Genomic DNA, 72,089 nt, shown 5'->3' with positions numbered 1-72,089 from the left:
CTTTGGTCTGCTGGATTGGAGGCAGTTGTCTATTGTGGGGTGGGAGTTTACATGTAGGTTTCAGAAATGAAAGGTACTCCCAGCGGAGACAGATGTTTCCATGCACTGTGCAATGCATCTTTAATGCATTTCAACGTAAATCATTTATTTGCAGCATCGTGTTCTTCCTCTTCATATGTTCAAGCATTAATGCTCACTTCCACTTTTCATGCAGTGAGCTGTGGATGCACTCCTTAGCTGTATGTTTACAGGCTGTTAAACCCAGTGAAACACCAATAGCTTCCACACTGACAGCTCAACAAGCACTGATATCTCAGCCTCTTGTTGTGGAAAAACCACACTACTGCTGCAAGTGGATAATAAATTAATAAATTTAAAATTTTTCAACAACTTTTTACAACTTTATACAAATTTATACAAATTTAAACAAATTAAATTTCTACTGAATGACATCATGAGCAGTCTTTAGTGGGGACAACACATACCAACCCCCCTCAGCTGCAGGAGTAACCTCTTAGAGCAAAATTCACTCCAAAATTCGAAATTCCTACCCATTTTCCAAGAGGATGATGCGCTATCATGCAAAAATTCGGAATTGGGTGGCGGGGGGACTGCCGGGTGACCCGCAGAAGCACATAATTCAATTTCCCGCCAAAATTCAAATTTTCTGATAGGGATGGCATGGCACTTTCACGCCAAAGGCCGCCATCCTGGATAACAGTACTCAGATCATCACCTGATGTCACGACCGCCATCTTCGATGATGTCATGTGCTGTTGCCAAGTCTACAGGCCGCCATCTTCGATGATGTCATTGCCGCCATCATAGATGCATCTGGTAACAATGGAGAGTGGCGTGGTGCCTTCTTTGGCTCACTACTACTGGGATCCCTATCAGGTAGATCTGGTAGAGGAGATACAGAAGATCCAACGAAGAGTAGTGTGTTTCATCACAGAATCATGTAGCTGACGAAAGAGGGTTACAGAGATGCAAAACAAACTCCACTGGCAGACATTACAAGAAAGGCATTGTGCATCACGAAGAGATATACTATTGACATTTTGGGGCAGAACTTTACAGGAGGAGTGGGACAACCTACTATTTCTCCCGTGCAAGCGGGGTGCACTCAGTCCTTCAGTCCTAGTGAGGCAAACTGAGGAGCTATCTGATTGAGAAGTAGCGGCTCCGGTCTCGTAAACTGACATACGGCAGGGAGAGCGGTGTGCTGATCATAAGCCCCTCCTTAGCCGCATCCAGTGACGCCTGTGGGCTGATGACGACACGTTGGCCAGTCGGTACCGTTGGGCCTTCATGACGTCTTCGGGCGGAGTTTAGCTTAGTTTTATGAGTTTCAAGGAAGCTGATTGTCTACCGTCTTGTTTGGTGAGTTTGTTTTGGTACAGGGAGACGATTCTGAGCTTCGTGTCCATGCGAGGTCATGTAGAACAGAACTCCGATCAATTTTTTTAAGACTGTTTGAGATTTGTTTCATGAAGTATAGTGTTAAACGGTAAAAGTTTGTGATCAGTCGTGGATGTCGTCTCCGGAAATTCTGAACTACTGATAAGAAATGAGACATTCTTTTCATTTATATATATACATATATATTCCACGTAGAGTGCTGTGATATAATAATCGTGATCTTTCCGAGTTGTACAGCGTGATGATAAACTGAATAGTATTTGTACGATCACTGAACAGCGTTAAGCATCGTGCATTGTGACATATAGCTTATTAACCCCCCCCCCCCCCCCCTCTTGAACCATGGACCTTGCCTTTGGTGGGAAGGCTTGCGTGCCTCAGCGATACAGATGACCGTACTGTAGGTGATCCACAACAGAGGGGTATCTGTTGAGAGGCCAGACAAACGTGTGGTTCCTGAAGAGGGGCAGCAGCCTTTTCAGTAGTTGCAGGGGCAACAGTCTCGATGATTGACTTATCTGGCCTTGTAACCCTAACCAAAACGGCCTTGCTGTGCTGGTACTGTGAACGGCTGAAAGCAAGGGGAAACTACAGCCATAATTTTTCCCGAGGGCATGCAGCTTTACTGTATGGTTAAATGATGATGGCGTCCTCTTGGGTAAAATATTCCCGAGGTAAAATAGTCCCCCATTCGGATCTCCGGGCAGGGACTACTCAAGAGGACGTCGTTATCAGGAGAAATAAAACTGGCGTTCTGCAGATCGGAGCGTGGAATGTCAGATCCCTTAATCGGGCAGGTAGGTTAGAAAACTTAAAAACTACTACAATAGTACAAGTTTATATGCCAACTAGCTCTGCAGATGATGAAGAAATTGATGAAATGTATGATGAGATAAAAGAAATTATTCAGGTAGTGAAGGGAGACGAAAGTTTAATAGTCATGGGTGACTGGAATTCGAGAGTAGGAAAAGGGAGAGAAGGAAACATAGTAGGTGAATATGGATTGGGGGAAAGAAATGAATGGACCGAGCGAGGTGGCGCAGTGGTTAGACACTGGACTCGCATTCGGGAGGACGACGGTTCAATCCCGCGTCCGGCCATCCTGGTTTAGGTTTTCTGTGATTTCCCTAAATCACTCCAGGCAAATGCCGGGATGGTTCCTCTGAAAGGGCACGGCCGATATCCTTCCCCATACTTCCCTAATCCGATGAGACCGAGGACCACGCTGTCTGGTCTCCTTCCCCAAACCAACCAACCAACCAAAGAAATGAAAGAAGAAGCCGTCTGGTAGAATTTTGCACAGAGCATAACTTAATCATAGCTAACACTTGGTCCAAGCATCATAAAAGAAGGTTGTACACATAGAAGAATCCTGGAAATATTAGAAGGTATCAGATTGATTATACATTGGTAAGACAGAGATTTAGGAACCATGTATTAAATTCTAGGACATTTCTAGGGGCAGATGTGGACTCTGACCACAATCTATTGGTTATGAGGTGTAGATTAAAACTGAAGACACTGCAAAACGGTGGGAATTTAAGGAGATGGGATGTGGACAAACTGATTAAACCAGAGGTTGTACGGAGTTTCAGGAAGAGAATAAGGGAACAATTGTCACAAATGGGGGAAAGAAATACAGTAGAAAAAGAAAGGGTAGCTCTGAGGGATGAAGTAGTGAAGGCAGCAGAGGATCAAGTAGGTAAAATGACGAGGGCTAGTAGAAATTCTTGGGTAACAGAAGAAATATTGAATTTAATTGACGAAAGGAGAAACTATAAAAGTGCAGTAAATGGAGCAGGCAAAAAGGAATACAAACGTCTCAAAAATGAGATCGACAGGAAGTGCAAAATGGCTAAGCAGGCATGGCTAGAGGACAAATGTAAGGATGTAGAGGCTTATCTCACTAGGGGTAAGATAGATACTGCCTACATAAACATTTAAGAGACCTTTGGAGAAAAGAGAACCACTTGTATGAATATCAAGAGCTCAGATGGAAACCCAGTTCTAAGCAAAGAAGGGAAAGCAGAAAGGTGGAAGGAGTATATAGAGTGTATACAAGGGCGACGTACTTGAGAACAATATTCTGGAAATGGAAGAGAATGTATATGAAGACGATATGTGAGATACAATACTGCGTGAAGAGTTTGACAGAGCACTGAAAGACCTGAAAAAAGGCCCCAGGAATAGACAACATTCCATTAGAACTACTGACGGCCTTGGGAGAGCCAGTCCTGACAAAACTCTACCATCTGGTGAGCAAGATGTATGAGACACGAGAAGAGTGTATTAATTCCCATCCCAAAGATAGCAAGTGGTGACACTTGTGAAAATCACCGAACTATCAGTTTCGTAAGTCGCGGCTGCAAAATACTGTACAGACGAATGGTAAAATTGGTAGAAGCCGACCTCGGGGAAGATCAGTCTGGATTCCGTAGAAATGTTGGAACACGTGAGGCAATACTGACCCTACGACTTATCTTAGAAGAAAGATTAAGAAAAGGCAGACCTACTTTTCTAGCATTTGTAGACTTAGAGAAAGCTTTTGACAATGTTGACTGGAATACTCTCTTTAAAATTCTAAAGGTGGCAGGGGTAAAATACAGGGAGCGAAAGGCTATTTACAAATTGTACAGAAACCAGATGGCAGTTACAAGAGTCGAGGGACATGAAAGGGAACCAGCGGTTGGGATGGGAGTGAGACAGGGCTGTAGCCTCTCCCCGATGTTATTCAATCTGTATATTGAGCAAGCAGTAAAGGAAACAAAAGAAAAATTCGGAGTAAGTATTAAAATCCATGGAGAAGAAATAAAAACTTTGAGGTTCGCCGATGACATTGTAATTCTGTCAGAGACAGCAAAGGACTTGGAAGTGCAGTTGAATGGAATGGACAGTGTCTTGAAAGGAGTATATAAGATGAACATCTACAAAAGCACAACGAGGATAATGAAATGTCGTCGAATTAAGTCAGGTGATGGTGAGGGAATTAGATTATGAAATGAGACACTTAAAGTAGTATAGGAGTTTTGCTATTTGGGAAGCAAGATAACTGATGATGGTCGAAGTAGAGAGGATATAAAATGTAAACTGGCAATGGCAAGAAAAGCGTTTCTGAAGAAGGGAAATTTGTTAACATCGAGTATAGATTTAAGTGTCAGGAAGTCGTTTCTCAAAGTATTTGTATGGAGTGTAGCCATGTATGGAAGTGAAACATGGACGATAAATAGTTTGGACAAGAAGAGAATAGAAGCTTTCGAAATGTGGTGCCTCAGAAGAATGCTGAAGATTAGATGGGTAGATCACATAACTAATGAGGAGGTGTTGAATTGAATTGGGGAGAAGAGGAGTTTGCGGCACAACTTGACAAGCAGAAGGGACCGGTTGGTAGGACATGTTCTGAGGCATCAAAGGATCATAAATTTATCATTGGAGGGCAGCGTGGAGGGTAAAAATCATAGAGGGAGACCAAGAGATGAATACAGTAAGCAGATTCAGAAGGATGTAGGTTGCAGTAAGTACTGGGAGATGATGAAGCTTGCACAAGATAGAGTAGCATGGAGAGCTACATCAGACCAGTCCCAGCACTGAAGACCACAACAACAACAGATTATTAACTGTAAAAAAATGTGACGTGTTGAATAATAAGCCACGAGTTAAAATATTAAGCTGGTTACCAGACAGAGGGAGAGACAGAGAGAACTGTAAGTGATTATTTTCTTACTTACATTTCTGGAACTGTGTCCTAATAGCGACTTGGCATAAAAATTTATATATTGGAAGAGGTAACAAATTTTCTTCGTTTAGTTTGATCACTTAATCATAGGGGAATTAGTCAATGAATTCCGTTTTGTTGACTTGCGTAGTGTAGCTACTTTTTCCACATTCTTTATCTAATGAAAAACATTATATTTCACTTCAGAGCAGGGCGTGCTTCTGAAGAGCTAACCAAGGTGATTTAGTCCGATGTAAGAAGACTATTTCTATTTGACCACAACTTGTGGTCAAAACTTGGATGTCAGGTAAAAAGGGCAGTTTCAGCCCATTTATGATTCTAAGGGTCTCATTCCACCCATCACTGTGTCAGTTGCGACGGCGACTCATATAACGTCGTATCGACGCTCTTTGTTTTAAGTTACACCCCCCGAAACCTCAGTTTACGACAGTGGGACTTGAAGAAAACTTTTTTGTTTGTTCTTTCTATATTAGCGCTTCGCGACACTTGTGGTGCCTACTGTGTGATGAAGCCGGCGAGACAGGTCGGAGCGGCTGCGAGTGGAGTCGATTGTGAGCCTACAAACAGAAGAACCGGAAGTGATGCTAAACTGACCCTGGGAGTTGGCAGCCTGTGGTCTCCGAGTGTTACTGTACGATATATGAAGTGACTGAGGACAGTCGCGTCACTGTCAACAATGGTACCTGCCCCAGATAATTGGTTTTCGTCTATCCTGGAATTTTAATTAGCAACCGGCACAATGAATGTTCGAAACTAAGTTTCTAAGCGAATCCATGGCACGTCATTTTGTGAGTACTCGAATTTCTAGGAAGGAATGGTTGTGGGCAGATGCACTCTTCTCAACGAAATATGCAGTGCAAGCGGTACCTTCTCACTGTTATCTGCTTGGGATACCTTAACTGTAGACTGTGTTTCAGATAGGTGAGTTCCTTGGAAGTGCCATTGTGTTCTGATAGTTCGTCTCTATTAATATTTAATTTAAACAAGTGCTTGGTTACGTTATTAATTACATGTTACAGGTTGTATGTTATATGACGTTGTGTTGAGGACTTGAGCGTTAAGTGGATCTCCACGAGATAATAATTTTAGGTAGTGTTATTTTGTTTTGCTCCTCTATGCCATTTATACTTTAAACTCTGACGTAAGAGGGTGTTGTTTAAACACATGGTCTTCTGCACACGCTCTTAACTTTCTGTAGTATTACTTGGTTGATAACTAGCGTGAAGTCTTCTCTTAAGACTCTAATCCTGGAATGTAAGGTATGAACCATTTTAATCATGTGGATAGAATAAGTTTAAACGTCACGCCTGAGAAGGCAGTAGGGTCTGCAGATTATAGCTCTTTGTCTTGGCCTTATCCTAAGGTGATTTATTTAATAGATCATCAGAGTATCCATTGTATATAAGATTTTGTACATGGTTGCGAACTCCCTTATGTATTGACTGACTGTAAGCAATAGAAGAAGATTCCTCCAAAGGAGTGAAACAACCTATTCCTGTAAACTGTATAATGTTTAATTTTCATGTCAAATAATTATTTAAATTTTATCATTGTAATTTTTAATTAATGCCAGGCAGTGAGTCAGCACTTTATCAACACAATTCTCGGTATCAGTAACGTTCTGTGGTACAAAAGTTATACAGATATACTTTTAGATTCTTTCTTAGTTTAGTACTCTTGTTGGCAATAACTAGTTTTTTTCATATTATGAAGGAAAGAAAGGTAAGGAACAAAGTAAACACAGTGAATGTTCTTTAACTGCAATTTAACTAGAAGAAATTCACAATTTTAGTCACGTAATATGTAGCATAGATTGATAAAATTATTGAGTTTGAATGTTTTGAACTAGAACTGAACTAAACTCAAATGAACTTGTTTCCTACCTTTAACTTGGTGTATTACGTGCTGAACAATGCAAGTGGTGTAATTAAGGAAACGATAGTGATAAGGATGACTCACCACAACTATCTGAAACTGTATAACTGCATTTGAATTATCATTTTCGCAACCAATTAGTTGGCTCTAAGAAATATGGGACTTCACAGCTGAGGTCATCAGTCCCCTAGAACTTAGAACTACTTAAACCTAAGTAATCTAAGGACATCATAACTATCCATGCCCGAGGCAGGACTCGAACCTGCGACCGTAGCGGTCTCTCGGCTCCAGACTGACGCGCCTAGAACCGGAAGGCCACACCGGCCGGCCAAACAAATTAGAAAACGTAAATCTTTATGTTAAATAATTTGACTTGTGGAAATCTATATTGTGCATCACGGTGAGCAGTGCTACAACACGTTACATCGCAATACGTGGCTTGCAATTACAGCCCACAAAACTAACAGAATAAAAAATGCTTCAAGAAATTAAAAAATGAATTTTGAAAGAATAAATAACCAAACATTTTACCGAAAAACGTTCTGTGATTCTACGTAAGCAGTATTACGAACACTACATGATTACATGATGCACACTCGAATGTAACACAGCACAGTAAAATAAGACTGTCTGTATATGTAATGAAATGTGAGATGAACCTTACCTGAACTGAACCCGATAACAATTTTGAAATTCAAAGCTAACTGTAAATGATCTTGCTGTGTTCTAATGGTGATGTTAAACTGGCTCTACCTAATTTCCATGGCTTCTCTGTAGCAACAGAAACTCCGTACTGCTCGCAAGTGATGTACGTTAACGCAGACCACTGTAGAAAAGCCAGAAAAATAAAAGAAAACCTTGCGCAGTGAAATACACCGATGTGAAATTATGCTAATCAGATTTTACTTCACTTTTAAGTAGCTATTTTCCACTCAGTGCAATGCGGCGACACACATACTTAAAAAAAGAAATTGGTGAGAAGACGATGGAGGATACTGCATTTACTAAATGATTAAGCAGGGACTAGCATTCAAAACTATACTGTGAATAATGAAACTCATTCTTTGACTATTACAATCATCTTTACGAATTTACTGCTTATTAAGAAATACGATTTTGGCATGAAATCAATTGCTGAAATAGTAAAGGATAAGTAGATCTATAACTTCTGTGTGAAAACCATATAAAAGACAGCTTTACTTATTCACGTCTAATAATGAAAGAAAAAAACTCAAACAAATAAAAATGTCTCACTGAAACAATCTGTTTTCCAAACACATCATAAATTACCTGCAGGTAAGCAGAGCAGTATCCGCATTACCTGAGAATCTCCACACTTCTCACATTAATCTTTACCATATCATATTTCTAAAACTGAATATCCACTGTATCTTTATCTCTCTGCTCTGCAAGCTACTTCCAGACCGTTGAGTAGTACGGCCAACACGACAACGACAATTCTACTTGCAACCAAACATCACTTTGCTTGTACTCAGAACCTGTGTGGCGTAATATATCGATTATTGAAGATTACTGTTTGAAATATGTCCAGAGCACCAATATGAACTACATGGGATGGAAATATAGACCTTACATAACATTCCTTTAATGCCAAAAATACACTATAAATCTTATAAACGATCGATTTAGAATGCAAGCACATTCACCTTGAGCTGTATAGTCTAGGAAAAGGAAGCTAAGAAATACGGACAAGCGAATTATACGATAAAAACGTTAACAGCACCATACCAAATTTTGAAGCTCGTATCATCTGTGACCCAAAAGTTGCCTGACAGCCTGTTGTAAAGTGTAAATGATTTTGTTGTAGACATGCACATTGTAACATTTGACTCCAAAGATATTTTCATAATTCGTAATTCCGTAATTTGTTGTGAGTATGGTCGCAATACTATTGAAGGCTCAAATGCATTGAAATTTTGACTGACGCCTTTTGTCCATTTCAGAGTAGTGAATCAGTTAAGAGATAGTGACGCCTGCCAAATCTGCCCTGTAATAGAAGCTCTTCTGCACCTCAGTTCGTCACTGAAAGGCAGTGTTACGATGTGTTGCTAATCACTCTCAACTACCCCGGTCGTAGGTGATCGAACAGCCGTTCATATCTAGTATGTCTCGTTACGAAGTCATGGACGCTCACACATACAATCACGCATATAAACGCACAGTAATTAGCTGAGTAGCCGGGTGTCCATTACACGCCCCTCTGCCTGCTTGACGGACACCCACGTACAGTCGCTGACTAATCATGGCTCCTAGTGCATAAGGACTGTTAGTTCGAATAATAATAGGCTCCTTCTCCTCTGACATACGCATTCCCTGTCTGCTTGCTTGCTCAGTGGCCTACAGTACACATTTTGCACTACTACCACGACTTCTACTACTTGCAGTAAAGCGTTTTGCAATATGTATATTAGTCTCATACCGTTTGGTTAAAAACTCGTGTTACAAGTTCATCAAGGATAACATTGATGACCACAGGATGCGAAGTTAAAAAGCTATTTATTTTGGGAGGAATAGTAAATATTTTGGTCATAATACTATAGGTCAAGCCGACAAAATCACTCCACAGGAGTCCAACTTTTCCTGTTCACAGAGATAAAGCTGGCTACAGAGATAAGATCTCAATTCTGACGTTGGTACTCCAGCTCATGTGGGTTTATTTATCGAGTGTCATTTTTCTATTGAAGTTCAAGTTGTGAAGTTGTCCTTGCGTTTACATAATTCAGTTAATTAACTGGTGATAAAATGTTCTTAGTGAGCATATACTTATTTAGTTCATCTATTGACTGAACCAATTTGCTGGTAACTGACCATGGTAATGTACCGCTAACGTCATTAGGTATGCGTCCCAAGCAAATGTTCTATAGCGTTTGAACGCTTCTGATGCACGCCAGAAAATGGCCTGCAGCTACTGACAAGGACAATAAATTCCAATTCTGCTTAGTCTCTGCCAATACGAAGCAAAGCGATTCATGTATGAGCTGCTGTTGCTGTTCCTACATAACCATCATGATACGCTACTGTGAGAACTTCGCACTCAGTCTCACCAAGATTATTTAATACACTCCTGGAAATGGAAAATAGAACACATTGACACCGGTGTGTCAGACCCACCATACTTGCTCCGGACACTGCGAGAGGGCTGTACAAGCAATGATCACACGCACGGCACAGCGGACACACCAGGAACCGCGGTGTTGGCCGTCGAATGGCGCTAACTGCGCAGCATTTGTGCACCGCCGCCGTCAGTGTCAGCCAGTTTGCCGTGGCATACGGAGTTCCATCACAGTCTTTAACACTGGTAGCATGCCGCGACAGCGTGGACGTGAACCGTATGTGCAGTTGATGGACTTTGAGCGAGGGCGTATAGTGGGCATGCGGGAGGCCGGGTTGACGTACCGCCGAATTGCTCAACACGTGGGGCGTGAGGTCTCCACAGTACATCGATGTTGTCGCCAGTGGTCGGCGGAAGGTGCACGTGCCCGTCGACCAGGGACCGGACCGCAGCGACGCATGGATGCACGCCAAGACCGTAGGATCGTACGCAGTGCAGTAGGGGACCGCACCGCCACTTCCCAGCAAATTAGGGACACTGTTACTCCTGGGGTATCGGCGAGGACCATTCGCAACCGTCTCCATGAAGCTGGGCTACGGTCCCGCACACCGTTAGGCCGTCTTCCGCTCACGCCCCAACATCGTGCAGCCCGCCTCCAGTGGTGTCGCGACAGGCGTGAATGGAGGGACGAATGGAGACGTGTCGTCTTCAGCGATGAGAGTCGCTTCTGCCTTGGTGCCAATGATGGTCGTACGCGTGTTTGGCGCCGTGCAGGTGAGCGCCACAATCACGACTCCATACGACCGAGGCACACAAGGCCAACACCCGGCATCATGGTGTGGGGAGCGATCTCCTACACTGGCCGTACACCACTGGTGATCGTCGAGGGGACATTGAATAGTGCACGGTACATCCAAACCGTCATCGAACCCATCGTTCTACCATTCCTAGACCGGCAAGGGAAGTTGCTGTTCCAACAGGACAATGCACGTCCGCATGTATCCCGTGCCACCCAACGTGCTCTAGAAGGTGTAAGTCAACTACCCTGGCCAGCAAGATCTCCGGATCTGTCCCCCAGTGAGCATGTTTGGGACTGGATGAAGCGTCGTCTCACGCGGTCTGCACGTCCAGCACGAACGCTGGTCCAACTGAGGCGCCAGGTGGAAATGGCATGGCAAGCCGTTCCACAGGACTACATCCAGCATCTCTACGATCGTCTCCATGGGAGAATAGCAGCCTGCATTGCTGCGAAAGGTGGATATACACTGTACTAGTGCCGACATTGTGCATGCTCTGTTGCCTGTGTCTATGTGCCTGTGGTTCTGTCAGTGTGATCATGTGATGTATCTGACCCCAGGAATGTGTCAATAAAGTTTCCCCTTCCTGGGACAATGAATTCACGGTGTTCTTATTTCAATTTCCAGGAGTGTACTATGCTGCGCTTCTGTAGAACGAATTAGCTACTAGCCTCACTCCTACCTAAGGCTAATGCCAGCGATGTAAACCACATACACATATAAATGCATGCATAAAAGGTAACCCGATACAATTATTATTATTAAGAATGCCTTATTCTTATAGTTCATTATTTAATGTGACATATTTAATGAGTGTCCAACAGTTAGTTTCCCTTCGCCTTTTCTCCGACATAATTCCTCCAGTTTTAGTCCTTGCCGAACATTAACAATAGCCGTATTCTTAAACCAGCTGAGATTCTCAATAAATGCACTAGTTTAAAATATTGAACCAACCAAAATTTCACAGTCAAGAGGTTGGTCTATTTTCTAGGTGATGGCGTAGAATATATAGAAGTATTGAAAAATACTACACCAGTGTCGTGTGGGTTTCTTTCGTAATGTATAAAACAGTCTAACAGGCAATCAATGCAATTCAACATGCCAACAAAATGGTTCTGAGCACTATGGGACTCAACTTCTTAGGTCATTAGTCCCCTAGAACTTAGAACTACTTAAAGCTAACTAACCTAAGGACATCACACACATCCATGCCCAAGGCAGGATTCGAACCTGCGACCGTAGCGATCTCGCGGCACCAGACTGCAGCGCCTAGAACCGCACGGCCACTTCGGCCGGCCAACATGCCAACACATCACAATTATCCGTCATTTCAAAGAGATTAATGAAACAAGAAGTAAACGCGTGTCTACATATTTGGTTCAATAAACACTTCATTCAGAAAAATCTCGTTCCGAAACATACTTGCGTTTACAATAAACTCAGACATTTTTGCTTTTAAGAGGGCAGTGTTGTACATCAATTACAGAAAGACATGTTTTAAACAATTTCAAGAAGAAAGTGGCTTCTAATAGAGTTACGACAGTCGGTTGATACAAAGGTAATATGCAAAGTTTGTTCTTGTATCCTTGTTGTTGTTGTTGTTGTCTACAGTCCTGATGCTGGTTTGATGCAGCTCTCCATGCTGCTCTATCCTGTGCAAGCTTCTTCATCTCCCAATACATACTGCAACCTACATCCTTCTGAATCTGCTTAGTGTATTCATCTCCTGGTCTCCCTCTACGATTTTTACCCTCCAGGCTGCCCTCTAATGCTAAATTTGTGATCCCTTGATGCCTCAGAACAAGTCCTACCAGCCGGTCCCTTCTTCTTGTCAAGTTGTGCCACAAACTAGTGCCAGCACTAATTCGTAGTGCTAAAGCTACTGTTTCACTATTTATTCATTTTAAATACCTCTCGCCACACTCGCTGCATACACTATCAGCTGAGACGCTCTCAGTCAGTATAACTGGCAAGCACTTAATATCCCGTGGGTGATGTCAGCGTTGTGTTTGCAACGTCCTCTCCACAGAACATTACGCTGTAGTTTGCTTTGGAGTAGAGCCACTAAAACAGTATGAACACTTTATACAATACTCACGGAGGAATACTCGGAATTTCTCCACCGAGATGTACTTCATTTGCATTAATACACTTCGCTGAATACTTGCTGCTCTGTCAATTAATTCCCTGTGGAATCAGCGGTGCCGAAGTACATTTTGATGGTAGAGCGTCAGCTTTGCTAAAGTACCATCATCTACAGCAACATCTACATCCATACTCCACAAGCCACCTGACGGTGTGTGGCGGAGGGTACTTTGAGTATCTCTATCGGTTTTCCCTTCTATTCCAGTCACGTATTGTTCGTGGAAAGAACGATTGTCGGTATGCCTCTGTGTGGGCTCTAATCTCTCTGATTTCATCCTCATGGTATCTTCGCGAGATATACGTAGGAGGGAGCAATATACTGCTTGAATCCTCGGTGAAGGCATGTTCTCGAAGCTTCATCAAAAGCCCGTACCGAGCTACTGAGCGTCTCTCCTGCAGAGTCCACCACTATCATCTCCGCAACGCTTTCGCGATTACTAAATGATCCTGTAACGAAGCGCGCTGCCCTCCGTTGGATCTTCTATATCTCTTCTATCAACCCTATCTGGTACGGATCCCACACTGGTGAGCAATATTCAAGCAGTGGGCGAACAAGTGTACTGTAACCTACTTCCTTTGTTTTCGGATTGCATTTCCTTAGGATTCTTCCAATGAATCTCAGTCTGGCATCTGATTCACCGACGATCAAATTTATTTGATCATTCCATTTTAAATCACTCCTAATGCCTACTTCCAGATAATTTATGGAATTAACTGCTTCCAGTTGCTGACCTGCTATATTGCGGCTAAATGATAAAGGATCTTTCTTTATATGTATTCGCAGAACATTACACTTGTCTACATTGACATTCAATTGCCATTCCCTGCACCATGCGTCAATTCGCTGCAGATCCTCCTGCATTTCAGTACAATTTTCCATTGTTACAACCTCTCGATATACTACAGCATCATCCGCAAAAAGCCTCAGTGAACTTCCGATGTTATGCACAAGGTCATTTATGTAGATTGTCAATAGCAACAGTCGTACGACACTCCCTTGTGGCACACCTGAAATCACTCTTACTTCGGAAGACTTCTCCATTGAGAATGACATGCTGCGTTCTGTTATCTAGGAACTCTTCAATCCAATTACACAATTGGTCTGATAGTCCACATGCTCTTACTTTGTTCATTAAACGACTGTGGGGAACTTTATTGAATGCATTGCGGAAGTCAAGAAACACGGCATCTACCTGGGAACCCTTGTCTGTGGCCCTCTGAGTCTCACTTGAGCTAGTGGTTGTTCTAGCTGGATACCGTATCGCCATATATACTGACTTTTTTTTTTTGGGCTCCTTTTGAAGCGTTTGACCCTTCCGTACATCTCTTGGAATAATGCTTGTCATGTCTGCATAAACCGTTTTACGTTTTCCTATATTGTCTGTGTATTTAATGTTTCCTCTCCAGTGCTGTTGATAGCACATTACTTTTTCTTACGTTCATTACAACTGCTTTAGAAAACTGAGAATGTTGGGAACACTTAGAAAAACAAATGAAACCCTGTATTAAAAAGATGGCAGTTACAGGATGTGTAACGTAAACAGTAAACTGAGAGTGAACTGTAAAATTTCCACCTGGTTGACAGATGAGAAAAAGCAGTTAGTTTAGATGCAATGAATTAGAAGTTACCAGTAAGTGCCTTTCCATTTCATAAAAAAACGTTAAGGAAAATGGCTCTGAACACTATGGGACTTAACATCTGAGGTCATCAGTCCCCTAGAACTTAGAACTACTTAAACCTAAGTAACCTAAGGACATCACACACATCCATGCCCGAGGCAGGATTCGAACCTGCGACTGAAGCGGCCGCGCGGTTCCAGACTGCAGCGCCTAGAACCCCTCGGCCACTTCGACCGGCTACGTTAAGGAACTGTTCTTAAATCTATAACCTAGATGTGAAACCATAACCTATGTGTAAAAATGGACAAATCATGTAATATTTCAGGACATCCACTAAAGAAACGCGTCTGGGCGCATAAATAAAAATAAAAATTTCCATGTGCAGCATGCAAAAAAGGCATTTTGTTTGAAACAACTGCAATTTAGAATATAAGCGCTATGTACGATTAGCAAGGCAAAATAAGTGGGTGATAGCGGAACACCACCGTGGCTCTGGAAAACTATCTTGTACCTGTAAGTCTGTGTGCTGTCGAAAGAGTCATGGATACGCCAACGAAATATTAGAGAGGCGACTGAAATTATTAAGCAGGTCGCTTGCAAATTTCCGGCTTCGTGGCTGCCGAATATCCGGGTCCAACGGGCCGCTAACAGTCGAGTGGCAGAAACCTCACCACGCCAGTCTAAACAAACAGCTACAGAAAAGTACCAGTGCATCCCTGAGAACACCAAGAAGAAAACGTGTCCACCAGAAGCCAAGCGCTGAACTGCTGACCGTCACCAATCACTGAAAAGCTGCCTAGCCCACGAATAGCTTCTTTCCTACACTCCCCGCTTCCGGCACGACTAGCCTATTATATTCGAGGCTAATAAAGTTTCAAGAAAACATAACATGTTGACACCGATCGTCTACAATAAATAATGCCACATTTTCTCCATGAAAATCAGTCTTGCCCGGGAGAAGGCCGTTGTAATACGGTCGAAACGTCAGTGTTAAGTTCACAATCGAAATATTTAATACAATGACGAGTTGCAACACATAGAATAATTTTAATCACTATAAAAACTATATTCTGGAAATGTCAGTGAGCGCTACTCGATCACTACCTGCGTCGCAATACCACGGTGAACGCAGGGAGGTACTATAATGTCTTGCCGAATCTGCGTCCTGGAGTTTAGTCTCACAAAGTTCTCTATTTTAATGGTAATTCTCCACCTCATGTAGCTCCAGCGACCCAGATGGAGTTCAGAGGAATCGATTAGGATGTGTTAGTGCATCCCCCATATTAACTAGATCTCGCCGCAAGTGATGTTCAAATGTTTCTCCAACTCAAAGGTCATCCCGGCGATAAGCAATTCAGCACCGATGATAAAGTCACATCAGCAGCGAACAGCTGGTTACGAGCACAGAGGTGAACCTGGTACAACACATGTTTGGAAAAACTTACCAAAAACATATGGAGAAACAAGACGGCTACGTAAAAAAGTAACAGAAGCATTATCCAATGTTAAATGAAATTTTTCTGCATGTTATGTTGCCTATAACCTGTTTTTTATAAAACAGATTACCTTACTTGTTGGGCTCTCGTCGTAGGTACTGTGTCCAGAGCAGCTGATGAAGTAAGGCCTTCTGCTATGATGTGAGGCTTCTCGCTCTTTGCTACACAGTTTTTTTTTATAGAACTGCCCTGATCCGACTCCAAAATTCGCTTTCGTTTTATCTGAAAGCATGCTTTCAGTAGCTGACAGTCTTTCTATATTTCTAACAGCAGTACACATGAAACCTAATATGAAACCTAAATTCAAGCAATTGTCGTATAGTTCCTGCATTACCGTTTATTAATATCTTTAGAACTGCATATTACATTGAAAATATCGTGTTTTGTTCCTACATTTAAAAATTTGTCCACGCTGACAAAATGGTTCAAATAGCCTTGAGCACTATGGGACTTAACATCTATGGTCACCAGTCCCCTAGAACTTAGAACTACTTAAACCTAACTAACCTAAGGACATCACACATATCCGTGCCCGAGACAGGATTCGAACCTGCGACCGTAGCGATCACGCGGTTCCGGACTGAAGGGCCTAGAACCACACGGCCACACCAGCTGGCGTGTCCATGCTGACAGACCGACATTAATCACAATAGACGAACAAGAATATAAAAGATATGCATTCGATAAAACAAACTTTGACTGATTATTACTAAGTCACATAATACGATTCGACTGCCGAATACCGCGCTGCCATAATAACAACATTTACTTGCCGGCCCCCTAGCTATCTCTACTAGTGCACAGGCTGCCTTTACTCAGAAAGCAAACAACCTTATACGGCTGAGTCACCCCTGGGAGCCATGATACGCAGTTAGAAAACTCTCTCTATAGAGAATATTGAGTTTTGTAGTTACGTAGAGATGAAAAGATGGGCAAAAAAGGAAAAAAAGCTGAACAACGTAAAAGAAGTCAAGAGACAAGCGCCTTAGAAAGACAAGATACTGATGCCTCAGTTGGAGACAGTGGAAGGATATGCCTGTGATACAATAAATCGAGACGTTTGTAGAGCCAGAAATTCATCACACTAAATGTTCATCATCGGAACATGAACACAGTATCGGCTAAGCAAAAATGAAACATATGGCCAAAGGTCGTACTGGAGAGACAGCCAGAAGAGGACAGGATCACGCGAGGAATTACCGCAGCGGTTACAGTGGTTACCTCTCCGCGAAAGTACTTTATCTCAGTCTTTATTAAATTTTGGTCATCCTTATTACCCCTACCCGCTTCACTGCCCATACTCTCCATCCGCTGGCGTTCTCTTCAGCTCGCCAGGCGTGTAATGTACCACCGGGCTTGTTTTTCAGTTATTGCACTCGCGGTTACGGAAAAGAATATATTTCTGGGAGTTATTCCTCTCGGTAATATGTTGGCTTTTACAGGACCAATAGCAGTAGCTGTAGAACTCTTTCTGCAAAGCATTTGTCTGCCGACTTTAATAGGTGCTTCTGGCTGTAATTGTTTATTGAGAGAACTTTACTTCCTGCATTGGATATTTATTGTTAATTAGCTTCCTTCTTTGTGTGTTTTCGAGTTTTAGTCTCACGGCTAAGAGCTTTGTAGAATAGTTTTGCGCCAAAAGCAGCTAGTAACGTTGAAAAACTTATTAGTTTCCTGACTCAGGAGGCAGGAAGGGACGGTCACCAAACATGTTTCTACAAAGTTGTTTGTTTACTTCTTTTGATTCTACAGCTGTATGTGAAGAAGCCTACGGAAGAGTCAGCTTACTTCCTACAGTTTCTCCACTCACCTAGTTACACAGCCCTATAGTCAAACAGACCCGCATATGTTGGCCGGTACCGAGAGGTGCTGAATAATAAACTGACATTAGCAATAGCAACCCTCAAGCCGTGAGTGCCTCAAACTGGTCACTGAAAGAAAGGTAACTGCGAACTACTTTTGAGTTAATAATTTTTATTATTCAGGATCTCAGCCTGGATAGTTAAATTACTCATACGATTATCGTATTAGTATCAAATGAGTTGTAGGCACGACAGAGTAATAAATAATTGGCAACCAATGCTGTACAATCGCAACAAAGTCATATGTTCAATTGACTCTTTTATTAGATCATGTAACGCGTTTTGGGATTACACCCATCTTTAGACAGGAAGGAGTTCAAGTTTGTGATGTCTGAAGATGGGTGTAATCCCGAAATGCGTTACATGATCTAATAAGAGTCAATTGAACATCTTATGATTTTATTGCAATTGTACAGCATCATCATCATCATTTTTGTGCTATATTAGCAGCTCCTTTGCCTCTCCGTCTTCTGCTATCCATTGCTTCCTTCTTAAGACTGCTGTTTGTTGTACCGTCCATCACGTCATCCAGCAACTGAAATATCTTCCTTCCTCGCTTCCTTTCCCCTTCTACATAAACTTCTAAAACTGTTTTTATCAGTCTGTCTTTTCTCTCCCACTCTTCTCAGCACTTCTTCATTTTTTACTCTGTCCATCCAAATTATTCTTTCCATCCTCCGCCATGTCCACATCTCAAAAGCCTCCAGCCTTTCAGCATTGGTTATCAATCATTAACATAAAAATGATCGCAGGCCTCAGACGGGATTTTATGTCCTGTATATCACGACAGAGTACCCAAAATCCGAAACTTGTCTTTAATAATTATTGATTTGGTCATTCGTCTGAAGTCAGGTTTGATACAACTTTCCTTATATTTTGAATCTCCATTCACTACAAGCTGCTTAATGTAGTTAAGACTCGGTCTCCTTGAAACAACTTCAAGCCCGCACCCGTCCGTCTATCACGAAACTGGAGCTTCCTTAGTGACTCAGGACGTGTCTTATTAATTAATTCCTTCTTCTAATTAAGCTGTACCACAAATTATTTCCTTCCCGTTTCTCATTAGGTAACTGACATATGGATATTATCTTCAGTATTTTTCCGTATCACGGCATTTTCAAGGCTTCAGTTTACTTCTTGAATTGAGTGTTGTACAACTTTCACTTCCATACAAACTGCACTCCAGACAAATACCTTAGCAATTTACTTACTAACACTTATATTCATTGTCGATTTTAGTGAATCCCTCTTTTCAGAAATGATTTCCTTGCTATTCAACAAAACTGATAAAATACTTTTAGTGCCATGTTTTACATTTAAACTGACTCACCTTCACCCGATTTAACTGTTTAGGCTACTCAATAGCATTTTTGGAGGTAGGGAGGATAAAGTTTGTCTTTTTATGGTTTACAAACGGATGAAGCGATTCAAGAGCTTGAAGTAAGGAGAAATGTTGAAGTGGCAGTATAAGAATCGATTGCTATGACGAAAAAGACTGCCGAATCACATGTACAAAGAGTTTAAAGCGGACAATAGACCTAGGAAGCTGTAGAAGAGGACCTACTGCAGGAAGGCGTTGATGAAGGCAACAGTTAGTCAGGGTGGACATGTATTAAATCTTTAATAGGTATCGGGACTTTTCAACATGTGCTGGGTGGAGAGGGGGGGGGGGGAGTTAGAGCTCAAGTGTACAATAATTACATACATTTTTATAGATTACTTACTTATTATGTGAATGTAGACTTTGCTGGTGTATACTGCTGATGAAACCTTTTCGGGCTTCCATCCGGGTAGCTGCTTCGAAAATCCACGACGTGGATGATGAGAATAAGACTCATCGAAACTTCGTGGATTTTCGAAGCAGCTACCCGGATGGAAGCCCGAGAAGATTTCATCAGCGACTTGCTTATTGCTTCTACCATTTGGGAGGTAAAATCGTCAATAATTAAACAACATATTTCAAGATATAGTAAAAAGAGGGCAAGATACAGAGATGTGAAAGATCAAAACGGAAGATGGGATCCCAGAAGCACTAAGGTTTTGACAGCGAGTCTAATCAAAGGAGATTATTTGGTTAAGTTAAAATATTCTGCTTGTGGTCTTCAGTCCAGAGACTGGTTTGATGCAGCTCTTCGTGCTACTCTATCCTGTGCAGTAACTACTGCAACCTACATCCTTCTGAATCTGTTTAGTGTATTCATGGCTTAGTCTCCCTTTACGATTTTTACCCTCCGTGCTTCCCTCCAATACTAAACGATGATCCCTTGATGCCGCAGAACGTGTCCTACCAACCGATTCCTTCTTCTAGTCAAGTTGTGCCACACGTTCCTCTTCTCTACAAGTCTATTCAATTCTTTCTGATTAATTACGTGATCTACCCATCTAATCATTAGCAATCTTCTGTACCAACACATTGTCTAAACTATTTATCGTGCATGTTTCACTTCCATACACGGCTACACTCTATACAAGTAGTTTCACAAAAGACTTCCTGACACTCAAATCTATACGCGACGTTAATTAATTAAGGTTCTTCCGAAACGCTCTCCTTGCTATTGCCAGTCTACATTTTATATCCTATGTACTTCGAACATCATTCCCTCAGCTTCATCTGATTCAATTCGACTGCATTCCGTTATCCTCGTTTTGCTTTTGTTGATATTCATCTTATATCCTCCTTTGAAGGCACAGTCCATTTCGTTCAACTGTTCTTCCAGGTCCTTTACTGCCTCTGATGGAATTACAATGTCGTCGACAAACCTCAAAGTTTTATTTCTTCTTCACAGATTTTAATTCATACTCCGAACTTTTCTTTTCTTTCCTTTACTCCTTGCTCAACATACAGATTGAATAACATCAGAGATATGCTACAACCCTGTCTCACTTCCTTCTAAACCACTGCTTCTCTTTAGTGCCCCTTGACTCTTAGAACTGCCATCTGGTTTCTGTAAAAATTGTAAACAGTCTTTCGGTCCCTATATTTGATTCCTGCCACCTTCAGAATTTGAAAGAGGGTATTCCAGTCAACATTGTCAAAAGCTTTCTCTAAGTCTACATATGCTCGAGACGTAGGTTTGCCTTTCCTTAATCTATCTTCTAAAATAAGTCGTAGGTCAGTATTGCCTCACGAGTTCCAATATTTCTTCGGAAAACAAACTGATCGTTCCCAAGGTCGGCTTCTACCAGTTTTTCCATTCGTCTGTAAAGAAATCGATTTAGTATTTTGCAGCCTGTAACGTTCCCTGGCAAACTCACACATTAACAAACTGAAATTTATTTGTACCGTATACGCCACTCTGAGCAATTTGTATATAATGTAATTATTTAACAAAAAATATTATTGAATTTTGTGTAAAAGACATTTGTTATTATTGTAATATTTTTTGTAGTAATATTCTCTCTGTATTTAGGATGGTAACATTTCTATATTAAATATGTAATTGCGAAATGTGTCAATATGTGAGATATCAGAGATAAATTCAGCCAGAGGGAAATAATGTCGTGAAATTACAAAGAAATGTTAATGGTCAGCAATACTATAAAAGCACAATGCACTATGTATTCTTGGGTCTTCCTCGTTTAGAGCTGAAAGCGGTAGGAAGCTGTATCGAAGTATTTGGTGAATGGGTAGACGTCATTTGTCTGTATCTAGATTTAGCCGCCATTGAAGGAGAAATTACAAACTAATGTGAGTTGAATTATTGCTTGATCTAAATATATCAGAATTTATAAAAAGTGTGTATCATTAATGTAAATTAGCTTGCCCATGTCATCTATAATATTTCTTTAAAGAGTTTTCAGCATTTTTTAGCGGTGTTACTGCGCTGTGCCGCGACCGATCGATTTGCAGTGGCGGCACATTTAAAAAATTGTTCCGCTAAAGGAAAAATCAAAAACCCGTAAATCGGGAACAGATAAATAAACATTAACAGTGAACTAAGAGAATGTTCTTCTTTTACAGCGATCCAGAGACTGAGTGTTAGGAGATTTTAAAAATAGTTACACATTTGTGCATTCTTAGACGGATAGTTAACATTGAAATTTAACAATTTTGGTTCTTTCAAATAACTTTAATGTATAGCGAAGTAGGTTTGATCAGTGATAATTAAATGTCGGCTTGGTAATAATTAACCATTTTCTGCTAGTAGTGATAATCTTGTGTTCAAAAGCTAACGCCGGGAAAGAATTCAGTAAAAATATTTAACAAAAAATCCACTGCATTTAGAAAATGTGTGCCAAGGCCGAATGATGTAAAGAATTTAATTTTCAACCAAATATTCTTAATCAGTTAATATGAGTTCACGTAATTTTTAAATGTACGTAATTCTTTTGAAAGTGAAAATTTTTATTACCACACGTAAATAAAAGAGAGGTTCTACAACAAAGTTCGCACGCAAAGAAAGTAAGGTAAAGAAAATTAACTTAAAAGGAAATAAAATTCTTTAACGAAATTTACACAACAATTACAGCGATTTCGTTAAATTGGCGCCCAACGTGGGGCACGAATATGCAGTGGCCACTAAATACCCATGAGATAACTAGGGAATTATTATAGTCGAACTTGGTTGCAGAACATTTAATAATTTATCCATGTATTGTATGTATTGCATAACCAATATTGTGTGGTAATACCTGTATATGATTTTTTGCATGAGAACACTATATACCCAGAGGCAAGCTGAAGAAGAGAGCTCATTATTTCGAAAAATTAATTACCTACCACAACATCAGGAGGCAGCTGCACCCAACATAGATCACCAAAAGGTAAAGCTACAGTGTAGTTGTCCTGTGGGTAGTAAAGTAGCCTCAGTGCAGTGTTCTCGGATCATTAGTGGTGTGCTTGTTGTTAGTGCTTTGTTTTAAAATAACAGGACATTTGAGTAGTTAGTCATTGTAGTATATAATAAGTGTGTTTTAACAAATGACCATGTCTTGTGTGATTATGTCAGTGAAACCTGAGTGTTAGGATATTTAGTTCAGATTTTATTTCTTTTGTTTACTATGGTTAGATTGCGTAGTCAGAAGGATATCAATATGGATAATGAACAACAGTTAGTAAGTAGTGATACCGAGTTAGAAACTGGGACACAAAGTAATGTTAGTGACGTAGTTCAGGAAGTACAAAGTGAGAATCTGGGGGCAGAAGGGCAAGAAATGTTGCCACTGCAACCCAGTGATTCAGTTGATAGCGGAAATACTGTGCCATCCGCAAGCACTGGACACGGACCAGAGAGTGGTGAGGTGTCAGAAGTGCAATCATTAAGAGTTATGTTCGAGCGCATGCTCAATTTCCAAAGTGAATTTGTACGTATGCAAGCAGAGCGTGACCAGAGATTGGTAGCTGAATTTGCATGTACGCAAGCAGAACGCGATAGTGAACGTGATGCTAAACAAGCAGAGCGTGATAGAGAACGTGATGCTAAACAAGCAGAGCGTGATAGAGAACGTGATGCTAAACAAGCAGAGCGTGATCGACGCATGCATGAGAGAGACTTGCAGTTAATGCAATCTTTAGAAGCTATGCAAAGTGAGATTGTTAGTATGAAGCAAAACTATGAAACCTTACCCAAAGCGGTGAAAGAACTAAGCGAAAGAGTAGATAGTATCCAAGTGGCTAACGCCAGTATCGTAGGGGAAATCTTGTACTGACCAACACGGTTGAACAATTAGAGATTGACACAAATCAAGTAATTGAGCACAAAGTGTCCGAACAAGTGCACAAAATAGAAAACGAAGTTATAAAAGAAATAGACGAGAAAGTGCACGCCGCGATTTAAGCCAAAGATGTGGGCTCAAATGCGGAAGTGCAGAACCTGAAAAAGCTGGTACACAATGACATTCCGCTGTGGCAGCGGAATGTCAACCGTCGTCTTGCCGAAATAGAAAGCAGCTTGCGGCATGACGACTCACAGCTGTATGTCACGCCAGCCAGGTCCAACAATGATAGGCATATAAATACAGCAGTAAAAAATTGCGACTGCGAGACAGAACAGGCAACCAATGTAAGCGAAACAAATAAATGTCATTCCAAAGTAGTGATTGAAGAAAGTCTGGTTAGCAACCGACAGTTTCAGATCTTTACAACGGAGAAGAAATCTGTTCACCCTGTAGTGTTTATCAAGGGATTTAGAAACATTTTGCCTAGCGTTTGGAGTCATACACAGAAAATACAGTTCGTTATGTCTTACATACAAGGAGATGCTGCATTATGGGCAACCGAAGCAGCTGACAGTTGCGATACATATGAGCAATTTGAAAAGGCATTCTTGGCCAAATATTGGTCAACATGTATTCAGGAGAGATTACGGAAGGAGGTATATAATCCAGAACCGTATTCTCCACGATTAGGCAATTTGCGAAAATATTTTGAGAAGTACATTAATAAGACCCGTTATTGGGACGAGCAGATTTCATCCCGGGATTTGATCAGACTTTTGAATTCACACTTGCCGATACACGTAAAGGAAAAACTTATACACGTGCCCGAAAACGATATGGAACATTTTTTGTCGGTTCTGGACTCAATTGACCTGATTCAGGAGGATGTTAAGACAGCCTCTGAACAGGCTAGAAGTAACGGAAACGGTTACAGAAATGGTGGAAATAACACGCCTCCACCAAGTAATGGAAACGGCGGAGGTAACAATAGGAGACAAGATTATGTACAAAACGGCAATAGAGGTAGAGACCGGAACGGCAATAGTCCGCCGGTGAATAATGACCGGAAAAGGAGGTCAGATGACCGATATGAAACAGGCCCACCAAGCAATAGTAGATGGAAAAATGCCAGGGGGCCGTGGAACACTAATACTTATAATGATGCAAACCGAACTTGGCCACAGAACCAGAGGCCCAGTCCGGAACGGCAAAACAGTGAAAGATATGACAATAGCCGACCGCCACCACAAAATGCGCCAATTGTGCAACCGTGGTGGCCGACGCAACACAACTTACACATAGTAGAGGTCAGTGACACAGAGCAGCCACACCCATCCACCAGCAATAATCCAACAAACTTGATTCTGCCGAGATACGCTCTCCATCGTCGGCTGAGGTTTGGAGTGAGAGCAGCCCGACACTGAACAAAACATCGGGAATCTGTATCCTTAGATATAATGACGGGGTACAGATGGGACATGAATTAATAACTGAACCATCCACGTGCATAAAGTAGCACAAAGACAAAGTACAAGCGATAATAGAGATCAAAATTAACAATATTGATGTGCAAGCAATCGTAGATACAGGTGCTACTGTCAGTGTCATGAGTATGGACTTATTCAGAGTACTGGAGATAGAAAAGCGTATGCTGACTTTTCCCGTGAATAATTGTAAAGTCACTGGAGCCATAAGAGCACAGCGACAAATTATTAAACTCCAAGTGCTTGTAGAGATGTATTTAGGGGAAGAAGCCATAGCGTGCTCATTCCTGGTAGTAAGGGGTTTAAAGGTAGCCTGCATTTTGGGGGTAGATTTTTTGAGAGAAAGGGACGCAATAATCGACCTTTCTTGGGGAAAATTAAGTTTGATGAACGTGGGAAGGAGGATAGAATTGTCCATGCTCAGATCTGAAGAGGTACCTGTGCCTAATTCTAATACTATTAACATAAAGTGTACGAATCAGTGGATACTACATTTAGACAATCATTCTATAGGACAAAATCTCTATTATCCAGACGTACAAAGTGATCAATTAAAAGCAAATGTGGACGCACTTGTGAACAAAGTATCACAGTCCGAAAATTTGAATTCAATGCAACAACAGGATTTGGTACAGTTATTATCTAATTATGCAGATGTATTTTCAGAACGACCAGGAATTGTTAAGGGATATCAGTACAATATCGAGGTGAAACCTCACAAAACCTACTGTCGAGCCTCATACTCCATTCCTTGGTCCAAGAAGGAAGTAGTAGCTAAAGATCCTTGTAACAGAATAGCAAGTGGCAATTTGTGTACAATGGACCTTTTAGAGTAGTAAGTGTGCCACATGAGTGTAGCTATCTCTTAGCAGATCCCCACTCAGGGAGAGTACGGGGACTGTATCCGCGTAAGGATGTAAAAATATTCATACAGTAAAAGACTAATAGTCCTATGAGGACACCATTCTTTTGTAAATAATGAACATTAATGATGTGTGATCTGTAGACATAATGTACTAGTGTAGAAGTATTTAGTTATAAGAATATGATTGACTTTCTCATGTGTGTATGAATATTTGTGTTATGTCTTCTTTTAATTTGTGTTATCTAAAACATGCTCTAGATGTCTGCACAGATAATCTGATTAGTGCAATTATTTATAGTGTTAAGCTGTGACAGAGTTCAGTCAAGAGGAACATTTTAGTAATGATTAGTTAGTGTACTGCATAATTTTCTATATGTGTGTCAAAATTGAAATACTTCTTGGCGCAATCTTTTCTATTATATATGTATGTATGTATATATGTGTAGCTGTCAGATTGACAGATTCAAACCCAGAATAATATCAATAATATGAGGCCCTGAGAGCTTTATTATCTAACCAATGTTATCAGAGAGAATAATGCACCCAGTAGTGACCCAAGGGTACCATGGGAGGCAAACTTATTGCAAATTTAAGTAACGCAAGGTTACGCACAGAGAAGCTTCAATTGAAGCGTGTGCAGATTCAATCAGTAAAAAAAAAAAAAAGAGGGAACTAGCCAGATACAGTCCAAGTCAATTTTAACCTACAGAGGCTACACTGTAGTTACGTAGGACCTTGATAGTAAAGTGTGACATGATTTCAAAGGAGTTATTGAACAATATGCCTGAATCTGGCTGGAATGCACAAATAAAATCTACTCGAACACGAATATAGATGATTTTTGGGCAAACTAATAGGAAATTTTAATATTTGTTACCATGTACGCAAATATCACACACCTTGGTAAAGAGTTACGAATGTGCTGTTACAAAAATTGCACAGCGGACATTGTAAATAAAAATAAAGGAACTTAAACAAAAGTGCAGTATTGTGTGGCAGAGACAGACAGTGACTGTTAAACCTGCAGCAATACTATAAAAGCATAATGCACTATGTATTCTTTGGGCTTCCTCGTTTAGAGCTGAAAGCGGTAGGAAGCTGTATCGATGTATTTGGTGAATGGGTAGACGTCATTTGTCTGTATCTAGATTTAGCCGCCATTGAAAGAGAAATTACGATTTAATGTGAGTTGAATTATTGCTTGATCTAAATATATCACAATTTATAAAAAGTGTGTATTATTAATGTAAATTAGCTTGCCCATGTCATCTATAATATTTCTTTAAAGAGTTTTCAGCATTTTTTAGCGGTGTTGCTGGGCTGTGCCGCGACCGATCGATTTGTAGCGGGGGCACATTTAAAAAATTGTTCCGCTAAAGGAAAAATCAACCAAACCCGTAAATCGGGAACAGACAGATAAACATTAACAGTGAACTAAGAGAATGTTCTTCCTTTACAGCGATCCACAGACTGAGTGTTAGGAGATTTTAAAAAATAGTTACACATTTGTGCATTCTTAGACGGATAGTTAACATTGAAATTTAACAATTTTGGTTCTTTCAAATAACTTTAATGCATAGCAAAGTAGGTTTGATCAGTGATAATTAAATGTCGGCTTGGTAATAATTAACCATTTTCTGCTAATAGTGATAATCTTGTGTTCAAAAGCTAACGCCAGGAAAGAATTCAGTAAAAATATTTAACAAAAAAATCCACTGCATTTAGAAAATGTGTGCCAAGGCCGAATGATGTGAAAAATTTAATTTTCAACCAAATATTCTTAATCAGTTAATATGAGTTCACGTAATTTTTAAATATACGTAATTCTTTTGAAAGTGAAAATTTTTATTACCACACGTAAATAAGAGAGAGGTTCTACAACAAAGTTCGCACGCAAAGAAAGTAAGGTAAAGAAAATTAACTTAAAAGCAAATAAAATTCTTTAACGAAATTTACACAGCAATTACAGTGATTTCGTTAAATTGGCGCCCAGCGTGGGGCACGAATATGCAGTGGCCACTAAATACCCATGAGATAACTAGGGAATTATTATAGTCGAACTTGGTTGGAGAACATTTAATAATTTTTCCATGTATTGTATGTATTGCATAACCAATATTGTGTGGTAATACCTGTATATGATTTTTTGCATGTGAACACTATTTACCCAGAGGCAAGCTGAAGAAGAGAGCTCATTATTTCGAAAAATTAATTACCTACCACAACATCAGGAGGCAGCTGCACCCAACATAGATCACCAAAAGGTAAAGCTACAGTGTAGTTGTCCTGTGGGTAGTAAAGTAGCCTCAGTGCAGTGTTCTCGGATCATTAGTGGTGTGCTTGTTGTTAGTGCTTTGTTTTAAAATAACAGGACATTTGAGTAGTTAGTCATTGTAGTATATAATAAGTGTGTTTTAACAAATGACCATGTCTTGTGTGATTATGTCAGTGAAACCTGAGTGTTAGGATATTTAGTTCAGATTTTATTTCTTTTGTTTACTATGGTTAGATTGCGTAGTCAGAAGGATATCAATATGGATAATGAACAACAGTTAGTAAGTAGTGATACCGAGTTAGAAACTGGGACACAAAGTAATGTTAGTGACGTAGTTCAGGAAGTACAAAGTGAGAATCTGGGGGCAGAAGGGCAAGAAATGTTGCCACTGCAACCCAGTGATTCAGTTGATAGCGGAAATACTGTGCCATCCGCAAGCACTGGACACGGACCAGAGAGTGGTGAGGTGTCAGAAGTGCAATCATTAAGAGTTATGTTCGAGAGCATGCTCAATTTCCAAAGTGAATTTGTACGTATGCAAGCAGAGCGTGACCAGAGATTGGTAGCTGAATTTGCATGTACGCAAGCAGAACGCGATAGTGAACGTGATGCTAAACAAGCAGTGCGTGATAGAGAACGTGATGCTAAACAAGCAGAGCGTGATAGAGAACGCGATGCTAAACAAGCAGAGCGTGATCGACGCATGCATGAGAGAGACTTGCAGTTAATGCAATCTTTAGAAGCTATGCAAAGTGAGATTGTTAGTATGAAGAAAAACTATGAAACCTTACCCAAAGCGGTGAAAGAACTAAGCGAAAGAGTAGATAGTATCCAAGTGGCTAACGCCAGTATTGTAGAGGAAATCAGTGTACTGACCAACACGGTTGAACAATTAGAGATTGACACAAATCAAGTAATTGAGCACAAAGTGTCCGAACAACTGCACAAAATAGAAAACGAAGTTATAAAAGAAATAGACGAGAAAGTGCACGCCGCGATTGAAGCCAAAGATGTGGACTCAAATGCGGAAGTGCAGAACCTGAAAAAGCTGGTACACAATGACATTCCGCTGTGGCAGCGGAATGTCAACCGTCGTCTTGCCGAAATAGAAAGCAGCTTGCGGCATGACGACTCACAGCTGTATGTCACGCCAGCCAGGTCCAACAATGATAGGCATATAAATACAGCAGTAAAAAATTGCGACTGCGAGACAGAACAGGCAACCAATGTAAGCGAAACAAATAAATGTCATTCCAAAGTAGTGATTGAAGAAAGTCTGATTAGCAACCGACAGTTTCAGATCTTTACAACGGAGAAGAAATCTGTTCACCCTGTAGTGTTTATCAAGGGATTTAGAAACATTTTGCCTAGCGTTTGGAGTCATACACAGAAAATACAGTTCGTTATGTCTTACATACAAGGAGATGCTGCATTATGGGCAACCGAAGCAGCTGACAGTTGCGATACATATGAGCAATTTGAAAAGGCATTCTTGGCCAAATATTGGTCAACATGTATTCAGGAGAGATTACGGAAGGAGGTATATAATCCAGAACCGTATTCTCCACGATTAGGCAATTTGCGAAAATATTTTGAGAAGTACATTAATAAGACCCGTTATTGGGACGAGCAGATTTCATCCCGGGATTTGATCAGACTTTTGAATTCACACTTGCCGATACACGTAAAGGAAAAACTTATACACGTGCCCGAAAACGATATGGAACATTTTTTGTCGGTTCTGGACTCAATTGACCTGATTCAGGAGGATGTTAAGACAGCCTCTGAACAGGCTAGAAGTAACGGAAACGGTTACAGAAATGGTGGAAATAACACGCCTCCACCAAGTAATGGAAACGGCGGAGGTAACAATAGGAGACAAGATTATGTACAAAACGGGAATAGAGGTAGAGACCGGAACGGCAATAGTCCGCCGGTGAATAATGACCGGAAAAGGAGGTCAGATGACCGATATGAAACAGGCCCACCAAGCAATAGTAGATGGAAAAATGCCAGGGGGCCGTGGAACACTAATACTTATAATGATGCAAACCGAACTTGGCCACAGAACCAGAGGCCCAGTCTGGACCGGCAAAACAGTGAAAGATATGACAATAACCGACCGCCACCACAAAATGCGCCAATGGCGCAACCGTGGCGGCCGACGCAACACAACTTACACATAGTAGAGGTCAGTGACACAGAGCAGCCACACCCATCCACCAGCAATAATCCAACAAACTTGATTCTGCCGAGATACGGTCTCCATCGTCGGCTGAGGTTTGGAGTGAGAGCAGCCCGACACTGAACAAAACATCGGGAATCTGTATCCTTAGGTATAATGACCTTCCCCCCATGAACCATGGACCTTGCCGTTGGTGGGGAGGCTTGCGTGCCTCAGCGATACAGATAGCCGTACCGTAGGTGCAACCACAACGGAGGGGTATCTGTTGAGAGGCCAGACAAACGTGTGGTTCCTGAAGAGGGGCAGCAGCCTTTTCAGTAGTTGCAAGGGCAACAGTCTGGATGATTGACTGATCTGGCCTTGTAACAATAACCAAAACGGCCTTGCTGTGCTGGTACTGCGAACGGCTGAAAGCAAGGGGAAACTACAGCCGTAATTTTTCCCGAGGGCATGCAGCTTTACTGTATGATTACATGATGATGGCGTCCTCTTGGGTAAAATATTCCGGAGGTAAAATAGTCCCCCATTCGGATCTCCGGGCGGGGACTACTCAAGACGATGTCGTTATCAGGAGAAAGAAAACTGGCGTTCTACGGATCGGAGCGTGGAATGTCAGATCCCTTAATCGGGCAGGTAGGTTAGAAAATTTAAAAAGGGAAATGGATAGGTTGAAGTTAGATATAGTGGGAATTAGTGAAGTTCGGTGGCAGGAGGAACAAGACTTCTGGTCAGGTGACTACAGGGTTATAAACACAAAATCAAATAGGGGTAATGCAGGAGTAGGTTTAATAATGAATAGGAAAATAGGAATGCGGGTAAGCTACTACAAACAGCATAGTGAACGCATTATTGTGGCCAAGATAGATACGAAGCCCACACCTACTACAGTAGTACAAGTTTATATGCCAACTAGCTCTGCAGATGACGAAGAAATTGAAGAAATGTATGATGAAATAAAAGAAATTACTCAGATTGTGAAGGGAGACGAAAATTTAATAGTCATGGGTGACTGGAATTCGAGTGTAGGAAAAGGGAGAGAAGGAAACATAGTAGGTGAATATGGATTGGGGGACAGAAATGAAAGAGGAAGCCGCCTGGTAGAATTTTGCACAGAGCACAACATAATCATAACTAACACTTGGTTTAAGAATCATGAAAGAAGGTTGTATACATGGAAGAACCCTGGAGATACTAAAAGGTATCAGATAGATTATATAATGGTAAGACAGAGATTTAGGAACCAGGTTTTAAATTGTAAGACATTTCCAGGGGCAGATGTGGACTCTGACCACAATCTATTGGTTATGACCTGTAGATTAAAACTGAAGAAACTGCAAAAAGGTGGGAATTTAAGGAGATGGGACCTGGATAAACTAAAAGAACCAGAGGTTGTACAGAGATTCAGGGAGAGCACAAGGGAGCAATTGACAGGAATGGGGGAAATAAATACAGTAGAAGAAGAATGGGTAGCTTTGAGGGATGAAGTAGTGAAGGCAGCAGAGGATCAAGTAGGTAAAAAGACGAGGGCTAGTAGAAATCCTTGGGTAACAGAAGAAATATTGAATTTAATTGATGAAAGGAGAAAATATAAAAATGCAGTAAGTGAAACAGGCAAAAAGGAATACAAACGTCTCAAAAATGAGATCGACAGGAAGTGCAAAATGGCTAAGCGGGGATGGCTACAGGACAAATGTAAGGATGTAGAAGCCTATCTCACTAGGGGTAAGATAGATACCGCCTACAGGAAAATTAAAGAGACCTTTGGAGATAAGAGAACGACTTGTATGAATATCAAGAGCTCAGATGGAAACCCAGTTCTAAGCAAAGAAGGGAAAGCAGAAAGGTGGAAGGAGTATATAGAGGGTCTATACAAGGGCGATGTACTTGAGGACAATATTATGGAAATGGAAGAGGATGTAGATGAAGATGAAATGGGAGATATGATACTGCGTGAAGAGTTTGACAGAGCACTGAAAGACCTGAGTCGAAACAAGGCCCCCGGAGTAGACAATATTCCATTGGAACTACTGACGGCCGTGGGAGAGCCAGTCCTGACAAAACTCTACCATCTGGTGAGCAAGATGTATGAAACAGGCGAAATACCCTCAGACTTCAAGAAGAATATAATAATTCCAATCCCAAAGAAAGCAGGTGTTGACAGATGTGAAAATTACCGAACTATCAGCTTAATAAGTCACAGCTGCAAAATACTAACACGAATTCTTTACAGACGAATGGAAAAACTAGTAGAAGCCAACCTCGGGGAAGATCAGTTTGGATTCCGTAGAAACACTGGAACACGTGAGGCAATACTGACCTTACGACTTATCTTAGCAGAAAGATTAAGGAAAGGCAAACATACGTTTCTAGGATATGTAGACTTAGAGAAAGCTTTTGACAATGTTGACTGGAATACTCTCTTTCAAATTCTAAAGGTGGCAGGGGTAAAATACAGGGAGCGAAAGGCTATTTACAATTTGTACAGAAAACAGATGGCAGTTATAAGAGTCGAGGGACATGAAAGGGAAGCAGTGGTTGGGAAGGGAGTAAGACAGGGTTGTAGCCTCTCCCCGATGTTGTTCAATCTGTATATTGAGCAAGCAGTAAAGGAAACGAAAGAAAAATTCGGAGTAGGTATTAAAATTCATGGAGAAGAAATAAAAACTTTGAGGTTCGCCGATGACATTGTAATTCTGTCAGAGACAGCAAAGGACTTGGAAGAGCAGTTGAATGGAATGGACAGTGTCTTGAAAGGAGGATATAAGATGAACATCAACAAAAGCAAAACAAGGATAATGGAATGTAGTCTAATTAAGTCGGGTGATGCTGAGGGAATTAGATTAGGAAATGAGGCACTTAAAGTAGTAAAGGAGTTTTGCTATTTGGGGAGCTAAATAACTGATGATGGTCGAAGTAGAGAGGATATAAAATGTAGGCTGGCAATGGCAAGGAAAGCGTTTCTGAAGAAGAGAAATTTGTTAACATCCAGTATTTATTTAAGTGTCAGGAAGTCATTTCTGAAAGTATTCGTATGGAGTGTAGCCATGTATGGAAGTGAAACATGGACGATAAATAGTTTGGACAAGAAGAGAATAGAAGCTTTCGAAATGTGGTGCTACAGAAGAATGCTGAAGATTAGATGGGTAGATCACATAACTAATGAGGAAGTATTGAATAGGATTGGGGAGAAGAGAAGTTTGTGGCACAACTTGACCAGAAGAAGGGATCGGTTGGTAGGACATGTTCTGAGGCATCAAGGGATCACCAATTTAGTATTGGAGGGCAGCGTGGAGGGTAAAAATCGTAGAGGGAGACCAAGAGATGAATACACTAAGCAGATTCAGAAGGATGTAGGTTGCAGTAGGTACTGGGAGATGAAAAAGCTTGCACAGGATAGAGTAGCATGGAGAGCTGCATCAAACCAGTCTCAGGACTGAAGACCACAACAACAACAACAGGTATAATGACGGGGTACAGATGGGACATGAATTAATAACTGAACCATCCACGTGCATAAAGGAGCACAAAGACAAAGTACAAGCGATAATAGAGATCAAAATTAACAATATTGATGTGCAAGCAATCGTAGATACAGGTGCTACTGTCAGTGTCATGAGTATGGACTTATTCAGAGTACTGGGGATAGAAAAGCGTATGCTGACTTTTCCCGTGAATAATTGTAAAGTCACTGGAGCCATAAGAGCACAGCGACAAATTATTAAACTCCAAGTGCTTGTAGAGATGTATTTAGGGGAAGAAGCCATAGCGTGCTCATTCCTGGTAGTAAGGGGTTTAAAGGTAGCCTGCATTTTGGGGGTAGATTTTTTGAGAGAAAGGGACGCAATAATCGACCTTTCTTGGGGAAAATTAAGTTTGATGAACGTGGGAAGGAGGATAGAATTGTCCATGCTCAGATCTGAAGAGGTACCTGTGCCTAATTCTAATACTATTAACATAAAGTGTACGAATCAGTGGATACTACATTTAGACAATCATTCTATAGGACAAAATCTCTATTATCCAGACGTACAAAGTGATCAATTAAAAGCAAATGTGGACGCACTTGTGAACAAAGTATCACAGTCCGAAAATTTGAATTCAATGCAACAACAGGATTTGGTACAGTTATTATCTAACTATGCAGATGTATTTTCAGAACGACCAGGAATTGTTAAGGGATATCAGTACAATATCGAGGTGAAACCTCACAAAACCTACTGTCGAGCCTCATACTCCATTCCTTGGTCCAAGAAGGAAGTAGTAGCTAAAGATCCTTGAAACAGAATAGCAAGTGGCAATTGGTGTACAATGGACCTTTTAGAGTAGTAAGTGTGCCACATGAGTGTAGCTATCTCTTAGCAGATCCCCACTCAGGGAGAGTACGGGGACTGTATCCGCGTAAGGATGTAAAAATATTCATACAGTAAAAGACTAATAGTCCTATGAGGACACCATTCTTTTGTAAATAATGAACATTAATGATGTGTGATCTGTAGACATAATGTACTAGTGTAGAAGTATTTAGTTATAAGAATATGATTGACTTTCTCAAGTGTGTATGAATATTTGTGTTATGTCTTCTTTTAATTTGTGTTATCTAAAACATGCTCTAAATGTCTGCACAGATAATCTGATTAGTGCAATTATTTATAGTGTTAAGCTGTGACAGAGTTCAGTCAAGAGGAACATTTTAGTAATGATTAGTTAGTGTACTGCATAATTTTCTATATGTGTGTCAAAATTGAAATATTTCTTGGCACAATCTTTTCTATTATATATGTATGTATGTATATATGTGTAGCTGTCAGATTGACAGATTTGAACCCAGAATAATATCAATAATATGAGGCCCTGAGAGCTTTATTATCTAACCAATGTTATCAGAGAGAATAATGCACCCAGTAGTGACCTGAGGGCACCATGGGAGGCAAACTTATTGCAAATTTAAGTAACGCAAGGTTATGCACAGAGAAGCTTCAATTGAAGCATGTGCAGATTCAATCAGTAAAAAAAAAGAGGGAACTAGCCAGATACAGTCCAAGTCAATTTTAACCTACAGAGGCTGCACTGTAGTTACGTAGGACCTTGATAGTAAAGTGTGACATGATTTCAAAGGAGTTATTGAACAATATGCCTGAATCCGGCTGGAATGCACAAATAAAATCTACTCGAACACGAATATAGATGATTTTTGGGCAAACCAATACGAAATTTTAATATTTGTTACCATGTACGCAAATATCACACACCTTGGTAAAGAGTTACGAATGTGCTGTTACAAAAATTGCACAGCGGACATTGTAAATAAGAATAAAGGAACTTAAACAAAAGTGCAGTATTGTGTGGCAGAGACAGTGACTGTTAAACCTGCAGCAATACGTCACGAAGTTGTTGTGTATAAGTAATAAAAAACTGTATTATCGCCGTGTGTGCAAGTGGACAAGGAACTAGCACGACACGAACAGTGAGCCGATAACGGACGGTGGACCAAGTTAGTGTCAAACTTTAATTCTTTGTGTGTCAAGGGACGCCAGAAAAGCGCATTGACTACAGAGATACATTTTGTCCTAAGGTGAAACTTGCGTGTGACTAATGACAAGTCATGACATGGTGAAAAATATTGTGTGCCCATAAAACGTGTTACTGTGACAACGAAACATTGTGCAAACCAGACTAGTGAAGGCCTACTGAATAATAACTGCCAATAACTGTGTGCGTTCTTTCCCACAGCAGGAAAAATGCCCATAAGGATAGTACACTGATTGTGAACTTGTTGCATGTTTGCTGGAGCACTACAAGAAGATGTCACACGGGCGAGCTGATATCCAACGCGCATCCGGCTACATCAGCCATGCAGCGGCCGCAGCAGCCCGTAGCAGACCAGACAGCCACGCCCCTCCGCGCCGTAGCTCTCAACACTACACGGAGCCGACGCGCCGCGCCGAGCACCGCTCAACAATCACTCCGCACCGCTCACCGACTACAGCATTGTTGTCATTTTCCAAAATATTTACACAAACTGTATAACGTATCAATGACTCCATTTTTGATAAACATTGAATATTTATTATGTATATCTGTGAACTGATAAGAGAAAATGAACACTAACAGGTGTAGGAGATGGATTTGTGACACGTAGGTAGTGGGAATATTATAAAAAGTGATGCTGTGCTAAATGATTTCAAAAAACTAAGTGATATTCTAGGACAAGTGACCTTGCGGTATATCGTTGAACTGTATGTGACAGTGATATTATGTAACCGTTGGTGACAAACTGCTAAATTAATTCAAATGAATGACTGTTAAAGAAACAATATTAATCATGAACCAACTGGGATGGCTGGGCTCCGGCACAGTTTTGCCCAGGTCTCCTGTCTGCCTTCGCCCAAATGGGGGAGCCATGAACATGTTTAACCCTGGGACTGATTAAAAGAGCCATTCCATAAAAATACAGAATTGTAAAGAACGTTACTGGCACCATTGTGTCAAAGTATAGAAACTCTTTGCCAAATGCTGCCAGGGGGCAATGTAACGTTCCCTGGCAAACTCACACATTAACAAACTGAAATTTATTTGTACCATATACGCCACTCTGAGCAATTTGTATATAATGTAATTATTTAACAAAAAATATTATTGAATTTTGTGTAAAAGACATTTGTTATTATTGTAATATTTTTTGTAGTAATATTCTCTCTGTATTTAGGATGGTAATATTTCTATATTAAATATGTAATTGCGAAATGTGTCAATATCTGAGATATCAGAGATAAATTCAGCCAGAGGGAAATAATGTCGTGAAATTACAAAGAAATGTTAATAGTCAGCAATACTATAAAAGCACAATGCACTATGTATTCTTGGGTCTTCCTCATTTAGAGCTGAAAGCGGTAGGAAGCTGTATCGATGTATTTGGTGAATGGGTAGACATCATTTGTCTGCATCTAGATTTAGCTGCCATTGAAGGAGAAATTACGAACTAATGTGAGTTGAATTATTGCTTGATCTAAATATATCAGAATTTATAAAAAGTGTGTATTACTAATGTAAATTAGCTTGCCCATGTCGTCTATAATATTTCGTTAAAGAGTTTTCAGCATTTTTTAGCGGTGTTGCTGGGCTGTGCCGCGACCGATCGATTTGCAGCGGCGGCACATTTAAAAATTTGTTCCGCTAAAGGAAAAATCAACCAAACCCGTAAATCGGGAACAGACAGATAAACATTAACAGTGAACTAAGAGAATGTTCTTCTTTTACAGCGATCCAGAGACTGAGTGTTAGGAGATATTAAAAAATAGTTACACATTTGTGCATTCTTAGACGGATAGTTAACATTGAAATTTAACAATTTTGGTTCTTTCAAATAACTTTAATGTATAGTGAAGTAGGTTTGATCAGTGATAAATAAATGTCGGCTTGGTAATAATTAACCATTTTCTGCTAATAGTGATAATCTTGTGTTCAAAAGCTAACGCCGGGAAAGAATTCAGTAAAAATATTTAACAAAAAAATCCACTGCATTTAGAAAATGTGTGCCAAGGCCGAATGATGTAAAGAATTTAATTTTCAACCAAATATTCTTAATCAGTTAATATGAGTTCACGTAATTTTTAAATGTACGTAATTCTTTTGAAAGTGAAAATTTTTATTACCACACGTAAATAAGAGAGAGGTTCTACAACAAAGTTCACACGCAAAGAAAGTAAGGTAAAGAAAATTAACTTAAAAGCAAATAAAATTCTTTAACGAAATTTACACAGCAATTTCGCAGATTTCGTTAGAAGCCCTGACTTATTGAACTGATAGTTCGACGATTTTCACACCTGTGATCACTTACTTTCTTAGGATTGAAATTAATATATCCTGCTTGAGGGTATTTCTCGTGTCTCGTACGTCTTGCTCGTCAGATGGTAGAGTTTTGACTGAGCTGGTTCTCCCAGGGCTATCAGTAGTTCCAATGGAATGTTGTCTACTACCGTGGCCTTGTTGCGTCTTATGTCTTTCAGTGCTCTGTCAAACTCCTCACGCAGTATTGTATCTCTCATCTCATCTTCATTTACGTCCTCTTCCATTTCCATAATATTGTCCTCAAGTACATCGCCCTTGTGTAGAACCCCTATATACTCATTCCACCTTTCTGCCTTCCCTTCTTTGCCCAGAACTGGTTTTCCATCTGAGCTCTAGACATTCATACAAGTGGTTCTCTTTTCTACAAATGTCTGTTTAATTTTCTTGTAGGCAGTATCTATCTTACCCCTAGTGATATATCCCTCTTCATCCTTACATTTGTTCTCTAGCCATCCCTGCATAGCTATTTTGCATTTCCTGTCAATCTCATTTTTGAGACTTTTTTACTCCTTTTCTGCATTTTTATATTCGATATCTCTTGTGTTACCCAAGGATTTCTACTAGCCCTCATCTTTTTACGTACTTCATTCTCTGCTGTCTTCCATCTCTCAAAGCTACTTCTACTGTAATACTTTCCGCACTCCTTGTCAATCGTTTCCTCTCTCTGAAACTCTCTACATCCTCTGGTTCTTTCAGTTTATCCACGTCCCATCTCCTTAAGTTTCCATCTTTTTGCTGTTTCGTCAGTTTAAATCTACAGTTCATAACCAATAGATATGGTGAGATTCCACATCTGCCCATGGAAATGTCTTATAATTTAAAACCTGCTGCCTAAATCTCTGTCCTACCATTATTTACTACTGGCCATTAATATTGCTACACCAAGAATAAATCCATATGATAAATGGGTATTCATTGGAAAAATATATTATACTAGGCTGACATGTGATTACATTTTCAAGCAATCTGGGTGCATAAATCCTGATAAATCAGTACCCATAACAACCACCTCTGGCCGTAATAACGGCCTTGATACGCCTGGGCATTGAGTCAAACTGAGCTTGGATTGTGTGTACATGTTGTAAGTAGGCTGTTTAAGTTTTTATATTGGTAACGCCACGTACTGCTCTGTATGAAAATCACTGGCTGTGCTGTGTGCAATCTGTGGCTGGTTTGCATTGTTGTTGGCCATTGTAGTGTTGGGCAGCTGGATGTTAACAGCGCGTAGCATTGCGCAGTTGGAGGTGAGCCGCCAGCAGTGGTGGATGTGGGGAGAGAAATGGCGGAATTTTGAAATTTGTAAGATTGGATGTAATGAACTGCTATATATATTATGACGTTTGATGACTATTAAGGTAAATACATTGTTTGTTCTCTATTAAAATCTTTCATTTGCTAACTATGCCTATCAGTAGTTACTGCCATCCGTAGTTTGAATCTTTTATGTAGCTGGCAGTAGTGGCGCCTGCTGTATTGCAGTAGTTCGAGTAACCAAGATTTTTGTGAGGTAAGTGATTTGTGAAACGTATAGGTTAATGTTAGTCAGTGCCATTCTTTTGTAGGGATTTTTGAAAGTCAGATTGCGTTGCGCCAAAAAATATTGTGTGTCAGTTTAAGCACAGTCATGTATAATTTTTCAAAGGGGGCATTTCATATGGCGACCCTGCCAGGATTCGAACCTGGAATCTTCTGATTTTAATTTGTTATGTGCTGCTGCATTGCCTCGTCCTTTAATATATATATCTGAGCCCAGTAGATTTAAGTTAGCTTAGGATGGGGTAGACTATATAAGAAACTAACTATGAAGAATAGGGAAAGAATGCATCGACAAGTTATATGAAAAAAGTTTGTAAAAAGAAAAGTTACTGTACAATGAAGAATAATTATTTGGAAAGACGATATGAACAGAATACAGGAAGCAGGTATAGATAGGACATTTTGGTAATAACGATGAATGACGGGAGATCTCCAAGAAGTACAGAAAGTTTTGTTTGCAAAATACTGCAGTAAAACAAACCCTGTCCTTTCCTTTTGTGTTATTCCTCTATGTGTTTGTGTACTCTTGTATATTTATGTTTTTCCTGTCTTTATGTGTTTAGCTAATAAGATTTATGTTGTAGAGTTTTTCAAATACTATGTTATTTTCTTCGTAAAGATGTTTAGACATTATTTATTCTGTTTTGTTTTAATGCTCATGTGTGAAGTTGATGTTTCGAAAGTTAGTCTGATCTTTTATGTATGTACTCATGTCATAATTCCTGTAACACTGATGCACAAGTTTATTTCTATTCTTTTGTAAAACCCATATTACTATAAATGTTATCTGTACTATTATGTTCTTTAATGGTGTACTTTGTACCTATGTAATTGTATTCTCATGTCGTCAATTTATAATTGTGTAAACACCAATTCCTCAAATTAAGTTTCATTTCACTGCACACGTTTCTATTGATGATAGTATATGCCCATTATGTGAAAAAAAGGGACTGTTAGTGTTTGCACGTGTGTTAATAATTCAGCAACGGACTGGTTAACAGCATTGCTGGTTCTAAGGACAATTAAAAAAAAAAAGAACTTTGTGAGTGGACAAGTGGTGGTTTATAGACTTGCTATATTCTCTGCAAGACTCTTCGATGGTGATTGTGCACCTGCACAGTCGCAACAGAGGGCTACTGGCCATCTCTACAAGGACTACAGTGGGTCTACATCTTTGATGACTCACCAATACCATTATTTCTACAAGGACTGCAGTGGGTCTGCACCTCTAGTGGCCCACCAATACCGTAATCTCTACCAGAACTACAGTGGGTCTGCTCTGTGATGACCTACCTACCAATATTCTTCAAAACTTCGACTGACTCTGCTGTGGGTTTGCTCTGTTGTGGCCCATTACCTGTCTGCATGTCAAGAGTCAGCACCGTCTTTCCATTGGAAGGACAACACTACATCCTCAAGACTGCATGGAAATCCACTACTTCCGTATGCATTTTCTTTTACTGCTCAGACTTTGAGAAAAAATAAATCACTGCAATTTTACTGTGATGAATGATCAGGACTGTCTTTATGGACTGTGAGAAAATTTTAGCATTTGACCAACATTGTATCAATAAGTGTGTGCATTTGATTTCTTTGTTATTGTAATTAGGAAAAATTTTTTCAAATCTGTATTGGCCACTGCCCAAAACAATTTGTAAAATTTTTTGTGGGGAGCGTGGGGGCTATGTAAGTAGGCTGTTTAAGTTTTTATATTGGTAGTGCCATGTACCGCTCTCTATGAAAGTCACTGGCTGTGCTGTGTGCAGTCTGTGGCTGGTTTGCGTTGTTGTTGGCCATTGTAGTGTTGGGCAGCTGGATGTTAACAGCGCGTAGCGTTGTGCAGTTGGAGGTGAGCCGCCAGCATTGGTGGATGTGGGGAGAGAAATGGCGGAATTTAGAAATTTGTAAGACTGGATGTAATGCGCTGCTATATATATTTTGACTTTTGATGACTATTAAGGTAAATACATTGTTTTTTCTCTATTAAAATCTTTCATTTGCTAACTATGCCTATCAGTAGTTAGTGCCGTCCGTAGTTTGAATCTTTTATTTAGTGGCGCTCGCTGTATTGCTGTAGTTCGAGTAACCAAGATTTTTGTGAGGTAAGTGATTTGTGAAACGTATAGGTTAGTGTTAGTCAGGGCCAGTCTTTTGTAGGGATTTTTGAAAGTCAGATTGCGTTGCGCCAAAAAATATTGTGTGTCAGTTTAAGCACAGTCATGTATAATTTTTCAAAGGGGACATTTCAATGTATAGCTGCCCATGCAGCTTCAACACGGTACCACAGTTCATCAAGAGTGGTGACTGGCGTATTGTGACGAGCCAGTTGCTCGGCCACCACTGACTAGACGTTTTCAATTGGTGAGAGATCTGGAGAATGCGCTGGCCAAGGCAGCAGTCGAACATTTTCTGTATCCAGAAAGGCTCGTACAAGACCTGCAACATGCGGTCGTGCATTATCATGCTGAAATGTAGGATTTCGCCGGGATCGAATGAAGGGTAGAGCCACGGCTCGTAACACATCTGAATGTAACGTGCACTGTTCAAAGTGCCGTCAATGCGAACAAGTGGTGACCGAGACTTGTAACCAATGGCACCCCATACCATCACGCTGGATGATACGCCAATATGGTGATTACGAATACACGCTTCCAATGTGCGTTCATCGCGATGGCGCCAAACACGGATCCGAATATCTTGATGCTGTAAACAAAACCTGGATTGATCCGAAAAAATGACGTTTTGTCATTCGTGCACCCAGGTTCGTCGTTGAGTACATCATCGCAGGCGCTCCTGTCTGTGATGCAGCGTCAATGGTAACCGCAGCCATGGACTCCAAACTGATAGTCCATGCTGCTGCAAACGTCGTTGAACTGTTCGTGCACATAGTTGTTGTCTTGCAAACGTCCCCATCTGTTGACTCAAGGATTGAGACGTGGCTGCACGATCCGTTACAGCCATGCGGATAAGATGCCTGTTATATCGACTGCTAGTGATACGAGGCCGTTGGAATCCAGTACGGCGTTCCGTATTACCCTCCTGAACCCAACGATTCCATATTCTGCTAACAGTCATTGGATCTCTACCAACATGAGCAGCAATGTCGTGATACGATAAACCGCAATCGTGATAGGCTACAATCCGACATTTATCAAAGTCGCAAACGTGATGGCACGCATTTCTCCACCTTACACGAGGCATCACAACAATGTTTCACCATGCAACACCGGTCAACTGCTGTTTGTGTGTGAGAAATCGGTTGGAAACTTTCCTCATGTCAGCACGTTGTAGGTGTCGCCACCGGAGCCAACCTTGCGTGAATGCTGTGAAAAGCTAATCATTTGCATATCAGAGCATCTTCCTCCTGTCGGTCAAATTTCGCGTCTGTACCACGTTATCCTCGTGGTGTAGCGTATTTAATGACAAGTAGTGTATAATCTACCTAAATCCTTCCAGTGTCTCCAGGCCTCTTCCACGTATACTACCTTCTTTCATGATTCTTAAACCAGAAGTTAGCTATTATTATTCTCTGTGCAAAATTCTACCAGGCGGCTTCCTCTTTCATTCCTTACCCTGATCTATATTAACTTACTACTTTTCCTTCTCTTCCGTTTCCTACTATCGGATTCCAGTCCCCCATGATTATTAAACTCCTATCTACCTCCACTATCTGAATAGTTTCTTTTACCTCTTCAAACATTTTGTCAATCTGTCGCCATCTGCGGAGCTAGTTGGCATATAAACTTTTACTGCTTTGGTAAGCGAGAGTCTCGTATCTATCTTGACTACAATAATGCGTTCACTATGCTGTTTGTAGTAGCTTACCCGCTCTCCAATGTTTTTACTCATTATTAAATTTGCACTTGCATTACCCAGATTTCATTTTGTATTTATAACCTTGTATTCACCTTACCAGATGTCTTGTTCCTGCTGCCACTGAACTTCACTAATTCCCACTATATCTAACATTAAGCTATCCATTTCCCTTTTTAAATTTTCTAACCTACCTGCCCGATTAAGGGATCTGACATTCCACGCACCGAACGGTAGAACGCCAGTTTTCTTTCTCCTGATAAAAACGTCCTCCTGAGGAGTACTCGCCCGGAGATCCGAATGGGGGACTATTTTACTTCTGCAGTATAATACCCAAGAAGACCCCATCATCATTCAACCATACAGTAAAGCTGCATACTCTCGGTAAAAATTACAGCTGTAGTTTCCCGGCAGAGGTTCGAGTCCTCCCTCGGGCATCGTTGTGTGTGTTTCTACTTAGTATAATTTAGGCTAAGTAGTGTGTAAGCTTAGGGACTGATGACCTTAGCAGTTAAGTCCCATAAGATTTCACTCCCATTTGAACTCTTTTTTTTTTTTTTTTTTTTTGTAGTTTCCCCTTGCTTTCAACCGTTCGCAGTACCAGCACGGCCGGCTGGAGTGGCCGAGCGGTTCTAGGCGCTACAGTCTGTAACCGCGCGACCGCTACAGTCGCAGGTTCGAATACTGCCTCGGGTATGGATGTGTTTGGTGTCCTTAGGTTGGTTAGGTTTAAATCGTTCTAAATTCCTGGTGACTGATGACCTCAGCAGTTAAGTCCCATAGTGCTCAGAGCCATTTGAACCAGTACCAGCACAGCAAAGTTGTTTTGGTTAATGTTACAAGACCACAACAGTCAATCATCCAAACTGTTGCCCCTGCAACTACTGAAAAGGCTGCTGCCACTCTTCAGGAATCACACGTTTATCTGGCCTCTCAACAGACACCCCTCCGCTGTGGTTGAACCTACGGTACGGCTATCTGTATCGCTGAGGCACGCAAACCTCACGACCAAGGGGAGGATGTAATTTAAAACATATTATCGTAATTTAAAATGCATTATCGTAAGTTAAAATACGAGAATGTATTTAAATAAGCACGTATGTTGATATTATATTTATTTGCCTTCTATCCCGGTTCCCAAAGATACGAATAAAATTTGTGAATGGATGGATTAGTTAGTATGTAAATATTTTGGGTTGTTGTTGTTGTTATTGTGGTTTCCAGTTTGAGGAATGGTTTGATACAACTCTCCTTGCTGTTCTTTCCTGTGAAAATCTCTCCACCTCCTAATAACTACTGCAACCTTCATCATTCTCTATGTGCCACTGTATTCGTCTCTTGGTCTTCCTCTACTACATTTTACCTCTACCCACTCCACCCCCACACTCACACAGTTCCCAACAGCAGCACAAAACTGGTGGTTCCTTGATGTCTCAGAGTCTGTCCTCTTCTTTTAGGTAAGTTATGGCACAAATTTCATTTCTCCCCGATTCTATTCAGTAATACTTCATTAGTTATGTTACCCTCCCAATCTTCAATATTCTATTGTACCTCCACATTTTAAAATCTTCTATTGTCATCTTATATAAACTGTTGATAGTCATTGTCTCACTCCCATATTTGATTACACTCCATACAGAGACCTTCAGGGAATCCATTCTGAAACATAAATCTATATTAGATATTGACAAATTCGTCTCCTGAAACACTTTTCTAGTGTACATTTTATATTATCTCTACTGTGGTCGTCACCAGTTACTTGCTTCCCAAATAGCAAAACTCATCTACAACTTCAAGTGCCTCGTTCCCTAATATGATTTCCTCACCATCATCTGATACAATTCGATTAAGTTCAGGTATAATTCTTGAACTGAACTACTGATGGCCTTGGGAGAGCCAGTCCTGACAAAACTCTACCATTTGGTGAGGAAGATGTATGAGACAGGCGAAATACCCTCAGACTTCAAGAAGAATATAATAATTCCGATCCCAAAGAATGCAGGCGTTGACAGATGTGAAAATTACAGAACTATCATTTTAATAAGTCACAGCTGCAAAATACTAACGCGAATTCTTTACAGATGAATGGAAAAACTGGTAGAAGCCGACCTCAGAGGAGATCAGTTTGGATTCCGTAGAAATATTGGAACATGTGAGACAATACTGACCTTACGACTTATCTTAGAAGAAAGATTAAGGAAAGGTAAACCTACGTTTATATCATTTGTAGACTTAGAGAAAGCTTTTGAAAATGTTGACTGGAATACTCTCTTACAAATTCAGAAGGTGGCAGGGGTAAAATACAGGGAGCAAAAGGCTATTTACAACTTGTACAGAAACCAGATATCAGTTATAAGAGTCGAGCGGCATGAAAGGGAAGCAGTGATTGGGAAGGGATTGAGATAGGGTTGTAGCCTCTCCCCAGTGTTATTCAATCTGTACATTGAGCAAGCAGTAAAGGACACAAAAGGAAATTTCGGAGTAGGAATAAAAATCCATGGAGAAGAAATAAAAACTTTGAGGTTCGCCGATGACATTGTATTTCTGTCGGAGACAGCAAAGGACTTGGAAGAGCAGTTTAACGAAATGGACAGTGTCTTGAAAGGAGGATATAAGATGAACATCAACAAAAGCAAAACGAGGATAATTTAATGTAGCCGAATTAAGTCGGCTGATGCTGAGGGAAATAGATTAGCAAATGAGACACTTAAAGTAGTAAAGGAGTTTTGCTATTTGGGGAGTAAAATAACTGATGATGGTTGAAGTAGAGAGGATATAAAATGTAGACTGGCAATGGCAAGGAAAGCGATTCTGAAGAAGAGAAATTTGTTAACATCGAGTATAGATTTAAGTGTCAGGAAGTCGTTTCTGAACGTATTTGTATTGAGTGAAGCCATGTATGGAAGTGAAACATGGACGATAAATATTTTGGACAAGAAGAGAATAGAAGCTTTCGAAATGTGGTGCTACAGAAGAATGCTGAAGATTAGATGGGTAGCTCGCATAACTAATGAGGAGGTATTGAATAGAATTGAGGAGAAGAGGAGTTTGTGGCACAACTGGACAAGAAGAAGGGACCGGTTGGTAGGACATGTTCTACGGGAATCAAGGGATCACAAATTTAGCATTGGAGGGCAGCGTGGAGGGTACAAATCATAGAGGGAGACCAAGAGAAGAATACACTAAGCAGATTCAGAAGGATGTAGGTTGCAGTACGTACTGGGAAATGAAGAATGTTGCACAGGATAGAGTAGCATGGAGAGCTGAATCTAACCAGTCTCAGAACCGAAGATGACAACAACAACAACAGCAACAACATAATTCTTTTGCTTTTGTTGATGTTGATCTTATATCATCTTTTCAATACATTGTCTATTGCGTTCAACTGCTCTTCCAGATCTGTCGCTGTCCCTGTGAGACTTGCAATGTCATCGGCAAAACTGAAAGATTTTAATTCTTCTCTTTGTACTTTAATTGCTACTCCAAATATTCCTTTGCTTTCCCTTACTGCTTGCAGTATGTACAGGTTGAATAACACCGGAGATAGCCTACAACTTGTTAAAACACACTTCTCCACCACTGCCTCTTATCATGCCCCTTGACTCTTATAACTACCGTCTGGTTTCCACACACGTTGTAATCAGCCTTTCGTCCCCTGAATTGTGCCACTGCCAGCTTCAGAACTTCAAAGATAGTATTCCAGTCAGTATTGTCGTCTACAAATGTTATAAACGTAGGTTTGCTTTGCTTAAGCTATTTCTTGAGAGAAGTCGTGCGACTAGTATTCCCTCGCGTCTCTGGATCTTCTATAGAATACAAAATACTGGGAATTAGAGATGTATGAATTAGTGTAAATTTTAAGTACAAGAGAAATTTTTTTAAGAACTTTTAATTGTTCTTATTTTTGTTTCTCAGATTCTTATTTCATAAGGCTGACAATAAAAATAAAAATTTCGTAGGCATATTCTTTCTAGAGGTAAAGATAATTCTGAGGATATAGAATGTAGTGAACTGCTTCAACTACAGTCGCTTAAGTTATAAAGAAAGTCATTTATATGTAGGCAGAATGGAGGAGTTTCTTTATTAATGATTTTCATGCGATTATTTTCAGTTACGAATAACGCCTTAAATACAACTGTATGATCTCAGTCTCTGACAAAAACATACTTAACATAATTTTTTGTGAAATATGATTAAGATCGTGTTCTGTGATGCATTTTTTTTTTTTTTTTAGGAATAACATCACATTTGTTGTCAGTCAGAACTTTACAAGATAATAGGTTTCTCAGAAGACATCACGAACGGTTGTACCTCTTTGCTCGTAAAACACCTATCAAGGTTCAACTCCTTTTCTTATGTCTTATTCCATCGAGAGTGGTAGCACGTATAATCCTAAAGCTATACATATAAATATATTTTTTGTTGTCTCCAAACTATACTTTTTGTATTGGCTGTGGCATACGCACTACTACACAAGTGTGTGGTGCCATAGGTTGGTCGTTTACGTAACGTTTAAAATTAACTTTTTGTAAATTACTGTATAGTGGTTTTATTTTATGTTTATAGATGAGGAATCATTTGCCATGAAAGCAAAGTCTTGCAATGAAACATTTTATATTGTAAATTTTCGCCAAACAACACTTATTTTACGAGAGGACAACAGGGATATGTAGCACTTTTAAAGGAAAGGTATGTGTAAGTTTACATATGTACTTCATTCCTCAAACAAGAATATTCAGATTAATAGTAACTTTTAAAATAAAACAGCTAAGCATGTTTCAGTTTTTATATTAACTCTCCTGAAATTATGCATAAAATTATGCTTCTAGTTTTTCCATAGCTCCACTGCAGATAAAGTTATTTTGTATATATCGCTGTTCAGACAGGAAGCGTAATTCAAAGGAGCATATACAGAGAGTTGCTTTGTCTTTTCGGTAGCAGTCGCACTAGTGAGACACGTACCTAACGGACTGGCACCGTCTCTTCGGTTTGCTAATCTCTAGCTTCTGCCGTCGCCCTTTACTTAGGCATCTGGAAGAAAGAAGATGGATCGTTAAGCTCTTCCTCCGAAATCCACCTGATAACCCTCTAGTTGTCATCATTGTCTCGTTTCCCCGTCTGTGATCAGGGTGATTGTACCAGTAGTGTTATCCTGGGAGCGGCAGTCCAGCCCAGAATATCATAGCCAGAGCAATTTTTTCCCCTCCACAAGAACCCCCACAAAATGAGGACGCAACAAGGTTATCCTACTCTGTAGATAAGGTAATGTGATGCGCACAGGAGGAGAAAATTTGGTCATTCTGCTGCATAATTTGGGAAGCTGCTTCGCACAACTTGTATTTCTCGGTCTGCTGGTGACCCGCGGGAAATCAGCAGTGCGCTGCGAGCTCATCTCTTGCCATGGTCAGCTCGTTTTGCGGAGTAAAACTAGTACGAACGAGCTACCGCATGTTTTTCCCGCCTTTTCCCTGCAGTATTATCTGCTCTTTCCTCCGGTTCGACGTTGTCTGTGAATCCATTGTACCTGCAATAGCTTTCCCGAAAAAGGAATGTATTTTAGGGACGGGCCAGAACCGCGGGAGAGTTCCGCGGATATTTACGACGGATCCGGCCTTTCAGTCTCACGGTTGACGTTTACCTTTAACTTGCAAGCGCCGTCACGCAGATCTAGTACTTAGATCCATCTGGAGGTGTTGCCGGATTTTAGTCATCTATTTGGGGATTGTGTCTCGCCGAAAGTGTTTTAATGCGATTCTGTCTGTTTTAATTATTCGGTAATTGACCGTCTGGTTTTAAACTTTGTTTGCTTTTTGCGTTTAATTTGATTGGGAAATCGTTGAGATTGGACTTAACATATACATGGATGGACGTGAGAAATGAAAGGTTGCAATACATTTTTCATCTGTGACTATTACCTTACGTATGAAATATTCCGTTGCAGATTAATAAAAATGAATTTCTTTGAATATTCCAAAATAATTATTCAAGTTTTACTTTTATTCAAGTTGAAAGACGTATGTATTCAGTAGCAGCGATGGCGAGGCATGACAGAATCTCTGACCAGAGAGTTATTTATCGTTGCTAGTCTGCGCTTGACCGTGCGAGAGCATGTAGTTCAGTTGGAGAGCTGTAGCGCGAGAGTTCAGTTGCGAGAAAGTAGTTGTACGTAGCGAGTCGCGAGAGCATGTAGTAGCGCGCGAGAGACAGTCGCAGTCGTGTGTGAGGAGTCGGCGGGCGTCGACATGGGCCTCTGGTCAAGATTCAGGACGAGGTATAATTTTTAAATAAGGTAATGAAGCAGCATTGCGCACATCTGATAATGTAATGCATCTTAAGTGTAATTAATTTGTTCAAGAATCGCCCCAATAATAATTTTGTTTTCAAACCAAGCATTTTAACGAAACAAACATTTTATTGAAAGAAAATTTCCCATGCATTTCCTTAAAGAAAAAAATTTACTTAAGTTCAAAGAATTTTTGCGATGCATTTCCTCCAAGCTATGGCGAAAAATAAGAGCAGATGCAATTTTACTGAGGTAAAAACAGGGCCTAAGATCGACATTTCGGTCTATTTGCGTTTTCATTGTCACTGAGATTTCATTTTTATTGAATTGACTTTCATTTTTGTGGGGAACTTACAAATGGGTCAGATTGCTATTTTTCATTTATTGTCATTGTCATTAAATTCCATTGCTGGGAGGTTACACTTAGCTCTATGTCCATTAGAATTTGAATAAGAATATTTTATACAATTTTTGTGGGGAGGTTACAAAGTACTAAAGCTGTTTGTGCAAGAATGAAAATATTATTGTCCATCGAACTTAGCAAACATTTTCACGTTGCAGTGGATTTTTGTTTAACTGGATACACCCCGCCTAGCTTTGAAGCATAAGACTATCTTTACTATATAAAAATGTTTTCTTTTATATTGCTAAGCTCTCCTGAAAAATTATCCACTTTTAAATACACTTTACGATTTGTTCAGAATTTATCACTTTTTGAATGAAAATTTACAAAAGCTGCAGCTTGTATCCACCTGTGAACGCACAAGATAAAATCTACTATCTCCTTTTATTCTGCGTCTGGAGTGCTGTGAAAAGAAACACGTTATTATTTTCGTTCACCTCTACCTGTACCCTTTTTAGGATGTGGTCGTTATTGCGATATTTGAATCTGCCGCTGTTGCAGACTGCTCGCTCGCGGCGCAGCTCCGCACCACCAGCGATATCCAATAAAATGCTGAAATTTCTTAAATAAAATGGGTAATGTCCGGTGCGAACTTTGCAGTAATTGTGACCAACAGATTATACTAAATAAATATATTTTAACAGAAACAATTAGAATCTTTACACACCTTTTACAATTCCAGCAACAAATGGCGTCGATCATCGACTTATGACAAATGAAGACTACATAAGAGCCTAATGCAACGTCACGAGTTCCTCTCCCATTCAGTCCGTGCAGAAGACAAGCGATTCTATTACAATACACAGCCTATTTATATCTTAACTAATTCTTCTACAGTCTTTGCCATTTTTCGTTACATATCGTTTCTTCTGTGGCGGTTTTCGCATCCTCCGCCACAGATAGTATTTCACACTCTTTGAATAATCATTTATAATAGCAAAATTCGTAATTATATTTTTCCTCACGAAATTAAGTGTCCTTTCGAAATTCAATTAACAGAAATACATTTACATTACTTGTTACAGTGAGCATTATACTTCGAAATGTTCTTTTAACTTTCACTTTGGATGCGTGCTGCTACAGAACGTTACAGTATGTTGTGCAATTTGGCTCTTTTTAGGCGTTGTTTTCTTGTGCTATATTTCAGACTTAAATACTCGTTTGTATCGTCGAGAGGAAGTTAGTATGGGCGCTTTCTACGCTGTATACTTCTACATTTCTCGAACGAAAAATCGCACAAAATGGGTGATAAATACTTCTCTGAAAGGGTACATTCCAGTCATACAGGTCTGATTCAGTCTCTCCGAGATACTGTGGAATACAAGAACTACTTAAAAATGATTCAGCGTAGCTTCGTCGCACAGTTATGTGAGTTCATTTTCTCTTTGTTAGCACTCGATAGATGTAGGGCGTCTCACGCTACAAATATTATCACCATCTTCTGTTTTCTTTTTTGAGATCGCGGTCTCAGTGCTACATATACAAGATACAGTAATTCGTGAAAGCATTTCACTAGAACAAGGTTCGACTTTCTGAATCACTGGCACTTTTCTGAGAACCGTGGATGTTTGATACGCTAGGAATAGCATGTTCTTCATCCTTCCAAAAAGTGCAGTATCTCGCAATACTGTAAAGTAATGGAGTAAAATAGTTATGTGTTATAAAATAGTAAACATAGTTCAGGAAACGTTTTATTGGTTTGCACAGTTCATCCTCCGCCTTTCCCGCTTCTTTCACAGCACCTCTCTGAGCTCTTTTCTACAACTTGATCAGAAATTTTGTAGATTAGTTTTTATTTGAATTTACTTCACAGAAATTTTCACTCGTTTCTTCGTTCGCAATGTTGCGCCCAATTCTTCTTTCGCCCTATTCTTCATGTAATGTCTATGAGACGTGTTCCACAGCCAAGTTCTTTCGCGGTACAGTTGTGAAAGTGTTTCGATATGGTCATTAGCACACTCCTTCACCATATTTGAAGCACTTAAAACTTTCTTCATCACCAGAGAACGGTCTTTCTGAATGTGGCTAGTCTGAGAAATCCGTCCGGCAAGTGTTGCGGGACTGGTGGCCTACGTTCCGATCGTCTCTGTCCATTGCGGTCTGCTTAATCCCTCACGCAGCGGCTCCAAGTGACATGCTATGAAGGACGCCACGCACCCCAGCTGAGGGACCTGCTAACCCAGTTTCGTGCGTCCTTCGTGCCTGCCCATGATTCAGTGCCCATACAGTAACCCATACCATCTCCCATCTGCATTTTTTTCTCATACCTCTGCCTCTCGTGTGATATGAGGAACTCAGAATAAGCATACATAGTAATCATTACTGACAGTTTTCATAGATACAAATACATACAAACATATAAACTTCTTTCATAACATATAAATTTGTTGTCAACATGTTCAAAATATCACGTCATATCTTCTCCAGGCTACATGAAGATTTATTTCTATTTACTCAAGGTATTATCCTCATTTTTCTTCAAATAACTCAAGATTCTGTCACATTGATTCAAGCTATTACCCTTGTCTGAAGATTACTTCTAAGTAACTGAAGTTATGTACTGTAACCTCCCTCTTACTAATCGGCCTATCCTGCTTGCGATATAAAATATGGCCGTGGATCGCATGTATGCCTAATGGATTTTTTCTAATTGTATCAGGCTATCTTTCTCGAAGACCTGATACCGATGAGTAGGAGGAAAGTGTACAACCGACCCTTCTGATGGAAAGTCTACTAAAATTAAAAGTAATTAAATCGAACAGCGCTATAATTTGCATTCACTCACGAACAACACTGGACAGAAAAGCGTACCACTGATCATGAATCCAAAAGTAACACTAATGAACGAAAAGGAAGTAATTAACGTCCGCCAGCCCACTAGGGCAATTTACATCCAAAATCCTGCACAAGATGATGGGAAAGAAAAACATGTATTATTGAACACTTACGTGGCAAATAAAAGTTGCCACGTTTCACGTTTTTTTTTCTTTTGTTTTTTTTACACTCATTATTTAACTCATTCACATAATACCATTATTCTCTTTATACCTGGTTTACATTAAATTTTACCTTTTTTGAAAGTTTACGATCATGTTGTAGGATTCAGTTGGTTGAGAACTCAGGTATGGGTATGTTCACGTATTAGTCCTTCAACCAATTATCTTTCGCTTTCATACGTCACCAGAGAGATCTACCAGTAGTTAGTAGTAGTAATACGTGGTAATGCATATTTCGTCATCTAAGATCGCATTAGTTGTCACTCTGCTTCGCATGTTGACGCCACAGTGAGGCATTTCATTGAACACATCGTTGTTTAAATCTGCTTCTAAATCCTGAAGTGACATACAGTTTGTAAGAATTGCAAATCCGTGCGTTTCTCATCTTGTACTTTGTTTTGATCCTTTTGCGACACCTGCGTGATTCTATCTATATTTTCTAATCTTTAGGCTCACTGCAGTCACTTTCGCTATTTTCTTTCGATTTTTCTCCTTATTTTCCTCCAGTTTCCCTCCGAGAAATATTGATGTCCATTTATTCTTCATACTCACTGTGCCACTACCGAACTGAATTGCTGCAACATTAACTACTCGTCTAGTAGTGTCTGTGCGTTTCTCTTCTTATCTGTTTTCAATACCCCTACCGTTTCGTTATAGACTTCATTTATTTCTTTTAAATCCTTTATGATTCGTCTTGCCTTTCTCGAAATTTTTTAGTCCTTTAAGGTATTCTCTTGGCTCTCCCGAAGTACATTTTCAGTTTTCCTTTGGCTTTCCTTAAATTCTTTGAATTGCTTCTCTTGACTTTCCCTAAATTCTTTGATTTGTTTCTTTTGACCTCTAAATTCTTTGAATTCCTTCTCTTGACTTTTCCCAAACTCACTGAATCCCTGCCTAGATTCGTTCTAGCTTCTTGCATAGTTTCTCTTACCACAATTAGTAGTGTCTTTATTCCCTCTTCACTAGGCTGACCTCCCACAAGAGCACTTTCTGCTGGTTCTCGTTCCTTCGCAACCCAAGATGGCACGTGAAAACTGACACTTAGGCATTGCTGTAATTACACAGCAGGACACTGCTTTCACAGATAAAACATGCGCTTGGCTTCTAATATTCAAGAAGCCAGCGACACGTGGGGAGTAGGATATCAGTAATTCAGATATACAGTATGTTGAGGTGACCAGAAAGTCATGGGATAGCTGTATGCAGCCGGCTGCGGTGGCCGAGTGGTTCTAGGCGCTTCAGTCCGGCACCACTCGGCTGCTACAGTCGCAGGTTCGAATCTTGGCTCGGGCATGGCTGTGTGTGATGTCCTTAGGTTAGTTAGGTTTAAGTAGTTCTACGTTCTAGGGGCTGATGTTCTCAGAAGTTCAGTCCCATAGTGCTCAGAGCCATCTGAACCGTAGTGGTATGCACACATACAGATTGCGGTTCTATCGTGCACGCCAGGTATAAAAGGGCAGTGTATTGGCGTACCTGTCATTTGTACTCAGGTGATTCATCTGAAAAACTTGTCGACGTGATTGTGATCACACAATGGGAATTTACAGACTAAAAGCTGAATGGTAGTTGGAGCTAGACGCATGGGACATTCCACTTCGGAAATACACTACTGGCCATTAAAGTTGCTACACCAAGAAGAAATGCAAATGATAAACCGGTATTCCTTGGACAAATACATTATACTAGAACTGACTTGTGATTACATTTTCACGCAATTTGGGTGCATACATCCTGAGAAATAAGTACCCAGAATAACCACCTCTGGCCATAATAACGGCCTTGATACGCCTCGGCATTAAGTCAAACAGAACTTGGATGGCATGTACAGGTACAACTGCCAATGCAGCTTCAACACGATACCACAGTTCATCAAGAGTAGTGACTGGCGTATTGTGACGAGCCAGTTGCTCGGCAACCATGGACCAGACGTTTTCATTTGCTGAAAGATCTGGATCATGTGCTGGCCAGGGCAACAGTCGAACATTTTCTGTATCCAGAAATGCCCGTACAGGACCTGCAACATGCGGTCGTGCATTATCCTGCTGAAATGTAGGGTTTCGCAAGGGATCGAATGAAGGGTAGAGCCACGGGTCGTAACACATCTGAAATGTAACGTCCACTGTTCAAAGTGCCGTCAATACGAACAAGAGGTGACGGAGACGTGTAACCAGTGGCATCCCATACCATTACGCCGGGTGATACGCCAGTATGGCGATGACGAATACACGCATCCAATGTGCGTTCACCGCGATATCGCCAAACACGGATGCGACCATCATGATACTGTAAACAGAACCTGGATTCATCCGAAAAAATGACGTTTTGCCATGCGTCGACCCAGGTTCGTCGTTGAGTACACCATCGCAGGTGCTCCTGTCTGTGATGCAGCGTAAAGTGTAACCGCAGCCGTGCTCTCCGAGCTGATAGTCCATGCTGCTGCAAATGCCGTCGAACTGTTCGTGCAGATGGTTGTTGTCTTGCAAACGTCTCCATGTGTTGACGCAACGATCGAGACGTGGCTGCACGATCCCTTACATGGATGTGGATAAGATGCCTGTGATCTCGACTGCTAGTGCTACGAGGCCGTTGGGATCCAGCACGGCGTTCCGTATTACCCTCCTGAACCCACCGATTCCATATTCTGCTAACAGTCATTGGATCTCGACCAACATGAGCAGCAATGTCGTGATACGATAAACCGCAATCGCGATAGGCTACAATCCGACATTTATCAAAGTCGCAAACGTGATGGCACGCATTTCTCCACCTTACACGAGGCATCACAACAATGTTTCACCAAGCAACGCCGGTCAACTGCTGTTTGTGTATGAGAAATCGGTTGGAAACTTTCCTCATGTCAGCACGTTGTAGGTGTCGCCACCGGAGCCAACCTCGTGTGAATGCTGTGAAAAGCTAATCATTTGCATATCAGAGCATCTTCTTCTTGATGGTTAAATTTCGCGTCTGTTGTCGTGTTCCCAGAAGAGCCAACACCGTGTTACGAGAGGAGGCCGAAACGCATGCGTTTTAGCTCACGCTGGTTGGCATGAGGAGGGAAGAACTATGCTGACGTGAGGTCTGGAATATGACAAGGAATTAGAATTCAGAAAGCTGACGTAATTAGTTTGATACTTAAGTGTAATCCATTAATGATGAACGTCGCTCTTTACGGTACATGATTCACAATATTATCTGTTCAGAATACATTCAGTAACTCAATATGGCGCCTTGCTAGGTCGTCGCAAAAGACGTAGCTGAAGGCTATGCTAAACTGTCGTCTCTGCAAATGAAAGCGAATGTAGATAGTGAACCATCGCTAGCAAAGTCGGCTGTACAACTGGGGCGAGTGCTAGGGACTCTCTCTAGCCCAGACCCGCCGTGTGGCGGCGCTCGGTGTGCAATCACTGATAGTGGCGACACGCGGGTCTGACGTATACTAACGGACCGCGGCCGATTTAAATGCTACCACCTAACAAGTGTGGTGTCTGGCGGTGACACCAGATCTGTAGCACGTCATCTTCGTGGTGTAGCAATTTTAATGGCCATTTGTGTATTTAGGGAATTCAATATCCTGAGATTCATAGAGTCAAGACTGTGACGAGAATATCAAATGTCATGTATTATCTCTCACCACGTTCAACGCATTGGCGTACAGTGATCACATAACGACCGAGAGGAGCAGCGTTTGCGTAGATTTGTGAGTGCTAGCAGACAGGCAACCTTTACAGACATAACCCAGATATGAATGTGGGACGTATGGCTGACGTATGCGTTTGGACTGTAAGGAGAAAACTGGCGTTAAAGGTCTTTGCCAGAGTAAGAAGAAGCGAGTGTTTTTTGCTGACAGGTCAACGTCGTCTGTAGCGCCTCTCCTGGGCCAGTGACCATATCGGTTGGATCCTAGGCTGGTACAGAAATGGTTATTGGTAGTAATACACTGTCGGATACACGCAAAGTTTTTATGGATGCAGATGTCTTTTCAGTGGATAGCGGACATACTTCAGGGAAAATACTGAAGCTGCAGACGAGTAGGTAATGCTTGCAGAGAAGCTGGAGAAAAGCGATACCGCACAAAAACGAGATTCAGAAGTAAAGTCAGATTTTGACCAGAAACGTGCTGACGTGTTGTGTTTGAAGCAAAGAGAAGAAAGTTTGTCAAACGCGGAGGAAGGGAGAAGTTGTTCTTGGGCACTGAAATGCAGACAGATTCACGCAGAGGATATGAAGATTCTTGTGACAGAAAAGTTCGAAAAACTATTATGAAACAAATTTAAGATATAGAAAAGGAGTAACAGCATTTGTTCGATCACAAGAAGAAAATCGAAGAATGTTATTTGCGAAGATGGAAGAAGAAAATACGTCGCGCGAATGGATTACAAAAATGTTCGTGGAGAAATACCAGACTAAGAGCACGAAAGGTTAAAGAATAAGTAACTCACGCTAATTAATACTAGAAACATAAAGAAATGTACGTAAAATTTGTAGGAGAGCAAATAGGAAGGAACCAGTGTTTTGAAGTACGGTATAAAGGAAATAACATTATACAGAAAGACGGACTGGCTAACATGCAAACTGTGTGGTATTCTGACCGGCACAATAACCTGGAAGAAGATGAGATGTGCGCCGAAGATTCGCACGAAACCGAAGAGAGCAGAAACAACGTTAGTGAAGAGCAAATGTCAGTGAAGGGAACAACATAAGACGCATTACTGTCGTGAAGACGGGCGAGAATACAGTGGATCGATACCTTATGGAAGGAAGCATAGAAGACAAGTGGAATGGCGGAAATTGGATCGGCCGTGCTCAACGTAAGCGCGAAGATTGGCGTGAAGCGGAAGAAGCAGAGCTGGAGTGACATAATGTCGGTTAATGACCTACAATGACGCAAATATTGTGCAGTGGGAAAGGAGAACAAAGAACAGAGGAGAGAGGTGATCACGATGCACTGTGCATGTCATTCAGTCAAAAACATCCTGTGTGTCACTTGCAACCTCAAAGACTGTCAAATCTTACAGACGAATGGAAAAACTGGTAGAAGCCGACCTCGGGGAAGATCAGTTTGGGTTCCGTAGAAATGTTGGAACACGTCAGGCAATACTGACCCTACGACTTATGATAGAAAATAGATTAAGGAAAGGCAAACCTATGTTTCTAGCATTTGTAGACTTAGAGAAAGCTTTTGACAATGTTGACTGGAATACTCTTTCAAATGCTGAAGGTAGCACGGGTAAAATACAGGGAGCGAGAGGCCATTTACAATTTGTAGAGAATTTGTAGAGAAACCAGATGGCAGTTATAAGACTCGAGGGGCATGAAATGGAAGCAGTGGTTGGGAAGGGAGTGAGACAGGGTTGTAGCCTCTCCCAGATGTTATTCAATCTGTATATTGAGCAAGCAGTAAAGGAAACAAAAGCAAAATTCGGAGTAGGTATTAAAATCCATGGAAGAGCAGTAGAACGGAATGGACAATGTCTTGAAAGGAGGATATAAGATGAACATCAACAAAAGCAAAACGAGGATAATGGAATGTAGTCGAATTAAGTCTGGTGATGCTGAGGGAATTGGATTAGGAAATGAGACACTTAAAGTAGTAAAGGAGTTTTGTTATTTGGGGAGCAAAATAACTGATGATGGTCGAAGTAGGGAGGATATAAAATGTAGACTGGCAATGGCAAGGAATGCGTTTCTGAAGAAGAGAAATTTGTTAACATCGAGTATGGATTTAAGTGTCAGGAAGTCGTTTCTGAAAGTATTTGTATTGAGTGTAGCCATGTATGGAAGTGAAACATGGACGATAAATAGTTTGGACAAGAAGAGAATAGAATCTTTCGAATTGTGGTGCTACAGGAGAATGCTGAAGATTAAATGGGTAGATCACGTAACTAATGATGAAGTACTGAATAGAATTGGGGAGAAGAGGAGCTTGTGGCGCAACTTGACTAGAAGAACGGATCGGTAGGTAGGGCAAATGTAGCATTGGAGGGCAGCGTGGAGGGTAAAAACCGTAGAGGGAGACCAAGAGGTGAATACACTAAGCAGATTCAGAAGGATGTAGGTTGCAGTAAATACTGGGAGCTGAAGAAGCTTGCACAGGATAGGGTAGCATGGAGAGCTGCATCAAACCAGTCTCAGGACTGAAGACCACAACAATAACATACTTTGTGTTACAATGTTGTATATGTGTTAGGCTAACTGCAGTGTAGACTGTCGTAATGAGTAGTGAAACGTTCTTTAGTTTTGGCATTTCTTGTTGGGGCCATGGAGACTGAGCAGCACTAACTGTTACAAGCCCACTACATTCCTGCCATTGCGGAGTGCTGTTTCCAGTGTGCAGACATCGTATGTCTACACCTCGGCGCGCCCGCTGCCTAGAAAGTGGAGGAAGTGCAGTTCCAGCTGTGTACTCACCCCGGTGTTCTTAACCTCCTGCACCCACCAAAGTTGTTGCTACGAGGGGGGAGCCGCACAGTTGCTGTGTTTAGTTCTCGTCCTGGCCGCTGGTGCCGTTGACCTTCGCTCGCTGCCGCCTATATACCGATTGACAACTGCCCGCTCTCTGCAGCTAGACCTCACAACGCACGTTTCGTCTCATCTGCCACGACTCGAGAAGCAGAGACCTCCATCCTCACAGCCGGTTACTATAGCAACGTTTGCTGCGGTCACCTGGTCCGGCTGCCTGTCGTCATCAATCAGCTCCGACGTCCACCCGTCAGTGGCCGCCTTGCGTCATCTGTCAGCTACGACGTCCATCTGTCAGTGACGGTGCCCACTGCCAAAAATGTTGTGTGCCAAAGTCAGCCTTTAGCTGCAGCCACATGTATTCAATCTGCACTAAATGAACCTGTACGTGGTTCGTACTAAAACCATAATTCAATACTCACCATTGTCTGACGATTTGAGTGGTTATTGTTATGGTAGATTATTCTAGATCTAAAAATACCGGCGTTATCAGTGTTCATTCCACTGTACGTCCAACTCACATCGACCCAACTCAAACCCCTTTTGCAACTATCCTCACTCTGCTACGATCTCATACACCGATTGACGCGCTGCTCTATTATTTCTTGTGTTAACGGATGCATCCTGTAACATGACTCTAAGTAAATAATTATTTAATTAAACTGGCCTAAATACAAGATACTACCTTAGTTGGAAGGGCGCTGACGCATCGATCTAAATTGTACGGCGTTTATAATTCTATGATTAATAATATTACCCAGGCTCAGTAACTGCAACTTATATATAGGGTGGCCCATTGATCGTGACCGGACATAATATCTCACGAAATAAGCATCAAACGAAAAAACTACAAAGAACGAAACTCGTCTAGCTTGAGGGGGAAACCAGACGGCGCTATGGTTGGCCCGCTAGATGGCGCTGCCATAGGTCAAACGGATATCAAGTGCGTTTTTTTAAAAAATAGGAACCCCCATTTTTTATTACATATTCGTGTAGTACGTAAAGAAATGTGAATGTTTTAGTTGGACCATTTTTTTCGCTTTGTGATAGATGGCGCTGTATTAGTCACAAACATGTGCCTCACAATTATAGTCGAACACTTGGTAACAGGTAGGTTATTTCAATTAAAATACAGAACTTAGGTACGTTTGAACATTTTATTTCGGTTGTTCCAATGTGATACATGTGCCTTTGTGATCTTATCATTTCTGAGAACGAATGCTGTTACAGTGTCTTTACCTGTAAATACCACATTAATGCAATAACAGCTCAAAATGATGTTCGTCAAGCTCATTGCATTTGGCAATACGTGTAACGACATTCCTCTCAACAGCGAGTAGTTCGCCTTCCGTAATGCACATGCATTGACAATGCGCTGACGCATGTTGTCAGGCGTTGTCGGTGGATCACGATAGCAAATATCCTTCAACTTTCCCCACTGAAAGAAATCCGGGGACGTCAGATCCGGTGAACATGCGGGCCATGGTATGGTGCTTCGACGACCAATCAACCTGTCATGAAATATGCTATTCAATACCGCTTCAACCGCTTGCGAGCTATGTGCCGGACATCCATCACGTTGGAAGTACATCGCCATTCTGCCTTGCAGTGAAACATCTCGTAGTAACGTTGGTAGAACATTAGGTAGGAGCTTCAGTCTGGAACCGCTCGTCCACTATGGTCGCAGGTTCGAATCCTCCCTCGGGGATGGATGTGTGTGATGTTATTAGGTTAGTTAGGTTTAACTAGTTCTAAGTTCTAGGGGACTGATGACCTCAGGTGTTAAGTCCCATTGTGCTCACAGGCATTTGAACCATTTGAACCATTAGGTAGGAAATTAGCATACATTGCACCATTTAGACTGCCATCGATAAAATGGGAGCCAATTATCCTTCCTCCCATAATGCCGCACCATACATTAATCCGCGAAGGTCGCTGATGATCCACTTGTCGAAGCCGTCGTGGATTTTCCGTTGCCCAATAGTGCATATTATGCCGGTTTACGTTACCGCTGTCGGTGAATGACGCTTCGTCGCTAAATAGAACGCGCCCAAAAAGTCTGTCATCGTCCCGTAATTTCTCTTGTGCCCAGTGGCAGAACTGTACACGACGTTCAAAGTCGTCACCATGCAATTCCTGGTGGATATAAATATGGTACGGGTTTAGCCGCAACAGCAGCCTTAACACCTATACGGCGAACGGTCCGCACACTTGGATGATGTTGAGCATTTTGATCACAATAGTCATACAGCAACACGATATCGACCTTTCCCGCCATTGGTAAACGGTCCATTTTAACACGGGTAATGTATCACGAAGCAAATTCCGCGCGCACTGGCGGAATGTTACGATATACCACGCACTTATACGTTTGTGACTCTTATAGCGTCATCTATCACAAAGCGAAAAAGTGGTCCAACTATAACATTCATATTTCTTTACGTACTAATGAATATCTAATAAAAAATGGGGGTTACTATTTTAAAAAATGCAGTTGATATCCGTTTGATCTATGGCAGCGCCATCTTGCGTGCCAACCATAGCGCCATCTGGTTTCCCCTTTCAAGCTAGACGAGTTTCGCTCTTTGTAGTTTTTTCGTTTGATGCTTATTTCGTGAGATATTTGAACCAAGTCACTATCAATGGACCACCCTGTATATATCCTTCTCTGCAGCCTCGGTTATTGCGTTCATTACTACCAGCCAGGCCCACTGCTGAACGTAGGATTCTTGGATTTCCTTTCGGCCTACCACACTGCTCTGCGACCTTTCTGAGAACATTGTCCCTGAGCAGAATGAGGTATTAACCGGCTACCCTCAATCCTCCACCATCATCAGCATTAGCACCTAAGCAACTTAAGGAAGAACTCCCTTTCAAGCCCTTTTTTTTTAATCTAACGAAAGACACAATATTTTGTTTTTGTAGGCGTTTTATTAAACCACGAGCAAATAAGTCAATTGATACTGCTTATTTCTAATGAATGATGAATCAATTCTAAGTGCATCGCAATTGCTACGTAAAAGAAAGCAATCTCCTCTTGTCCTCTGCGGCAGTTCTTTCTCTAGTGACACTTGATTCGCCACACCCTTCGACCAAATTTAAAGTCAACCAAATTAAAATGTGTGTACTACACCTGCTTGATCGCTGGATTCCTTACATATGAACTGGCAGAAATTTGAACAGAACACCTGGCAATGCTTTTTCTCACCACCGCTACTGACAATAATAATAAAAATTATTATAATACTGTGTAGGCCGTACAACTATACAGTAGCCATCACATAGTTACTGTTGTGTTGTTAGTTCGTTTATTATTGTGAAGTGAATAATGAAGCAATTTCTGGTCTATTTCACGAGGCATTTGCCTCAGATACATGAGATACGCATATGTGATGTATACGCCTTAATTTTACAGTCATAGACGCATGGTAGTTGTGTGTGTAGCGGCTGGAGTTGGGTTCGAGGATTATATTCACATATACATTTCTCAAGCTGGTAACTTACATTATCAGTACTATGATCTTAAAAAATAGAGATAACATCGACAATCCTTTAAAAATACTTTAGTTTCCTGACCTAAGCACAACTGAACCCCCGTGTTTTTACCGCTCACATAAATGCATTTTATCCCCATGGGGTAATTACCCCCAGGTTGGGAACCACTAGCCTACAACAAAGAAAACAATCCGATAATATTCGATACCACTGATTGAACAAGTCGCATCGTACAATTGCTGTAGGGCAACAGTAGGAAGAGATATAAAATGGGACGCTCACATAAAATCAGTATTAGGAAAGGTAAGTAGAAAACTTCTATTTGTCTGCAGAATTGTGAGAAAGCGCAATGCATACGTAAGAAAGATCTAACAGAAGACGCTACTGCGAGCGAATATAGAGTATTGTTACTGTGTTTGGAGTCCTAATAAGGTAGGCATGACAAGGTATCGAACAAATTCAAAGACGTGCTCATAGGATCGTAATAGGTTGGAATCGCCTATAGGAAGGTGTTCAAGGCAAGCTCAGAGAACTTAAATGGGAAGCCAGGAGAGAAAGACGATGTAATTCTCACAAAACCTTATTGACTAAATCGGAGGAACCTACGTTTGATGATTACTACTGAATAAGTTGCCGCAGTGGTTATCACAATGGCCTCGCATTCAGGACACTGTATTACTTACTTCCAATCATCATGCGTCAGCAAGTACACCAAGGTAATATGACTCCACCAAAGCTGTACTTAAGCGGCGATCCTGCCACAGAGCAGGCAGTTCCTACCAAAGGACCAGGCATGGAACTTCATCACAGCAACCCACCACGAGTCGCCGGCAATTGCAGGCAAATCTCTAGCCTCGTCTGATTCGGCCTAACCTGGACTCTTTACTCTTGGACTGGTACACGCCGGCTGATTTGCAGTTATCTTGTCGATTAACTGCCGTCAGTGACAGGCATCCGACAGGACTTTCAAGTGCATCAATTAATAGTCAGCAGTGACTGACGTACAACCAGACTTAATTAAACGCCAAGCGGTGGTGTTGTCCACCTACGAAATAATCATATCGGAGACTCTTAATTTAAATTCAAATGATGAACATTGTTATTTTGTGTGTTAACAGATTTAATTACTTTGCGTCCATGACCACATTCCAATTCAAGTGTTGTTATAATAATATTAATAATAATATTATAATAACGTAATATATAATAAAGCATTGAAGGAAAGAAAAGAAAAATTCGGAGTAGGTATTAAAATCCATGGAGAAGAAATAAAAACTTTGAGGTTCGCCGATGACATTGTAATTCTGTCAGACACAGCAAAAGACTTGGAAGAGCAGTTGAACGGAATGGATAGTGTCTTGAAAGGAGGGTATAAGATGAACATCAACAAAAGCAAAACGAGGATAATGGAATGTAGTCGACTTATGTGGGGTGATGCTGAGGGAATTAGATTAGGAAATGAGACACTTAAAGTAGTAAAGGAGTTTTGCTATTTGGGGAGCAAAATAACTGATGATGGTCAATGTAGAGAGGATATAAAATGTAGACTGGCAATGGCAAGGAAAGCGTTTCTGAAGAAGAGAAATTTGTTAACATCGGGTATAGATCTAAGTGTCAGGAAGTCGTTTCTGAAAGTATTTGTATGGAGTGTAGCCATGTATGGAAGTGAAACATGGACGATAACTAGTTTGGACAAGAAGAGAATAGAAGCTTTATAAATGTTGTGATACAGAAGAATGCTGAAAATTAGACAGGTAGGTCATATAACTAATGAGGGGAGACGAGATGTTTGTGGCACAACTTGACAAGAAGAAGGGACCGGTTGGTAGGACATGTTCTGAGGCATCAAGGGATCACCAATTTAGTATTGGAAGGCAGCGTGGAGGGTAAAAATCGTAGAGGAAGACCGAGAGATGAATACACCAAGCAGATTCAGAAGGATGTAGGTTGCAGTAGGTACTGGGAGATGAAGAAACTTGCACAGGATAGAGTAGCATGGAGAGCTGCATCAAACCAGTCTTAGGACTGAAGACCACAACAACAATAATAATATCATGGAGGGGGGACTGGAATGCAGTTGTAGGGGAAGGAGTAGAAGGAAAGATTACAGGAGAATATGGGCGTGGGACAAGGAATGATAAAGGACTAATACAAATTGAGTTGTGTAATAGATTTCAGCTAGTATTAGCGAATACTTACTCAAGAATCACAAGAGGAGGAGGCATACCTGGAGAAGGCTGGAAGATATGGGAGATTTCAATTATATGACATCATGGTCAAGCAGAGATTCTGAAATAAGGTACTCGATTGTAAGGAGCAGATACAGACACAGATCACAATACAGTATTGATGAAGAGTAGGCTGAAGATTAGTCAAGAAGAATCAATACGCAAAGAAGTGGGATACGGAAGCTCTAAGGAATGATGTTTTGACGCTTTACTTCTTCCCCACGTGCGTTTTTCAGGGGTGCATTCGGCCAACTCTTCGTTGTTATGGATGAGAATGCGCGGCCGCATCGAACTGCGGTGGTGGAGTAACTAATGGAACGATATACGACGACTGGGCTAGCGTGGCCATTCCCGCTGACTCAAATCTCATTAGGCAAGTATGAGATACGCTGGGGAGGCTTATCGTAGCAAGCACGTCCATTTACACCAACGACCAATCAGCAGCTTTCATCCGCGCTGGGCAAGGAATGGACGTTCTATCACAACAACTCCTTACCAAACCTGAGAGCACGTCGCAGAGTATTCTTTGTCGTCCTTTGTGACGGTACACATTATTAACAGCCATGTCCCGCCTTTTGAATTGTCCCGGGAACCATCATAATTTATTGTGACTTGACTGTAATAAAAGTGTTATTTCAGTTTGTCTCTCTGCTTATTTCATTAAGTTACCTTCTGTTCTTTATCCTTCTCTTTATGGTCCAAGTTTCATCAGCTATGTTACTTGGCAGTGACACATTGCACAAAGGTTCCTTTCGTCCTTTACACCACTGCAGATTTGTTCACAGTAAACGGTATGCAGTATAATGTTATATCACTGACACTGCCTAGAAATGATACGGTTTATGTCAGGTTTATCGGTCGAGTAGGTAACTACTGTTTCATGATTAGTGGCTCCGTGTTGCGTTAAGAATACGGGCCCTAGGGTGATATGAAACAGTATAAGCGTGAAGGTAGCTGAGGGGGAAGGAATACTGGAATAATTCGACGCAGCAGCCACAGGGTCACTGAATTATGTATGGGTAGGCAGCATTCGTTGGGCAGTTAATCAAATGTGTCTGTGTGTGAGTGCGAGAGAGCGAGCGAGAGATACAGACGGAGAGAGAATGTACGTATTTGGGTTGAGAGGTCCACATATGAATGAATGAGTTGGTGCGCTAATGAACAAAAGAATATGCGTTCGTTGTGTAATAGGATTTCTGGCTGACTTAAAGACCGTCATACAGTGTCTATATTCGGTTTATCTCATACCTACTTTACTTCCCACCCTTTGAAAGCAATCTGCATTAGTACCTGGTCTGGCTCTGAATTAAGTGTGCAAGCGCTACCCATTCGTCACTGTAATAAAGTTCTTATTCAATAAGGATCGCCTAGCCATGGGAGAAGCTATAGGAAGCAGAATTCACAAATGGAAATCGATAATACTATTACTAAACTTTTATTCAGATTCTAAACGAACGTGGTTCCTACACTGAGGTGACAGAAGACAGGGAATAGCGATATGCACATATATGCCTACCGATGGCGGTGGTATCGCGTACACAAGGTATAAAAGAGTAGTGCATTGGTGGAGCTGTCATTTGTTCTCAGGTGTTTCGTATAAAAAGGTTTCCTACCTGATCCCGGCCGCACGACGCCAATTAACAGACGTAATAAAATGGGACACCTGCAGCCGTAGTTTTGATGCAGTTGTCTCATTCTGTTAAGTAATCACCGGCCGAAGTCCCTCAGAACACAAATCAAGAGCCGGCCGGGGTGGCCGAGCGGCTCTAGGCGCTACAGTCTGGAACCGCGTGACCGCTACGGTCCAGGTTCGAATCCTGCCTCGGGCATGGATGTGTGTGATGTCCTTAGGTTAGTTAGGTTTAAGTAGTTCTAAGTTCTAGGGGACTGATGACCACAGCAGTTAAGTCCCATAGCTCTCAGAGCCATTTGAGCCACAAATCACGACACGAGGACGGCCATAGCAGAACTTCGAATTAACAGACTTTGAACGCGGATTGGTAGTTCAATCTAGACGCATGGGCCACTTCATTTCGGAAATCGTTAGGGAATTCCATATCCACGATCGACTGCGTCAAGAGTGTGGCGAGACTATCACATTTCAGGCTTATCTCTCATCACGTACATCGCAGTGGCTGACGGTCTTAACGACCGAGGGCTGCGCAGTTCATAGGGCTGAGAGTAGGGTTCGAGTGTGACGCTGACCCCAAGAAGCCATGGATCCAAGTGGTCAACAATGCACTGTGCAAGCCGCTGGTGGTTCCATAGTGCTGGTGTCAGTGCTAACAGACAAGCAACATGGCGTGAAATAACCGTAGAAATCAATGTGGGACGTGCGACGGACGTATCCGTTGGGACAGTGTGGCGAGATTTGGTGTTAATGGGCCATAGCAGCAGACGACCGGCGCGAGTGCTTTTGCTAACAGCACGATATCGCCTGCAGTGTCTCTGGTGTGTTCCACACCATAATTAGCTGTCGGACCCTAGACGACTGGAAAACTGTGGCCTGTTCAGATGAATCCCAGTTTCAGTTAGTAAGAGCTGAGGGTAGGGTTCAAGTGTGACGCTGACCGCAAGAAGCCATGGATCCAAGGGGTCAACAAGACACTGTGCAAGCTGGTGGTGGTTCCATAATGCTGTGGGCTGTGTTTACATGGAGCCCTCTGGACGTTCGGCTACTTCGAGACCACTAGCAGCCATTCATGGACTTAGTGTTCGCAGGCAACAGCCGGTCGGGTTGACCGAGCGGCTCTAGGCGCTATATTCTGGAACCGCTTGACCGCTACGGTCGCAGGTTCGAATCCTACCTCGGGCATGGATGTGTGTGATGTCCTTAGGTTAGTTAGGTTTAAGTAGTTCTAAGTTCTAGGGGACTGTTGACCTCAGAAGTCAAGTCCCATAGTGCTCAGAGCCATTTGAACCATTTTTGAACCAGGCAACAATGGAATTCTTATGGATGACAATGCACCATTTTACAGGGCCACAATTGTTAGCGATTGGTTCGAAGAACATTTTCGGCAGTTCGAGCGAATCACTCGGCCACCCAGATCACCCGACATGAATCCCACCGTACATTTACGGGACGTAATTTAGAGATCCGTTCGGCGCACAAAATACTGCAGTGACAGCCCTTTCGCAGTTATGGACGGCAATAGATGGAGAAAGGCTCGATATTTCTAATTCCAACGATTTGTTGAGTCCATTCCACGTCGAGCTGCTGAACGACGCAGGGAAAAATAAGGCTCGACACGATATTACGAGGTAACCCATGACTTTTGCAATGTGGCTCTTGAAAAAGAGGGACAGAAAACTAACGTGAAATACTGAATTTAATAATGTGGCAATTTGACTGACGTCGTTAGAAAGACTGACAGACGAACAGGTAAGAAAACGTAATCTTCGCAGCTCGCATTCTGTCATATTCAAATTAAGAGGAGAAATATCCAATGTACTCCATATGCAAGATGCAAAGAAAACCAGATAAATCCGAGATGCTCAGAGTACGGACTGTGAGATATGAAACTAACACGTCATACTATAACAAAAAGCGACACTCAGATGTTCAAACCGCACACGCGGCATATAACGACAGCCAGAAAGAGAAACAACAGAGTGCCAAAAAGCGAATGAAAAGAATACAAAGTTCTCTGCTTTTTAGCCCAAACTCTCTTTGGTGCGTCGAAAGCAAGCTTTTAGATAATGTGAGTGTCTTTGCACACCTGAACACATGAGTCATATCTTACTCTTGACTGCCAAAGATTGTGCTGGGAGTACATTATGCTGCGAAAGTCTGCGTCGATTGGTCAGTGAGTGAGAAACCCTGTCGGCGCACAGAGGATGATTTTCTTTGAGGTGTTCTGCGGTGTAACAGAAGATAAAAAACGGCAACAGCAAGAAGAACAGAAAATATGCCGCAAACAGCGACAATAATTCTCAAAAACATGCCATAACATACAATAAATAAGGTAGTATGAAAGCATCCACAGAAAATTATATTTAAAATAACTAACAATAAAAATGTAATGATGTGTTACTGTGTTTCTGTAACTACGCTATTTTCTCCATGTTTTAGATTTGAAGAACCCACTGAAGATGGTGATATTTGTCGTCCACAAATAAATATAAGTTGCTATTTTCAAACACTGTACAATGAAACGAATTGATAAATACAACTATTGCATTCCGTTCAATAAATAATCAAGCGACATATTCCAACCGACTCACACCGGCGACCGTGTAGAGAAGATGCACATGCGGTTAAGACATTCAGTAAATAAAAACTTTGGGGGTTACCTCTTTCCAGATGTACAATCACTCTGTGAAAGCATCTGAAAAAGCATCCTCTATCTTCTCTGCTGGAAGTGGATGACTTCAGTGTCTCGCCTGAAGTGGGGCGACTTTATATATATAAAGCTCATGGCAGAGATAAAATGTTTATAAATCTAGTAGAGTGAACAGACCAAACCTTTTAGTTTTTGTTGCAGATGACGTGATTTACAGAATTATTGTAGTGTAGGGACAGCATTTCAAACAACAATATCTACGTTTTGGTATCCATGGCAAATCATTGGTCATGTGTTAAGAATTCTTAAAAATACTATTCATCCTTGCCTTCACTTCAACGCACTTCATGAGAAAAGTATACGGTTAAATTTCATTTAACTTAAATACTTCTTTCTGAATTAGCCCCCATTTTTGTGACAGTGCTAAGAGAAGATTATAGTTTCATGTTAATATGATTCGCTTCTGTGGCATGAAATGGATCTTAATATAATTTCAATTCATAGCAAGCGTTGATTCACTTGCCATTATTACGTTAAACTTTCTCCTCACAGTTTGAAAGTTAATCTGAACGCAACCGTGCTGTCATGCCTTGCACTATACCGTGGCGCAAACAGGTTTTTCATTGTAACTGCCGTAATTTAGTTTATGCTTTTTATAAAGCTATAACTTTATCTTGGAACTGTCCCTTTTGGACCGTGTTTGCATAGAAAAACAACAAGCGATACATGTCTCGCGACACACGCAAACAGCAAGATGGCGTAATGTTCTTGATCATAAACAAAGTACGAAAGTTTTGTTTTTCTGTGTATAGAATTATCTACATGCCGTCCAACGAACGTGAGTTGGTTCAAATGGTTCTGAGCACTATGGGACTTAACATCTGAGATCATCAGTCCCTTAAGATTTAGAATTACTTAAACCTAACTAACCTAAGTACATCACAGACGTCCATGCCCGAGGCAGGATTCGAACTTGCGACCGTAGCAGTCACGCGGTTCCGGACTGAAGCGCCTAGAACCGCTAGGCCACCACGGCCGCAGAACGTGAGTAAACTAATAGCTAAGTAACAGCTCAGTACACACCGTAACTATATTCCACAACACTACTCCAACCCCAAGTGTATAATACTGACATACTAATTCCACCTTTTAGTATTTGTTTACTGACATCCACTCACACAGTGGCAGATAACATGACGTACGACGAGAAAAAACGGTAACAGATAAAAGCACAGAAAATATGCCGCAAAAAGCGACAATAATTCTTTAAAGCAGGCCATAACATACACTGTATAAAGTAATATGAAAGTATCCATAGGGAACCATATTTCAAAAAACGAACAGTAAAAATGTAATAATGTGTTACTCTGTTTGTACAACTGTGCATGTTTTAGATTTAAAGAACCCACTGATGACGGTGGTATTTGTCGCCGAAACTACTTTGGGAAACAAATAAGTAAACAAATATCAAGGTGTTTTGCATCAGGGTGGACTCACAATTCCGATACTGTTTTTTTTTTTTTTTATATAGCAGCCTTAAATGAGTTGGAAGGCTATCTGCAAGACAATGGTTTCTTACAGGAATATGCAGCTGTTGTTTATTATGTGGAAAAGTGGAGCAGAGTTGTCCACTGCAAAGGAAAGAATCAACTGTAGTGCCGAAAGGAACTTTCTGAGGAGGAGTTAGGGAATTACATATAACTGCGAATTTTCCGTGTAATTTAGCATTGACTTTCTTTTTTAACAAGAAACAGATTCAATACGCGACAGTTAGCCATTGTGTTGGGACTGTGTCAGGAGGAAGCCATTCTGTGTATTATTGATAATCATTTCTTTTAGTCAATTTCATTTACAGATTGTGTCACACACTTCGAATGAAACATACACAGTTAATACTTGTGTTCAAATGTAGTGTAGCAATGAGTTTTCTGGACCGTAAAACGAAGACACTGGTGACACTGTAATCAGAATTTAGAGTACTTGCTTTCGCATACCTAATAATACATTTACACACTGTATTCTTGTAGTGTGAACAGAATTGTTAAATTATAAATACACAGTTAAGCAGCTACGTTGAAACTGCACACTAAAAATTAGACAGAGAGGAAAATAAAATAAAAGTTAATACTCTTGCGAAAGTGTACACGACATACAGTAAGACATATACATAAGAGACGTTCTTCACAGTGGACTCGCATTCGGGAGGACGACGGTTCAAACCCGTCTCCGGCCATCCTGATTTAGATTTTCTGTGA

Source organism: Schistocerca serialis, chromosome 1, assembly GCF_023864345.2.
Source record: "Schistocerca serialis cubense isolate TAMUIC-IGC-003099 chromosome 1, iqSchSeri2.2, whole genome shotgun sequence".
Taxonomy (NCBI): domain Eukaryota; kingdom Metazoa; phylum Arthropoda; class Insecta; order Orthoptera; family Acrididae; genus Schistocerca; species Schistocerca serialis.
The sequence above is the reverse complement of the archived record's forward strand: the minus strand, read 5'-3'. Positions refer to the sequence as shown.